This window comes from Pseudophryne corroboree, chromosome 7, assembly GCF_028390025.1.
Source record: "Pseudophryne corroboree isolate aPseCor3 chromosome 7, aPseCor3.hap2, whole genome shotgun sequence".
Classification (NCBI taxonomy): Eukaryota; Metazoa; Chordata; class Amphibia; order Anura; family Myobatrachidae; genus Pseudophryne; species Pseudophryne corroboree.
Window position 1 is genome coordinate 272678770 of NC_086450.1, and position 72089 is coordinate 272750858.

Here is a 72089-nt window from a genome sequence, read left to right on the forward strand (position 1 = left end):
CGGTTGGAACTCAGGGACTTTAGGGTGGAATCCAAAGTTAGTGAAGAATGGTGTTGAAGCAGATGAAGAATGATACTGGTTGTTATGACAGAACTCGGCCCAGGGAAGTAATTGAACCCAGTCATCTTGAGAGGAGGACACATAGATGCGGAGGAAGGCCTCCAAGTCCTGATTCACCCTCTCGGTTTGACCATTGGTCTGAGGATGGTAAGCCGTGGAAAACTTTAGCTTGACTTGGAGGACTTGACATAAACTTCGCCAGAATTTGGCTGTGAATTGAACTCCTCGATCTGAGATAATTTCTTCAGGAAGACCGTGGAGTCGGAAGATCTCTTGTATGAATACTTGAGCCAACTTGGAAGCTGACGGAAGACCGGTGAGAGGAATGAAGTGTGCCATCTTGGTGAACCGGTCAACTACCACCCAGATGGTATTGAACTTGTTGCACATGGGTAAGTCTGTAATGAAATCCATCGACAAGTGGGTCCATGGTCGACGGGGAACGGATAGTGGAACCAGTTGCCCCGCAGGCGACTGGCGGGATACTTTATGTTGGGCACACTTTGGGCAAGATGCAATAAACTCCAAGACGTCCTTTTTCAGAGTTGGCCACCAATAGGACCTAGAGATAAACTCCAGGGTTTTTTGGATACCTGTATGTCCGGCAAAACGGGAAGCATGGGCCCAATGCATGAGCTTCTTCCTTAGCATCGGCTTCACAAAACTTTTCCCTGATGGGGGCGTAGAGTCCATCCCTACCGTGGAGAATGCCAACGGATTTATAATAGGATGCTTGTCTGAAGACTCTGACTCATTTTCTTGCTCCCATGAGCGGGAAAGGGCATCGGCCTTGCGATTCTGAGAGCCCGGACAGAACTGGAGTTTAAAGTCGAACCTGGAAAAGAAAAGTGCCCATCTGGCCTGACGAGGGTTGAGACATTGTGCGCCCTTCAGGTATAAAAGGTTCTTGTGGTCTGTAAGTATGGTGATTGAATGAGAAGCTCCCTCCAACAGATACCTCCACTCTTCTAGAGCGAGCTTGATGGCTAGCAACTCCTGGTCGCCAATGGCATAGTTGCGCTCAGCTGGGGAGAACTTCCGGGAGAAGAAACTGCAAGGGTGTAAATGGCCATCTTTAGCCCTCTGAGATAACACCGCTCCTACTCCAACGGAGGAGGCATCCACCTCTAAGATGAAAGGAGAGTCGATGTCAGGCTGTTTCAGAACAGGCGCAGAGATGAACCTTTGTTTTAAAAGATGAAATGCTTGCATGGCTTCTTCAGACCACTTGGACGGGTTAGCACCCTTCTTAGTGAAAGCAGTAATAGGCGCCACAATGGTGGAAAAGTCTCGTATAAACTTTCGGTAATAGTTGGCGAACCCTAAGAACCTCTGGACCCCTTTGAGGGTTGAGGGTACCGGCCAATTTTGGATTGCTTGTAGTTTCTCAGGATCCATCTCTAGTCCGGAACCGGACACAATGTACCCTAGAAACGGAATGGACTTGACTTCAAAGACGCATTTTTCTAATTTGCAATAGAGATGATTGACACGGAGACGGGACAGAACCTCTTTAACCCAAAAACGATGTTCCTCTAAATCGTTGGCAAAAATGAGGATATCGTCCAGATAGACCACGACATGACGGTATAGAATGTCTCTAAAGATCTCATTGACAAAATGCTGGAAGACAGCTGGAGCATTGCTCAATCCGAAGGGCATGACGAGGTACTCATAATGTCCGTCACGGGTGTTAAAGGCGGTCTTCCACTCATCACCCTTACGGATCCGGATGAGATTGTATGCACCTCGCAAGTCCAGCTTTGTAAAGATGGTAGCTCCGCTAACTCTGTCAAAGAGCTCAGTAATCAGGGGTAAAGGATAACGGTTCTTGATGGTAATGTCGTTCAAACCTCTGTAGTCGATGCACGGCCGCAGACCACCATCTTTCTTTTTTACAAAAAAGAAGCCTGCGCCGGCTGGAGAAGAAGAAGGTCGAATGAACCCCTTTGCTAGGTTCTCTTTAATATATTCCTCCATAGAATGCGTCTCAGGCAGAGACAACGGATAAGTTCGGCCTCGAGGTGGAACCTTCCCTGGAACGAGATCAATCGGACAGTCCCATTCTCTATGAGGAGGAAGGATATCAGCAGAAGCTTTACTGAACACATCCGTGAAATCTTGATATGGAGGAGGTGGAACATCAGACGACCTGGGGGAGGAAGAACAGACAGGCAATACTTTAAACAAACATGTCTCAGCACAGGAGGAACCCCATGCCAGGATTTGCGTAGTCGTCCAATCAATTGTAGGATTGTGAAGACGGAGCCATGGAAGGCCCAGGACCACAGGATGTGTGGCTCTTGGAATCACTAAAAAAGAAATAAGTTCGGAATGAAGAACTCCCACTCTCAGACGAACTGGTAGAGTCCTTAAAGAAATAACTGCATCAAAAATTTTGCTGCCATCCACGGCAGTTAAAGAAATGGACGAAGGAAGTCTCTCGGTGGGTAGGGACCACCGTTTAACATAGGCTTCGGTAATAAAGTTCCCAGCTGCTCCGGAATCAAGGAGGGCAATGACGTTCCGATAACGTTGAGCAACTTGAAGCGAGACTGGGAGATTACAATCTTGAGGAGATGGAGAGGAGATCATTACTCCTAGCCGGCCCTCTCCTTGGCGAGCTAGGATTTGGAGTTTCCCGGACGTTTGGGACAGGCATTAATGGTGTGAGACGGAGCTGCACAATAGAGACAGAGAAACTCGGAGAGACGTCTTCGGCGCTCAGCAGGAGTTAAACGGGAACGGCCAAGTTGCATGGGCTCATCTTTAGATGGTGACAGTTGACGAGGAGGAGGAGCAGAAGATTTTGGAGCAGATGATCTTCCACGCTCAGTTGCTCTCTCTCTGAAACGTAAATCAACTTTCGTGCAGAGTGAGATTAGCTCATCTAACTTAGAAGGTAAGTCTCTGGTAGCTAACTCATCTTTAATACGCTCAGATAAGCCATGCCAGAATGCTGCATACAGGGCCTCGTCGTTCCATGCCAGTTCGGATGCCAGGATCTGGAACTGTATCAGATATTGTCCTACAGTACGTGACCCCTGGCGTAAACGGAGAATCTCGGATGAAGCTGAGGTTACCCGGCCTGGCTCGTCGAAGATGCGCCTGAATGTTGACACGAAGGCAGTGTAGGAAGATAGCAGGGTGTCGGACCTCTCCCATAACGGTGATGCCCAATCAAGGGCTGAGCCACTGAGAAGAGAAATAATGTAGGCAATTTTTGTACGGTCACTGGGAAAATTGCCAGGTTGTAGCTCAAACTGAATCTCACACTGGTTGAGAAATCCCCTGCAGAATCTTGGAGATCCGTCAAATTTTGCTGGTGTTGGAAAATGAAGACGTGGAGCAGAAATGGGTAAGGTGGGTGGGGTTATAGCTGGAGTCACTGTGGTTGACGCACCAGACGCGCCTGATCCACGGAGAGTTGTCTGAATCCCATCCAGCCGAGTAGAGAGATCCTGGAGACAGCGGATGATGTGGCCCTGTGCAGCCTCCTGATGTTCTAGTCGGGCTGCCAGTTCTTGCATCGGCCTGGCCGCTTGATCCTGGTCTCCGGCTGGATTCATTAGGTCAGTGCTTACTGTCACAACTGAGGGCCTGAGCTGACGGGAGGCAGCCTCAGTTGTAGGGGCTGAGATGTACCGGAACCTGGGAGGTTGTATCAGACCCCTGGACATGTAAGTAACATGAATAATAACTGCCCGAAGGCGTGACCACGACAACTTGGATAAAAGTCAATGATGTTTATTATGACAACTCCGCAACACAGCAGCAGTAAAAGAAAACGTAAAAATCAGCAAAGAATAAATACAGTTCCCGGGTACTACAGGATGGCAGGAGCCACAGGGCACTGGTAGTGTGAGATAGTTCTTATGATCTTCTAGATGGAAAGTCCTTACCAGGCCCGACTGTAGCAATGGAGATAACCCAGGATTGTGCCAGCTGGTGTTCCAGGAAAAGCTGGGTTGCTGAAGATAAAACAGCTGCTGTGGATACTGGCTGGAACCAGACTGTTGTCAGCACGGAGTGGATACTGGCTGGAACCAGTTAAATAATAAATGAACTTGGGAGCGATGAAATATGAACTGAAATGTAGAACTTGAGAGCGGAGAAATAATAATACCGGTGGAGAGTGGTAAAGTGTAGAAAGGACACCGGCCCTTTAAGGGAAGCTGTACTCTGCTGGAAGCTGAGCTGGAAGCAGGTAATGTTGTAGCTGGAAACAGATGAATCCACAATGGATTGGAGAGTCAGGCTACACCGCAGGTGGAATGCTGGTGCGGGTCTCTATGGTGGAAGTCTTGAGACAGGAGCTGGAACCTGGAAGACAATCACAGGAGAGAGACAAACAGGAACTAGGTTTGACAACCAAAGCACTGACGCCTTCCTTGCTCAGGCACAGTGTATTTATACCTGCAGCAAGGAAGGGATTGGCTAGGCAATTATGCAGATTATCAATACTGAGAACAGATTGGTGGAAATGATCAGCTGACAGAATCCAAGATGGCTGCGCCCATGCAGACACTTGGAGGGAAGTTTGGTTTGTAATCCATGTGGTAATGAAAACAGTAATGGCGGCGCCGGCCACCGGAGACAGGAGGCGCCAGGCTGACAGATGCACATCCAACCACGCGGACACAGCGGAGGCCGCGGCTGACGTAATCGCCACTCAGACACTCTGCATGTAGAAGTTCAGGGACGGCGGCGGAGGCCGCGGGAGACGCCATGCCAGGTGTAATATGGCGTTTACTGTGACAGCGTCCCAGAGTGACAGGAGAGGATACAGGAATGTACACATCAGGATAACAGATGGGATCCGGTCCTGGAGCGCTGAGCCAGCCTTAGGAGGCATCTGATGGGTAAGAAATGGCGTCCAGATACCCGGATCGTGACAAGGGGCTCATAACTGAATACAATATAGAATGAGTCTTCAGTAAAGCAAGAAGGCTTAGTCCAGTGTTGGACAGTCCAACAAGAAAATATTTGTTTCACATTGTATGGAAAGAAAGGGCAAACAATGTACAAAATTTGTAGATGGTCAAATGTCACTGGATTTTGAAGGACTGCCAGATATTCTTGCTCTTTTCTTGGGTCTATAAAATGATCACATTTGGGTCTTGGGTTTGTCAAAAGGAGGTAGCCTGGAAAAAGGGTCTCATATCTTGTTGATATGAGGAGTCTCTTGGATGGTGTGATCTGTTTTGTGGGTGGATTTCTTGTCTTTGAATGTGGTAGAAGAGGTCGAACAACGTCAGGTGGTATGATCCCTGGTTATTTAGAAGTACAAGGAAAAGTGTTATGTTTAAAAAACAATCCTTGAGCACAGACTCCTATTGCTGAGAACCTATCACAGAACCATAAGCAGCATCCACACAGGGTAGGATGCATTAGCTTAAAGCAGCTTCCCTGCCCTCAACCCCAGCTGTCAGAAAGCAGCATCATGGCAGTATAAATTAGAAATTTATGTGACACACACAGGATAAGAGACAGAGAGACAGAATGGAGATCAGGGTCCTAATTGCTCATCGTAGACAAGAGGAAATTAAAGATGTTGCAAATTTGGGCAAATGAGGACTAGAGATAAGCGGGTATGGTACTCAGAGAACTGGATCCACCCAAATATAGCATTCTGAGCCATGTTCCTAGTTAAGGTTAGGGTTTATCGCCTGACTTGGATCCCATAATGAGGCAAAACATAATGTCACCAATGTCGAATTCTCACGGGTTTTGGATTCTATATAAGGTACCCGTTGATCGGCACCATTTTATTTTGTAGTCCATGTCATGTTTGTCAAGGGGTGCTGTGTTGTCCAACCAGGGGAGCTGTAGTGTGTCTATCAAGGGGCTGGGGATGCTTTGCCCAGGGGTGCTCTGTTCTTGCTGTGTTCATCCTGGGGTGATCTGTTGTCCATCAGGTGTGCTGTAATGTGTCTATCAAGGGACTAGGGCTGCTTTGTCCACCAGGGGTGCTCTGTCCATGCTGTATCCATCAGGGGTGCTGTGTTGTCCATCGAGGGATGCTCTGTCAATCTAAGGGGGCAACCCCAGTGTAAAAAAATTAAAACAATAAATAGTATTGAAAAAAATAGATAAATAAATATATGTATATATATATATATATATATATATATATGTATTTTTTTTTTTTTTTTTTTTTGCAGTATACCTATTGTACAGTTGGTGGGAGATGGGGTGGGAAGGATAACACTTAACTGTAGAAAGGGGCATTGGGCTGAATGAAGGGGCCCTGGTACATTACGTTCAGGGTGGTAGGGGTTGTTTAATACACAGGGGAGGGGTGGATAGTGGAGTTGGCTTGCTATTTATTATTTTCTGGTGGGAGGGTAGCTTGCTTGATTGCAGGTATCTCCAGTTCCTGGAAAATAGAATTCTTAGCTTTTACTTGGATAAAAAAAGTAAAGAGTCCCTCCTTTCAGGAGGTACTAGGGATTTGGGGCACAGAGTTCAAAACCCGGAGCAATCTACCAACGAAAATGTAAAATTGCATACCAGGCTGGAAGGCTGATATTTCTGGTTCTGGGCATACTAGAGAAAGCTGCCAGTATTCACTGAGAGAGGAGCATTCCAGCTTTTGGAAAATACCCTCAGAAAAACTCTAAGTCAGAAAGAGTCTGAGATATCTGGCTGGGATATGGGACTCAGTGTCGACATCAATTAGGTCGGCACCCATTAGGTTGGCACCCATTGGTCGACAGTGGCTAGGTGGACAGTGGAAATAGGTTGACATGGTCATTAGGTTGACATGAACAAGGTCAAAATGAAAAAAAGGCGACATGAGTTTTCTATGTTTTTTGTGTCATTTTCTCTGTCAAGTGACCGGGATCCCCAATCAGTGCACTGCGTCCCCTTGCATGGCTCACTTCACTCACTATGCTGTGGGCAAGGTGCCTCACTCTGCTACCACTGTGCTCGGTGCAGGTTACCCTTCCCAATCATAGCCCACGTGGATCGTAAAGTATGAAAAAGTCCCAAGTTTTAAAAAAAAATTAATGTCAACCCTTTTTCATGTCGACTTAATGGCCGTGTTGACCTATTTCTAGTGTTGACCTAGCCACTGTCGACCAATGGGTGTCAACCTAATGGGTGTCGACCTAATTGGTGTCAACCTGGAGTCTGGATACCATCTGGCTGGGAAGCGCAATTAACATGCTCGGTTGGGGACCACTGCTGTGAAGTTGGATATCTCTGGTTTCCCAGGGACAATTTTAAAAATCTGGTACTCCTGGAAAAAGGGGACCCTCAGCTCTCAGCCTAAAGCCCCTATACTCTTGGGGTCCTTGGGCAACTGCTCATTAAGCCCATATGAAAATATGGCCCTGGTGCTGCTGCAGCTGCTGTAGCTGCTGCCATCAGTCATGATGATACAAGTCAGTCAACCTCATCTACTAAAGCCGATGCCCAAGTGCATAAAGGCCTTAAGTCAGGGCATGTAAAATAAAAGAAGCAATATAATTTTACATTGCTAAAGAAAAAAAACATCAAAAGTAGAGTTAGATGCAGAGAAACATAAAATTGGCAATATGTCATTCACCACACAAAGTGGCAAGGAAAGACTCAAGCCTTAACCTTAATTTATAAGTGGTGGTCCTGCAAATGTCAGTGAGGTAACTTTTTATGCCAATGACAATACAAGAACATTTCACTCAGAGTTTAGAAGAGGTGTCAAAAAATGAAAATTACTATGGCAGTAGAACTAACTGCATTCAGAACCATCACACCATTCCAGAGAAACTTTTAGCTATGTGTGAGTCTGACATTTCTCACACTGTCCTCATACAAAAGCCTCTTTCACCTCCTTCCACCATTTCTGCACCATCTGCACATATGGGGATCAGTACAAGGAAAGATGGTGATAAGGGCAAAATCGAAATTGAGGATTCATGTGTGGAAGTGGAACAGTATAAGGGCGATATGTGTATGCCACTACTGTCTGAAACTGAGGATGTTGATGATGTTGTGTGTTTAAGTCAGCCACCAGTGGCTGCCGTTTTTGCCTGTGATAAAAAGAAAGCCATTGTGATGCCTGGGCATAAAACCAAAAAGCTTCCTCTAGGATGTGGGATTATTTTTATCCCAATCCTGACAATGTTTGTGAAGGCATCTGCTCCATTTGTGAGGGCAAAGTTAATAGAGGTAGGGATGTTATCCATCTAGGCACCGTCTCCATGTTACCTCCTTTGCAACAAGTTCATGACATTTATGTTACAAGATTATAATGTAATTAACACACTCATCATCAACCTCCTCATTAGTGATCGGAAGTAATCCTTCCAAAAATTGTCTTGTGAGTGCCCAAACAAAACAGGCACTTCAGCCACAAAAGTGTCAGTCCCTGTCACTGAAGTGCTTGGTTTGTTAAAGTGTGCATATCCTTTTGAATATGGGAGGGAGGGCCCAAGGACAGTTCCATCTTGCACCACTTTTCATTTCTGCACTGCTGTGTGGCAATGTTTCATAGATGTGCTTTAAATTGCCATGTATTTGTGATGCTATTCTATCGGTTAGTAACCAGCCAGCTCGCTGCAGCCTTTGGCCTAAAATGTATGTATGAAAACAATATTGTGAGCTATGAAGTGGTCAAAATTGACTGGAAATAAATGGAAATTAATGTTATTGAGGTTAATAATACTGTAGGACTAAAACATGCCAAAATGATGTGATTTTAGCTGTTTTTATGATTTTTGTAAAAAAATACAGATCCAAAACCAAAACCCACAAGGGCGGTTATTGCAAAACCAAATATAGATTCAAAACATGAAAGAGATACAGATTAAAAACCAAAACCCATGGCGGAGGCAAGCACACATTTCTAATGAGGACCTCTGGTCTTCAGTCAAGGCAACTGCACTTAACCCTCCACGGTGGGACCTAAACCTAACCCCCCCACTTCCTGCAGCCTAAATCTAACACCCCCTCCACACACACATAGCCTAACCCTAACCCTTCTTGGGGGGTAGCTAACCATAATAGTGCCAGGACTCCAGCATTGGTACCTTGATAGCCGGTTCCAAACCGCCGGGATCCTAACTGGATCCACTCTAATACTGACAAAGACATACATGTCCCTTTTTTGTCTGCAGAAGACTGCTGAAAGTTTTTGGTCCCTGGCTCTCTGAGATGAACACAGTGAACCTACAGATTATTTCTGTACCATTTCTGCCTGGCTGATGATTGAAAGCATATAATGCACAGTACACACCAAAACTGGTAGATTAAGTGGTTGACCATCTTACTGCTGCTATTAATAGTGTTGTAAAAATACTGATGTGGTATTAAACTAATTTTTACAAATGCTAATTTGATGTGGTAATAAACTCATTTTTACAAATTCTAGCACTTGTATAATATGTGAATGCACACCTGTAAAGAAAAAATTGTATTAAAAGAGTTTGTTTACAGCCCTTTTAAGTGATTTGTTTACAGAGTCCACACAATTGCATAAAGGTTTCCAATTTTTATGTGCGGTTGGTGGATGAGTGGGAGAGCAGGTACTAACTGTTACTACCTTTCCCTACCTCCTGTACTTGTGTAATGGTCAGATGGTGCTGACCGCTCTGTGTGTTACACTGTTCCTGCGCTGACAGCTTCTCCTGGACGTCAGCTGGCGGCTGGTGCTAATAGTCTCCGGCTGGTGGCTTCTCCTCTGCAGCCATTCGCACCTGAACACCTGGTATTAGACGCCTTGTGCTGGGCTATCTCCGGCTGGTTCCCTTATTCCTTCAGTGCAATCAGACTGTCTCCTCTGGATCCAGAATTTGTGGCTGTTATCTCTAAAAAATGCTATCCAATGAGTTTCGGGCAGCATGCCCTTTATCTAGGATAGCTTTAGAATAATTCAATTCCTTTTTATTAGAAAAACTTTTTTAAAAACGGAAGTAGTCATTTTAAAAAAGGCAGGTGCCTTATGTTCCTGTACTCTGGGACAGTGTCTATATTTGATAGGTGATGCGTATTCTATTCTTAAATGTAAAATAAGTATGTTTGATTATATATATATATATATATATATATATATATATATATATATATATATGTACATGTATTAAAAATGAAAGAATGTGTGAATGCATTAAAAATGTTTATAAGAAGGCATTTAATTCGACATCAACATGTAATCCCATTGTGTTTAAGGTATTCATATAATCCATCTTGTTTCATTCTTTCTTAATTCAATGGATATATCTCCTCCTCTCCAGTTTTTCTGAGCTTTTTGTATTCCAAGGAATTTCAAACTGGTCAGGTCTTTATTATTATGCTCCGCATAATGGGGGTGATTCCGAGTTGATCATAGCCCTGCAAAATTTTGCAGGGCTACGATCATGACCATAGACATGCGGAGGGACGCCCAGCACAGGGCTATCCCGCCCCGCATGTCAGTGCCGATCCCCTGCAGAAGTGTAAAAGCATTGCACAGCGGCAATGCTTTTGCACTTTAGGAGTAGCTCCCAGCCAGCGCAGCTTTAGCGTGCTGGCCAGGAGCTACTGGTCACTCCCCGGCCTACATTGGCTAGATGATGCCCACGATACGGCTGCCAAATGCTGCCATTCCGCCCCCCCCCCCCCCCCGTCCAGCAACCGCTTCTGCCTGTCAATCAGGCAGAGGCGATTATTATAGCACAGCGACGGAATTCGGCCATCTGGCATGCGCCGGCGCACTGCGCCGTTGGCGCATGCACAGTTATGATCCGATCGCACCGCTGCGATAAACTGCAGCGTGCAATCGGGTCAGAATGATCCCCGATGTTTGGATACACTATGTGTGTGTGTCAAGTCCCTGTTGAGAATATGTTATGAAATTATTGTTTTTAATTGTCTCTTTCTGTGGCCAATATACTGATGGCCAAAGGGGCATTCGAGCAGGTAAATTACCCCTTCAGTATAACAAGTGATTTGTTCCTTAATATTATATTTATTTTTAGTTACATTTGATTGAAATTCTCTCATTGGATGTGTAGAGTTTTCTTTTGTTGTCCTGCATGCTATGCATTTAAGACAATAGTAACTGCCATTGACGTCTTTGTTTTGTCCATTTTACTGTCTGATGAAACTTGTCACCAGATCTTGTCTCAGACTCTTTGTGCTTTTATAAATGATTTGGGGATTTTTGCCAATATATGGTGCCAAATGTAAAAGAGTGAGAGTTTCAAAAAGTGAGAGATTTGGTAAGGTTTTGCAGTATTTTTTAAACTGACAATCATTTACACAGCAAGATCAACCTGGTTTTGCAGTGTAAACTACTGCCACTTTAAAAAAACCTAAAAAACCTTACCAAAGCTCTCACTTTCTGAAACTCTCACTCTATTACATTTGGCCCAAGGTTGGAAAGTTTTATCTAAATGTAAAATGTTCCAGTGTGTTTTAAGTATTGTTTCAAATGCATGATGACTATTAAATTGTGATTTGCTCTCATCCATTACCAGATTTTCATTCAAACCAGCTAGATATGGCAGAGTATCTCGCAGATAATTTTATAGAGTGTACCTAGTTTTATTTTTACTTAGCAATTTAGATTTGCGTTTGTTCATGCCTCTCTCAAATCTAAATTGCTTTTTTGATATTAAACCTGCCCCACCTGCAGTGTAGCGTGATTTTACCAAGTTGCAGAGCTACTTGCACTTTTTTGCTTCACTCCCACCTCAGAATCAGCCCCTTATGCCAATGCTCACTACACTCTGTACTTTGGCATCAGATCAAAATAATTTGTAATTAAAGCTTCAATAGAAACGTAATCATAATCTCCACTGGCTGGAAACGTTGCTTATGGAAACATCGCTTCCATGCAGGGCCGGCGCTAGGGTGTTCGGCGCCCCCCTCCAAACTATAAATTTGCGCTCTCCCATACTTTACAAAGGGACAGCGCACATAATACCCCCTGTAGTAGTGACGCTTACACACGTAACTGGTATGGGTCGGTGGGTCGACACAACTTAATTCGACAGTCATTAGGACGACTTAGTCGACCTAGTCCATGTCGACCTAATGACCCTGTTGACCTAGTGACCCTGTCGACCTAATTCATGTCGACCAATAGTGATCGACCTATGGACTGTCGACCTAAGTGGTGTCGACCTAATGACCGTATCCCCACGTAACACCCCCTGTAGTAGTGACACTTACATACGTAACACCCCCTGTACCAGTGCCGCTTAGATAGGTAACGCCCCCTGTACCAATGCTGCTTACACACGTAATGCCCCTGTAGTAATGCCGCTTACACACGTAATGTCCCCTGTACCAGTGCTGCTTACACATGTAACCCCCTTTAGCACTGCCGCTTACACAGGTAACGCCCCCTGTAGCAGTGCCACTTACACACGTAACGCCTCCTGTACCTGTGCCGCTTACACACATAACGCCCCCTGTACCAGTGCCGCTTACACATGTAACGCCCCCTGTACCAGTGCCACTTAGATAGGTAATGCCCCATGTACCAGTGCTGCTTACACACGTAACGCTGCCTGTAGCAGTGCCACTTACACATGTAACGCCCTCTGTACCAGTGCCGCTTACACACGTAATGTCCCCTGTACCTGTGCTGCTTACACACATAACGCCCCCTGTACCAGTGCCGCTTACACATGTAACGCCCCCTGTACCAGTGCCGCTTAGACACGTAACGCGCCCCCCCCGTACCAGTGCAGCTTACACATGTAACGCCCCCTGTACCAGTGCCACTTATACACTTAATGCCCCCTGTACCAGTGTCGCTTAAACACGTAATGCCCCCTGTACCAGTGCCACTTAGATAGGTAACGCCCCCTGTAGCAGTGCCGCTTACACACGTAACACCCCCTGTACCAGTGCCGCTTACACACGTAACGCCCCCTGTACCAGTGATGCTTACACAAGTAACGCCTCCTGTACCAGTGCCGCTTACACATGTAAGCCCCTGTACCAGTACGGCTTACACACGTAATGCCCCCTGTACCAATGGACACATAAGGCCCCCTGTACCAGTGCGGCTTACACACGTAACGCCCCCTGTACCAGTGGACACGTAACACCCCCTGTACCAGTGACACTTACAACATTACGCTGCAGTCACACATACAAACACACCACATATACATATACAATATAATACATACACACATACTGTACATACATTACACACATACACAGTCACACATATATATAGTATACACAGATACTGTATACACATACACACACACACACTCACTCTCTTTCCAGAAACTTACCTAAGGAAGCCTGGCAGCTGGCTGGCCAGAGCTGTAGTAGCTCGTCCTCCTGCTGCAGCCTGGTCCCATCTAGCTCCGACCCTTTTGGATCCCATACGGCCACTTCATTGTCACACAGGGTAGGGGAGGGGGAGAGGAGGCTTCTTGTGCTGCCAGCGCCGAGAGGGAGAGGAGGGGGCTTTGTGCTGCCGGTGCCGCTGCATGTCATAGAGTGTGACAGCAGCAGCCAGCAGCAGTAGCAGGGTCATCAGCAGCAGCTCAGCACAGGGATGCCGAGCAGGAAGAGACACCTCTCCCACCTGGCGCCTACTTGCACTGCATCCCTTTGCTGAGCGGCTAACGCCGGGCCTGCTTCCATGGATAACATTGCTGCACAGATTGTGTTTATTAGTTTTTCTGGTAGGCTGACCCTACCTGGGACACTCATGAATTACACAGGTTCTGTGGCTGGCTGAAAGAAAGGAGACTAAAAGCCTGCATTTCACCTGGTTTTAAGCAGCCACAGAACCTGTGTAATTCATGAGTGTCCCAGGTTAAAGGAATAATATGGTCAGCCTATTTCTGGTGATCAGGGCCGGTTCTAGACCTTGTTTCCTTTGGCGCACCCCGTTCCTGACAGGCAAAACAGGGTTAGTGTGCGCCGTAGGCGGGTGGCAAAAAATAGGGGCATGGCTTCTTAGGGAAGGGGCGTGGTCACAGGTATGCCCCCTGTAGCTGTGCCCCCTGTAATTTTGCACCCTGTAGCTGTGCCCCCATTAGTTTTGACCCCTGTATCTGTGCCCTCAGTAGCTGTGCCCCCAGTATTTTTGGCCCCAGTAGTTGTACCCGCAGTAGTGTGCCCTCAGTAATTTTGCCCCAGTACTGTGCCCCCTGTAGCTGAGCCCCTAGTAGTGCTGCTTACACACAAAAAATACTCACCATCCCCACTCCTGCTTCCCGACCGCTGCTGCCCTCCATCTTCGGCTGCCGGCGCCGCTCCTTGGATCTATGGGAGAGACGTCATGACATCTCTCCCATAGCACCGCACAGACACTAGAGGTAAATTATGACCTATAGCTTCTACGGCCGCTCCCACAATGCCTTGCAGTGCGTGATGACATCAGGCATACCGCACGGCACCATTAGAGGCTCTTGCCGCGGCGTCGCCCTCGGGCCAGCGGCGCCCCGGGCAAAAAGCCTGCTTGCCTGTGGCAAGAGCTGCTACTGCTGGTGATAAGTAGAGTGATTGCTCAGGACTGCAGTTGATGACCCTTTTCAGGGCTGCATTAAACTCATAAGAAAGCTGTTCCCAAACATTAATATATACATGTTGCTGTGCCACTTTTCAAACATAAAAATATAAAAATCTTTTGCTATAGAGCCAAAAGACAAAATATTCTGTATATTCACTTAAACTATCTTGGGTACTATATAAAGGAAAGAAAAATATGTAAATTTAAACGTTTGAAGTGACACATTTAAAAAGTGTATCCAATTTGTTCTACAGCAGTGTTTTATTTGCCTGACAATACTGAGTGTGTGCAAGTAAAAGCAAGGGAATTTCAGGTGCATTAGGAAAACAAATGAACTTGGCAGTTTAATGCATGCATCATTAACTGCTCACCTGGGGTATACAATGCTAAAGCTCGTCCTAAATAGATTTCCCACCCTCTCCTTTGTGCTTCTTAGAGAAATGTGCAGTTTTCTTCCTTGGAGTCAGTATTAATATAATGTATGGTTCACAAGGTTCATACAATGAAGTTAAAATTATTGTTATTGACTAAGAATTCAAATGAACTGCAGAAATGTGATTTGACGTTAAAGACAAAGTTACCAAATGCAATTATTTAAATTAGAGTGAGAGGAAGTGAATGATAACAAAAGGAAAAAGAACTATAGAGCCATTACCTCTCATCAGAGGCATTGCTGCAACTTTTAGCCTGGGGGAAAGTCCAGAGGTTTTTGGTAAAATAACTATCTATTAATAAAAAATAAATAAAAAATAATAAAAAAATTAGGCCCGATGCTGATTATCCTAAAAATACTTTATTATTATACATTTTACACTGCAAAATAATAAAAATAAATAATGCAAAAAATAATATGTACTGTATAAAGATTTTTTTTGCAAAAATTCACATCAAGCTAAAGATTATGTACAGTTATAAACAATCCAAAATTTGCTGAATTTTTCAATAAGAAAGTTGTGCGTGATACAAAACAGTGGCACAACTGGTATAGGATGTTTGTTCCCAGCGTCAGGCAATTGCTGAAGGCTATTTACACCTATAAGAACACTATGGAAAAATTCACAGTTCTGGTAGTATAAACAAAAAATTAAATCTCTGCCTTCCATGCAAAATATCGCAAGTAGGTATCAATAAAACATAAATATTTATTAAGAACTAAGTGATTTGAATTAATAAAAATAAACTAGTCATATTAACAATGACCATCACTATAGAATAAAGTCTATCACAATGGTGTAAACATTTACAATATGATATTTTGCAAATAATCTTATCAGCAAAACAGGAATGTGCGTGTACAGTTGAATTATATAGGTAGCAATACAATAACAGCACAATGGACTTCCCGTTCCAGCATGGGAGAGTGAGCAGCTTCTCCCCGCGGCTCTGTTCCCCACACTGACCCACGAGTCTATCCACTCTGTCAGCCTCACGCACACATCATTCCCGCTCCCCCCGCCGCCCTGACGCGGCGATGGACAAATTTGTAGCGGTATAGACTCCGCTTAAATAGCCCTCTGCACCGCAGCAGCAGTGCCAGGAGAAGCGACGGGGAGATTACAATATGGCGCCGGGCACGGACAACGCCCAGGGGCGCCAGCCGCAAAGAAGCCGATTTCAGACTCTGATCGTTCTCCTACCAGGGATAACACAAAAGCAGGTATCTCTTCACTATCCTATGAAGATTTAGTATCAGCAATACAAACTACCATATCTCCGTTACTTCAGAAAGCAGTCACGGATATCACTGTGCAGATCAGTCACCTCTCTAACAGGGTGCAAGTAGCAGAGGCACATATAGGTGACAATATGGATAATATACAAGCTTTACAGGAGTCTGTGCATACATTGGAGCTTAATAACAAACGTTTATCTGAGAAAATAGACACGATTGAAAATAGAACAAGAAGAAATAATTTAAAGGCTTTCTGGGCTGCCAGAGACTATAAAGGGACAACAGCTAGATCATTTTGTATATAACACGCTACCTAAGCTGCTGCACATTGAATCAGCTTGCGCAGACATAGTGATAGAAAGAGTTCATAGAATTGGTAACCTGACATCACAATCACCACAGAAACCAAGAGTAGTGTTATTTAAAACTTTGAACTTTTTACAAAAACAAGCCATTTGGTCTGCCTCCAGAAAAATTACCTTTCAGTGGGAAGGCTGCCCCTTACGCATATTTCAAGATTTCTTGGTTGAACTTTCCAGGGCTAGACGTTCTTTTTCTACAGTGTGCACCATTTTGATACAAGCAAACCGTAAATTCTATATGATGTTTCCTGCATGACTCTGGATTTTCACAGACTCTGGATTTCGTGACTTTTACTACTGCTGCTCATGCTGAGGCCTACGTGAAAGAAGAGGCTGCTGGATGTGGTTCTGAGGACATCACTGACTCTTCCCCTGGATGATCGTTATCCTCCCCCTCTCTCAATGATGTGATATATCAAGGAGTGGTTTGCTATGTCTTGCTGCTGCAGATCTTTTTCCTATTTCTCTATTTTTCTATGATGTCTATTTCTATTTGGTAAAAGATGGCTGTCTTGCTAAATTGCTGTGTTAGAGAGCACTATTGCTAATGTATTCACAGTTGTATTTTTTGATCTACAATGGAGAATGTTTTGGGTGCTATATTTTTTGTTTTTTATGTTTATCAGACTATAAATAGTCGTGGGTTCTGACAAACATGTCACTATTCCTATTGTGGTGGATCGGGGTGGGGTATTGGAGCCTTGCCGGTTTGTTATGGTTGCTTGGGTTTCTGTATTCTGTCTGCTGTTTGCACTCTGGATAGTGCAGATATCAGACTATAACTGGAAGTTTTTGCTTAACTATGGGGGTCATTCCGAGTTGTTCGCTCGCAAGGCGATTTTAGCAGAGTTACACACGCTAAGCCTCCGCCTACTGGGAGTGAATCTTAGCTTCTTAAAATTGCGAACGATGTATTCGCAATATTGCGATTACAAACTACTTAGCAGTTTCAGAGTAGCTTCAGACTTACTCGGCATCTGCGGTCAGTTCAGTGCTTGTCGTTCCTGGTTTGACGTCACAAACACACCCAGCGTTCGCCCAGACACTCCCCCGTTTCTCCAGCCACTCCCGCGTTTTTTCCGGAAACGGTAGCGTTTTTATCCACACGCCCATAAAACGCCGTGTTTCCGCCCAGTAACACCCATTTCCTGTCAATCACATTACGATCGCCGGAGCGAAGAAAAAGCCGAGAGTAAAAAAACTATCTTCATAGCAAAATTACTTGGCGCAGTCGCAGTGCGAACATTGCGCATGCGTACTAAGCAGAAAAACGCTGCGATGCGAAGAAAATTACCGAGCGAATGACTCGGAATGACCCCCTATGTCTTATCTGCTCATTCTATGTCTGTATGTATGTCTTTGTCTTTTCCCTCCCTCATGTTTCATCCCCTTCCCATTTCCTGCTTTAAGTGCCTTGTATCCCGCAATTATGTATCATCTCTTATGATATTCCAATCTCGCTTAGAATAGGTTCCCTCAATGTTAGGGGTATCCACAGACCAGCAAAACGTAGGAAGTTAATAACATATCTTAACAAGCAACATGTGGACATCATTTGTTTACAAGAAACGCACTTGATGCCAAATGAAGTACAAAAGTTACAAATTATGAATTGGTGCCTCCTGGGTTCTGCTTCTATAAATACAAAATCTTGTCGAGTGGCAATATTGTCAAAAAATTATTTGAATGTTTAGGTGTCTTCACTGGATACTGATTCCCAAGGTAGATATGTGATTGTAGGCATGACTGTTGGCAGCCGTGCATTTACCATATGCAATGTATATGCACCTACTCAGTATAAGAAGTCTTTTTTTATTGCGTTAATGACAAAACTGCATATGTATTATCCCGCCTCATTAATCATTTGTGGTGACCTTAACTTAATAACGTCTCAGTTCATGGACAGATCTCCTGCACCGAAACATGTTATACCTTTACCTAAAATAGGTGTGTCCTATCTTGCTAAATCTTTTAATTTGGTAGATACATGGCGGGCTCTCAATCCTACTGTAAAAGAGTATATCTGCTTATCGTTAACACATAATACGTGGTCTAGAATAGATTACATTCTCATTCCAGAGCCTTTTTTTCCTTCTACTGTTTCAGCTACCATTGACCTACCGGTGTTATCTGATCATGGACTGATATGTGTTATTCTGGATTTTAGGAGATCTAGTAATATCAAGCCCCAGTGGAAATTTCCCTCACATTTATCCCAGTCACCAACTTTACGTGATAAACTTTTGTCAGTGTGGAATGATTATAGCTCCTCGAATACAGCTGTTGCTGTTTCTAACTATCCCATTTATTGGCAGGCTGCAAAAGCGGTCCTTAGGGGTGAATTGATGTCGTATGTCTCACATGCCAAAAAACAACAAAAACATACTTACCTGGAATTGCAGAGTCAGTTATCAGATACATTTCAACTGTATAAATGATCCCCTTCAACTGAAACTAAACTTAATTATCAAAAGGCCAAATTGCTTTACAATGAATTTCTTCAGTTAAATGGAGATAAATATCTGTTTAACGTCCATTCCAAGTTTTACAAATTTGGAAACAAGGTGGGCAAGTTGCTCACTGGTCTCCTGCTGGGCCCTAGGCAGCAAACTACTGTACACCCTCTTTTAGCACCAAATGGACACCTGATGAATACTGATGCTCAAATTGTGGATATTATGAGAGATTTTTATGAAAACCTATACTCTCCTCCAATGGGTAACCCGACTGATTCATCTCATTCTGACACTCCTGCTTTATCTCCTCCCCAACCCCTGTCTTACTGGGATTCATTATCTTTGCCTCAAGTGCCTAAATTACTGGCTCGTCACTTGATTGAACCCATTGCACCTAAGGAGGTAACCTGGGCTATAGGGAAATTAGCATTGTCTAAAGCGCCAGGTCCAGATGGATTTTCTAACTAATTTTATAAATTGATGGCCCCCCAAATTGTTCAACCACTGACTGCCGGTTTTAATTCTATTATAAATCAGGGCTCCCTCCCTTTGTATTTTTCAGATGCTATAATAAAGGTTTTGCCAAAGCCTGGACGAAACCTTGCCCAGCCAGGCTCCTATAGGCCGATCTCTCTTCTCAATATTGATTACAAAATATTTACGAAGATATTGGCAGAGAGATTGAAGCCTATTTTACCTTTGATTATTAATAAAGATCAAACAGGTTTCATCTCCGGGAGACATTCTGTAGTCAATGTTCGTCGGGTATTAGCAGCTATACAGCATGTTAACTCGGCCTCTTCTCTTTCTAATTCCTCCTCTAATGTGGTGCTCACATTAGATGCAGAAAAGGCTTTTGATTTAGTCTTATGGCCTCATCTATAGCAAACTTTAAAATTTTGGTTTCCCTCATTCTTTCATAAATATACTCCGTACATTGGGGGTAATTCCAAGTTGATCACAGCAGGAATTTTGTTAGCAGTTGGGCAAAACCATTTGTACTGCAGGGGAGGCAGATTTAACATGTGCAGAGAGAGTTAGATTTGGGTGTGGTGTGTTCAATCTGCAATCTAAATTGCAGTGTAAAAATAAAGCAGCCAGTATTTACCCTGCACAGAAAAATATAACCCACCTAAATCTAACTCTTTCTGCACATGTTAAATCTGCCTCCCCTGCAGTGCACATGGTTTTGCCCAACTGCTAACAAAATTCCTGCTGCGATCAACTTGGAATTACCCCCATTGTACTCTTCCCCCAAATCACAGATAGCTTGTAATGGTATTCTCTCTTCCCCTTTCTTTCTGGGTAGAGGAACACACCAAGGTTGCCCGCTCTCACCCCTCCTTTTTGCAATCGCCATTGAGCCTCTTGCTGTTGCAGTATGTACCTCTCCTATCATTCAAGGGATTACTATTAATTCTGAGGAATTAAAAATTGCCCTATTTGCAGACGATACTCTTATATTTCTCTCTAACCCTACTCATTCATTACCTGCTCTACTGAGACTTATTGAATCATTCGGGTTGCTCTCGGGGTACAAGGTTAATCTAACAAAATCAGAGATACTACTTCTTGGAAATACTGCTTCTGATTTTCTGGAGAATCTCCATATACCACTTACTGTAGCATCTTCCTCCTTTAAATATTTAGGTGTCCAGATATGCTCTAATTTGTCACGCCTTTATGCATCGAATTTCTCAACGGTGATAACAAAAATAGCCACTAAATTAGAAGCATGGTCAGAACTTCCTGTATCTTTACTGGGAAGGATTGCAATTATCCAGTCAATTATATTCCCGAAAATCTTGTATTTTAAGCAGATGCTGCCTATTGCCCTGCAGAGGACAGATATAGCTAGATTGGATACTTTGTTTTCAAAATTTATTTGGCATAATAAACGGCCAAGGATTGCCAGGGCTAAAATGAAAACCCCTAAAAAGATGGGTGGATTGGGTTGTCCAAATTTGATGACTTACTCGTCATCCATTTTTTTTAGGTACATTAGTGACTGGATGTTAAGTAAGGCTATACACACTGACTCTGACCTTGAGCAAGCTATTTTTCATCCATTCGCCCCTGGGGCATTGCTTCAAACTACCCAGTCTAACATTCCAACTCGGATAAAAACGCACATCTTGTTTAGAGATACATATTCCTCATGGCTCTATATTAATAAACAATGTAACAGGAATCCTCACTTATCTCATTATATACCACTCTGGGGCAATCCCTCTTTTACTCCATCACTAACAATTTCTCTCTTTTGTCTTTGGAAAAGTAAGGGATTGGATTCTTCACACAAGGTTTTTGATCCGGGAGGGATTATATTTGACTTTCATGTTCTTGCCCGTCAATATCAACTACCCCATACACATAGATTTATGTACTTTCAAATGAGACACTACCTGACCACTATTAAAGCACCTAGCATACCTAACATTTCATCGTCTATCACTTTATCACATGTCACCTCTATTGATAACCTGCTGCTTTATTTGCAGAATAAGAAATACAAACTTAAGATGTTATACTCGCTACTGAAGTAACTGCTGATTTTCTACATTGCATGTGGGATTGTTTCAAATGAAGGCGGTTTTGGTGTAAAGTAACTTCTTTTCTTAACTCTGTTTTTCACACCCAATTACAGCCTGACCCTTTAGCTTGTATGGGTTTAAATTTTCATTCCTGGTCGCTACTGTCTGTCAAGAATCATGTATTTTCCCTCTTCATTACGATCTTAATGGTTGCTAGGAAATGTATTTTGATACACTGGACTAAAAAGTCAGCTCCGCAATTGATGGAAGTAAAGCAAAAACTAGATAAGCTGAAGGCTGCATAAACCTGAGGCCATATAAGAGCCCAATTTTTTGTGATTGGTTGTTTGTGACTAAGCAGTTGCTAGGCAGATCAGTGTTTTCGTGGGTATTTTTCCTATAGGATTATAGGGCTGTCCATCAAGGGTTTAGGGGTTGGTCTTGGAATAATACATAAACCATGGTCATGTGCCTCAGACTTCCTCTTGCCATTTTGGAATGGTCCAGGAAGGCTGAGTACTGCTTAATTCACCTAGAGCCTGTGTAATTGTGTTATTCCATTCGTTTAGTGCTTGTTTTTCATTTATCTGCCCTCCTCTCCTCTCCTCTCCTCTTGTTTCCACTTGCCAGATAGCTTTCTAGGCTATTACTACCCTTTGCACTCCCAGTTTCATTTGCTTTAACCCCCCCTTCCACATGCCACGTCCCTGCAAGTCCGCTCCCCACTCCCATCGCCTTTTAGAGGCCGCAGTCGCCCTGTGCTCCCGTTCGCGGAGCGCTACTTCACCCGCCCTGCTTCCCACATCTGAACGGCCGCGGCGGGGTCAGGCCTCTGCGGCCCATGCTGCTGCGGGTGCTGTTCGCCCGGCCGGCGGGCGCACTGCCCTGGCCGTGGCGGGTTGTGGCTCAGCCGGGTCGCGGGAGGCGTCCCCGGCTGCTGGAGCTCCCCCGGCGGCTCTCTCACCCGACGCGGCGGCTTCCGGCGCGTCCCCCGTCTCCCTCCTGCTGGCAGCTCCGGCCAGCGGCGCTGGCGCCCACGTGGTGCCTGGCGCCCGGGGCCGGGGAGGGGGGGCGGCAGTTGCCTTAGGTCTCTGCTGCAGTGGGACAGCAGAGGCTTCCTGTGCCCCCATTTATACCTTGTTCTCGGGGTTCACCCCCGGCGGCCGTGGGGCTGCGGGCGGCTCGGGTCTTCGGCCCGGCGCTCTCCGTCCGCTTCCCCTGCATACTCCCCATTTCATGCCCGGCTATATGCACGCTGGCTGCCTGACGGCCCGGGATGGGCTGCGGGGGGAGGGGGGGCAGGTGCCGGGCTTGATGATGCGGCTGCAGCGGTTCCAATGTGCCCCAAGCTGCTGCGGCGCGGTGTGCTGGCAGCCTGTTCCCACATGTTGGGGGAGGGTTTTTTGGGGTGGGTGCCCGCCGATGGCCGCAGGTGCGAGGGCGGCTCCCTTTATGGGGGTCCCCGACCGCGGTGCTCGGCGCGTGACCCTGCTGGGGGCAACCCCCCACTTTGCATACGGGCCTTTCGGTCTTCCACCCTCCCCATTTCCCGGCTTGCGGGTGCCCCGTGTGGGCGGGTGGGCACGGTGCAGGGGTGGCGGCCTGGTCCTATATTTTCCCGGGCGACGGGCAGTCGCCCTCCCCCGGGCGTCCGGCCTGCGACATTGGGATACCCCGTGGGGCATGGCTCCCTTCTGACGCTATTTCCTCCCTACCATGCGGGGTCCCCGTCGCTTCGGCCCGCTTCCCTGCTTCCCCCTCCCGCCGTGCCTCCTGTTTCGTGGTCGAAGCGCGGGCGCTTCTTGCACTTGTTGTCCCCTCTGTTTTGTCTTTGCAGGTGTCGATGGGTCCGGGGGAGTCAGGGTTTCGGCGTGGAGGAACCGGACGCCGAGGAGGGATGCGGCTACAGTGGCAGAGGAGGACGCACCGCCGTGGTCGGTGTCGGGGGAGGCAGCTGATGGTGTTCCAGGTTCTTCAGGAGACGGTGAGCATGCTGTTGTTTTTTCCTTATTGTTACAGTATTCCTTTTAACCGCTGTAGTGTTACGCTGGTTCTCGTTGGCGCCCGCGCTAGTTGGCTAGGCTCATTGCGCGGCGCGTGGCGTTAGGCATCTCGCACTGGAAGGGCGCCGGCGGCTACTTTTCCCTCCGCCCCCCCTGCGGTTTGCGGGGAAGGCGGACAGGAGGGGGCCTTGGGGGGGGGGGGGCTTTCCGTACTTTCATCTGTGGTTCCGGTTTTTGGATTTTCGGATTGATGCACCGGGTCGCGACCTGCCGAATATCCCCGCATGGTGCAGGGGGTGGTAACGGCATTTTCTTGGGGCCGGACCACACAGTGGGGTCCCAGACCGCAGGCCCCTCGCGGTTGGCATTTTTGTTTTGCGCTCCTTGGTAGGTGGGGGGGTTTCGCTTATGGCAGGGGCTAGTACACCGTAGGTCCACTCACGTTTCGTCCCTCCTGCGTATTTGCGAGGCCTGTCTCCCGTCCAGTTACGGTGCCCCAGCCACGAGCGGGTAACCTTGCCCGTGGTGGCGCGCCGGTGTTGTAAGTTCTTTCACGCTTTCCCGCATCAGGTCCGGCGGAGGGTGGTCGCTGAACCGGCTTGGGGCTCGTGTGGGCCCTATGCCATTTTTTCCTCTCTTCCCGATTTGTGCAGCTTCCCTGTAGGGTGGGTGCCCAAGGAACCCGGGCTAGTGCTGCCTTATCCTACAATTGTCGTATCTTCATGGGGTTTTTCTTTTCATGCTCCATTTCCTAGACCGCACGCGGGGTGAGTATTAGTCTTTTATGGACTCTGCGTTTTGTTTCGTGAATATGGGCCGGGTACCTTCTTTTTGGCTAACTTGTACATTGGGTTGGGCTTTCGCCGCTTCCCCTGCGTCCCTATCACCCGCAATTTTTCGGGCCTCGACTAGGGGCCTGTTTTCTGCTGACAGGTGGGCTCCTCTGAGTTTTTTTTTCGGTCTCATGTGCCTTTTTGGGAAATTCTGCTCTTTCTGGCATTGGCGCGTATTGTCCGCATCCGGCCCCTTCGGTGTTTCTCGCTACAGGGACTATTTTCTCTTCAGGGGTCTGGGAGGCATTTTGTTTTTTGCAACTATCCTTCTGTAGGTTGCCAGGTCTTTGTTCGGGGCCCGGGGTGTTCCCGTTGCCACGGTATGCGGCAAGGGCCCTACCGGTTGCCTGAGGTTGCAGGGGTGGGCGCTGGGTACAATTGCGGGTTGTTGTCACATCCCCACTGACAAGGTACCGACACTTTTTGGGTTTTTGTTCATGACTGCTGGGGATAACACGAAGTTCGGCTTAAGCGGGTGCAGTTGTTGTTAACTCCTCCCCTTTTGCAAGCAGGGTTATCCCTATGGGTGGCATAGTTTGCAAGAATCCTAAGGGCCCCTGCGGGGTCGACTAGGTAGCGTACCGCAATTTCCCTTCCCGCGGGATCAGTGATGTTTGGTGGTTTTGGTCTTCATTCCTATAGTTTTTATGGGGAGGTTGTTGTGGCCTCCTCCTACTTGTTCCCTACGATCCCCCCAGGCTTTGCGGCTGTTGCGACATCTGCGTGGCTGCTGGCGGTGCAGTTTTACCATCCCGCTCCGGAGTCGGAATGGGTTGGCGGATGCTTTGTTTCTTTGCAGTTTGATGAGTGCCGCGAGTGGGTTCCGGGGGTGGCGTCATACGGTTTTCTCATGCCCGTCTGCTGTCGGGTGGATTGTCCAGGCGGGTTGGCTACTCGGACTAGGCATGCGTTGGCTCCTTCCTCGTTTGGGGCGTCTGCTGCGTCCTGGTTTTTTTTTTCAGTAGGTTGGATACAGCGGATGTGTCCCTGGTAGACGGTTTGATGGTTTTCCGGTTTGTTATTTGGGATGGCGGTCCTAGGCGGCCATGTATCCTGCCTTTGTGGGCATTGCCTTCCGTTCTAGGCTGCGCGGGCTGGAGGACCCCGCTTGGTCTTTCGTTAGCACTTTAGGGTTGGGGCTAGGCGCCCCGCGCCTGCGGATACACGTAGGCCTGCTACGTGGCAAATTTTGGCGAGGTTGCTGGGTGTGCTGCCTCCTGTCGCCGAGTTGGTGTGGGAGGTGGCCCCTGTTTAGATTAGCCTTTGCTTTGGCTTTCTTCTGGGTTTTGCGGGTAAGCGAGGGGTGACGAGCAGCAGGCATTTCGGGATGCCGGGACCTTTCTCTGTAACGCGGGTTGCAGGGTGGTCGGTTGCTCTGCAGGATGGTGTGATCCAACTCAGATCAAGCAGCTGGGGGTCGCTGGGTGTCCTTGGAAGCCCAGGAGGTGGTGGGTGTCTGCCCGCTGCGCCTGGCGCATGAGTATAGATGGGCCTCCGGGGGGGGGCGACCAGTTGCTGATACAGGCGCTCACTGGTCCTCTCACTAAGGTACAGTGTTGCTGCTGTGTTTGGGTTCGGTACCCATTCCTTGCGGAATGGGGCGGCTGACCATGCGGCAGCCACAGGGTCCGCCACGGCAGCTGTTCAGGAGCTGGCCCGTTGGCGGTATACTTCTTGGGTCCTATTCCTTACGGATGGGGGAGGCTGCCATGCGGCAGCCACAAGGGCCTCCACAGCAACTATTCAGGAGCTGGGCCATTGGGGGTATACTTCTTAGGTCCTATTCCTTGCGGGTTGGGGTGGCTACCATGCGGCAGCCACAGGGTCCTCCTCGGCTGCTGTTCAGGAGCTTGCCCGTTGGCGGTATACTTCTTAGGTCCTATTCCTTGCGGATGGGGGAGGCTGCCATGCGGCAGCCACAGGGGCCTCCACAGCAGCTATTCAGGGGCTGGGCCGTTGGAGATGTACGTCTTAGGGCCTATTCCTTGTGGATTGGGGTGGCTACCTTGCGGCAGCCACGGGGTCCTCCTCTGCAGCTGTTAAGGAGCAGGGCTGTTGGGGGTATGCTTATTATAGGTCCTATCCCTGGCGGACTGGGGAGGCTGACCATGCGGCAGCCACAGGGTCCTCCACGGCAGCGGTTCAGGAGCAGGGTCGCTGGGGGTATGCTCTTTGCAGGTCATGTTCCTGGCAGATTTGGGAGGCTACCATGCGGCAGCCACAGGGTCCCCCTCGGCAGCGGTTCCGGTGCTGGGCCGTTGGAGGTATACTTTTTAGGTCCTGTTCCTTGCGGATTGGGGAGTCTGCCATGCGGCAACCACAGGGTCCTCCACAGCGGTTGTTCAGGAGCTGGGGCGTTGGAGGTTTACTCCTTATAGGTCCTATTCCTTGCGGATTGGGGTGGCTGCTGTGCGGCAGTCACAGGGTCCCCCACGGCAGCGGTCCAGGAGCTGGGGCGTTGGGGGTATACTTCTTAGGTCCTATTCCTTGCGGATGGGGGTGGCTACCATGCAGCAGCCACAGGGTCCTCCGCGGCAGCTATTCAGGAGGTGGTCCGCTGGAGGTATATATGTTTTTTAGGTCCATTCCTTGCGGATGGGGGTGGCTGCCGTGCGGCAGCCATAGGGTCCCCCTCGGCAGCTATTCAAAGGGTGGTCCGTTGGAGGTATACTTCTTAGGTCCTATTCCATATGGATGGGGGTGGCTACCATGCGGAAGCCACAGGTTCCTCCACGGCGGCTATTCAGGAGGTGGGCCGTTGGAGGTATACTTTTTAGGTCCTAGTCCTTGCGGATGGGGGTGGCTACCGTGCGGCAGCCACAGGGTCCTCCACGGCAGCTATTCAGGAGGTGCTCCGTGGAGGGATGCTAACTATAAGCCTTCTTCATATGGATGATGTTTAGTTGCGCCTGTTGCGCTAACCCAAAAACTTGTTTACCCGTCGGTTTTTGAACGGGTAGCGTTCAGGAATCGAGGGTGTGAAGTGAATTTTTAAATTTTCCTCCGAGGGGGCCTAATTACAATTGGCTCATCAAAGGTCCACGGGAGGTTTTTTGAGTTTTCTCCTTCACTTGGGTTAATTCTGTTATCTGTCACTTGGTTTTCCTATGTGATGTATGTCAGTGTGATGATTTTAGGGTGTTTTTCTTTTGCAGCCGTCGATGGTTTGAACAGGAATGGCTGGTTTGGCCACTATTACATTTTTGGGCGGCAGGGCATTACTTGGCGCATAGGACAGCTGATGTTTTGGGTTATGGCTTTAGGTGGTCAGGCATCCTCTGCTTGTACTGCGTCAGCCGCAGTTTCGACAAGGGGGAAGGCGTTCGTCTTCTCCGGCTGGAGTTTTGCAGGTTTTGTCTTACCTGGGGTTTTGGTCCTGTCAGTTAGGTTTCTTCTTTTCCTGGTTTTTATTGGTTTGGATGGCGGGGCGGTTTGTTAAACCTTTGTGGCGGGAAGTCGCTACCAACCAGCGGTCAGATGGGCATAAGTGGTCATTGTGGGGCACCCTCTTTAGAAGGACGGCAGGTGTGTCCTTACCTTGCGGTTGGACATTTAGACGTTCCCCTGCGGGAACCGAACGTTTGCCAGAGAAAAGAGTGGTGAGTCCTGCTCAATGCGGGTTATGCAGGGAGGAGGCGGGGTTTGGGTACTCCCCTCCTTGGTGGTTGGATTTCATCCAAGGGACTGGAGCTGGTGTCTGGTAGCGACTTGTCCTTTGCCATCCTCCAATATAAAATCAATTCAATTACAATTATAGTTTAAAGAACAGGTCAGCGATCAATAAATATCGTCTAACCTTTAACTACAGCTAACCGTGTCCGTGTCGTTATTTTAGTGTGTCGTTATTTTAGTGATAAGCTAGTTTAAAGAAGTGTTTATGTCAATCGCAATAAAATTATGGGCGCCTTAGATAAGCTGAAGGCTGCATAAGCCTGAGGCCATATAAGAGCCCAATTTTTTGTGATTGGTTGTTTGTGACTAAGCAGTTGCTAGGCAGATCAGTGTTTTCGTGGGTATTTTTCCTATAGGATTATAGGGCTGTCCATCAAGGGTTTAGGGGTTGGTCTTGGAATAATATATAAGCCATGGTCATGTGCCAAAAAGGAGAGAAAAAAAGAAAGACTCTGTGTTGGGGCACGCTTAAGAAATATAACTTAACTTTTAATTAGAATGTATATAATTTAGATACACAAACAAACACACATATAATGCTTGATAAGAAGGTTTGTAAATAATTTTAAACCTTCATCTACTTGTATTTTTGAATCTGAGAAGAGATTCTCTTTTTAACAATAAGAAAAAATAAATAGGAGTATCAAGTCTCCAATTTCAACAAATATTTTTGCGGTGACAGTGACACCCACGATGAAAATATCAGAAATTCAATTTCGACATAACAGGAAAAAGGTTTCCGACATACGACATATAGGCATTCGATATGGCAATCTAGATTAAGAATTATCATCCAATAACCATTGCCTATTATGATATTATAACCTGGTATCTGACAATCTGCTAGTGCTAAGTTGCTAATCAACATGTACAGTGAAAGAAAACATATCTAAATTGATCTAGAATCAAATGAACGAATGAAAAAAGAGAGATTGTAGGTGTGAAGTTGGTAAGGGTCAAAGGTTGCTCCAACACTTCTGCTTTTCACATGGAGACAGAGGTATTTACTACTGCACCTAATATTCCCTAGCAGTCTCCCATCTAGGTACTGATCAGGCTCCTCACTGCTTAGCTTCCAAGATCTGGCGAGATTGGGCGTAGCCAGTGAGATATGGCAGTAATATCACATAGATTGTGAATGAGAGGGTGTCTGGTTATTGGCACATACCAGAAAGGTACTTCTACTATCCATCCAAGTGTACAGTCTCTCTGTTACTACTGCATTGCAGGGAAATTATATGACCGGCATCAGGATGAGAGAGTACTGAAAAAAGCAAGATACAGGAAACGTATAGGTTCAGGGCCCGTCTTCTAATGTCCACCTCCTATGACGATATGGCGGACAGTGGATGAGAGAGGTGGGTTACCAGGACCTATTGAAAATTAGTGTGAAATTACACAGGTATCTTAAAGTTACCTATAAGGGTGAAGTGACCTAATTTTAAAATTTGATTTAGATTACGCCCCTCAAGGGTACAAATTTAGAAAACAGAAAAAAGAACCTCTATTAGAAGTACTGCGTAGTTATATGTGATCAGAAATTTTTGTGCATCAGAATATTATGGTTTGTAGATAAGTTAACCATCTATACAGCAAAGTAAAAAATAAGAACATAAACATAAGAATAAAGAGTAATCACTGAGCATGTTAAATATTAACACATTGTAGTTTAGTGATAAAGTTGCAGATTTTTACAAATATCAGATATTTTGATAATCAAGAAAATAATTTCCTCCAATATACGATACCAGGGGATGAGTGGGCTGAACCGTGCACTGTTCAGCACCACAGAACACAGACGGCCGTTTCACCTGAAGGTGGCTAGTTCACGGTCATGGTCATGGTCATGTGCCTCAGACTTCCTCTTGCCATTTTGGAATGCCCTCCCGCCTGCCCTGAATATATTTTTTCCTGCATCTTGTCTTTCTCGGTGGGCTCTTGACAGCAAGATTGGCGGGAAGTCGCTACCAACCAGCGCTCAGATGGGCATAAGTGGTCATTGTGGGGCACCCTCTTTAGAAGGACGGCAGGTGTGTCCTTACCTTGCGGTTGGACATTTAGACGTTCCCCTGCGGGAACCGAACGTTTGCCAGAGAAAAGAGTGGTGAGTCCTGCACAATGCGGGTTATGCAGGGAGGAGGCGGGGTTTGGGTACTCCCCTCCTTGGTGGTTGGATTTCATCCAAGGGACTGGAGCTGGTGTCTGGTAGCGACTTGTCCTTTGCCATCCTCCAATATAAAATCAATTCAATTACAATTATAGTTTAAAGAACAGGTCAGCGATAAATATCGTCTGACCTTTAACTACAGCTAACCGTGTCCGTTTCGTTATTTTAGTGTGTCGTTATTTTAGTGATAAACTAGCTTAAAGAAGTGTTTATGTCAATTGTAATAAAATTATGGGCGCCTTATTGCAGATTTTGTACTTTGATAGAAAATATGCATGGTTAGATATGCATTCAGGCAGACAAATTCTTACAAAAATGGTCATTGTTTATTGATGTACTTGATACTAACACACAATCGCACATATTAGCGTTATAAATTGTCAATAACTGTTCCTACTCCTGGTCGTTTACTGATGTTGCCGGATTCCTTCTTTAACATACGTGGTAAAATATAGCTCATTGAATTTATCATGTACAAGCAGATTAGTCATTCATCAATTTCTAATACTGCACTTATTCCCTACCCTTTTTCCCTCCCATTGTCTTGTCTTGTCTTTGTTTGTCTTGTTATGCCTTGTTACGAATTGTTTAGAGGTTTTTTCTTCTTCCTTAGTTGTATGTATTCATGTTCATACCAAAGTGTCCCATATGATATACAAATGTTCCTATCAACTCCACTGAAATATTACCGGAATTTTTTTTTTCCCGCAATGTCTTCTTATTCCTTAACAGTGTTGAGTTTATTCTTATTACTCTCGGACGCTTTCTTCCCTTCGGATCCATTACATACGGTTCATGTTTCGTTATTGTATGGTTACATTTGTTGCATTTAATGTATGTGTTCTTTATCTGAAAATTTGAATAAATATATTAAAACAAAAAACAAAAACAACAACACAATGGATCTGACTCCACGAAGTGCGCTATGCAGCTGCAAGTGCTATTTTCTCTGTAATGCAACTGCAGATATCAGCAAGTTAAGCTACTGCCCAGAAATGAAAAGAGACACCCACCAGAGCTACCGCAACTCATACGCAGCCTTTACACAGGAAAGAGGAACATAGGGGTTGGACCCAGCAGAAGTCACACAGGTGACATATTTTTGTATGTTAAGGGGGTTACTGACGGGGGAGATGTGTGTTGAGCGATCTTCACACAGACCACTCAGCACACATCTCTCCCCCAGCTCAGCACAGCGCGATGTGCTGAGCGAGGGGAGACGATGACGGGGGGACCGCTCACTTCACACAGCAATGAAGTGAGCGACCCTCTAGATTGAGCCTGCATGCAGGCTCAATCTAGCACCGCCAATAGCGATGCACGGGGTCGCACATCGCTATCGCTGGGGGGCATACACACGGCAGATCCGTGCTTAAAATCTAAGCAATCTAGTCAGATTGCTTAGATTTTAAACACGGATCTCTTTGTGTGTACCCCCCTTCAGAACTCACAGCTGACATCAGATCCAGGGCTGGTGCTAGGGTGTTCGGCGCCCTCCTGCAAACTATAAATTTGCACCCTCCCACACTTTATAAAGGGACAGCGTGCGCTGGGAAAAGGGGTGTGGTCTCACAAGAAATGGGCGTGTCCACACAAAGTACCCTCATTTCAATTAACGCCACACAGTAGCACAATCGTATTCACATTACACAGCAAGTAGTAGTGCCGCTTATACACATAATGCCCATAGATAGTAGTAGCGCCCTGTATACATAATGGCCATAGTAGCAGCTCCCCTTATACATAATGCCCATAGTAGTAGCGCCACTTATACGTAACACAGATAGTATTAGCGCCCCTTTTATGTAATGCCCATTGTAGTAGTGCCTCTTATGCGTAATGTCCATAGTAGTAGCACCGTTTAAACATAATGCCCACAGTAGTAGCACCGCTTATACATAATGCACATAGTAGCAGCACCGCTTTTACGTAATGCCCATAGTAGTACCGCTTTTACATAATGCCCATAGTAGCAGTGCTGCTTTTACATAATGTCCATAGTAGTAGTGCCGCTTTTACGTAATGCGCATAGTAGCAGTGACGCTTTTATGTAATGCCCATAGCAGTAGTGCCGCTTATACATAATGCCCATAGTAGCAGTGACACTTTTATGTAATGCCCATAGCAGTAGTGCCGCTGATACATAATGCCCATAGTGGTAGTGACGCTTATATGTAATGCCCATAGTGGTAGTGACGCTTATATGTAATACCCACAGAAATGGCACTTATACAAACAACCCCCCCACACACACACCCATATACACACACACACACACACACACACACACACACTCTCTCCCTCTCCCTTCACTTACCTAACAGTCTGGCTGGCCATAGTAGCAGCAGCAGCCTGGTCCCATGTAGCTTCGCCCCCCATTCCCGTGTAGCCACGCCCCCTTTGGCCCGGACCAACCCGACCAACCCCGCTGTCACAGGTTAGGGGGAGAGGAGGCTCCAAGCTGCCGGTGCTGCTGCCATATAGTGTGACAGGCAAAGCAGCCAGCAGCAGCAGCAGCAGGGCAGGACAGGCTGGCGCAGCAGCGGGGATGCAGAGCAGAGACAGCGCCTCTCCTGGCCTGGCGCCTACCTGCTATGCATCCCTTGCTGAGCAGGTAGCGCCGGGCCTGATCAGATCCACACCCTAAAAACAGCAATGACATGCCTGCAATTTTACAACCACTCCCTGGCAACTTCCTGTTAATATCTTTGCGAAGTAATCCTCATTGCATGCGGGTTCGCAGCACATGCACAGTCTTCTGATAATCTCTCAATTTCATGGAACATCGGCTTTGCATAATTCTCTGAATCAGGCCCTACTGTATATTAGTATATTACAGATTTTAGGGCCTAATTCAGACCTGATCGTAGCAGCAAATTTGTTAGCTAATGGGCAAAACCATGGGGGGGTCATTCCGAGTTGATCGCTTGCTACCAATTTTCCCAGCGCAGTGATCAGTTAAAAGAACGGCAATGCGCATGCGCGTCATACGGGTACAATGAGGATCGATGATGGGTGATGGATTTAGCGAAGAATCCATTCGCACAACCGACCTCAAGGAGATTGATAAGAAGAGGGCGTTTATGGGTGTCAGCTAACCATTTTCAGGGAGTGGTAGGGAAAACACAGGCATAACCAGGCGTTTGCAGGGCGGGTATCTGACGTCAATTCCGGAACCTCCGTCACTAGGATCATCGCACAGGATAAGTAACTTCAGGGCTGGTCTTGTTTTGCACAAAATGTTTTTGTACCGCTCTGCAAAAATACACTCCCCTGTGGGTGGCGACTATGCGTTTGCACGGCTGCAAAAAGTAGCTTGCGAGTGATCAACTCGGAATGAGAGCCCATGTGCACTGCAGGGGAGGCAGATATAACATGTGCAGAGACAGTTAGATTTGGGTGGGGTGTGTTCAAACTGAAATCTAAATAGCAGTGTAAAAATATAGCAGCCAGTATGTACCCTGCACAGAAACAATATAACCCACCCAAATCTAACTCTTTCTGCATATGTTATATCTGCCCCACCTGCAGTGCACATGGGGGGTGATTCCGAGTTGATCGTAGCCCTGCAAAATTTGACCATAGACCATAGACATGCGGGGGAACGCCAAGCACAGGGCTATCCTGCCCCGCATGTCAGTGCCTGCCTTCCCCCCCCCCCCTTCCCTGCAGAAGTGCAAAAACATCGCACAGCAGCGATGCTTTTGCACTTTAGGAGTGGCTCACGGCCAGCGCAGCTTTAGCGTGTTGGCCAGGAGCTACTTGTCGCTCCCCAGCCCGCAGCGGCTGCGTTACATCACACAGCTGCTGCGGCCATCCCCCTGCACGGTCCACGCCCACGAATGGCGGAAAAGTGCTGCCATTCCGCCCTCCTCGCCTAGCGACCGCCTCTGCCTGTTAATCAGGCAGAGGCGATCATAGTGCAGCGATGGCCTTCAGCCATCTGGCATGCGCCGGCACACTGCGGCACCGGCGCATGCACAGTTCTGACCCGTTTGCACCGCTGCGATAAACTGCGGAGTGTGATCAGGTCAGAATAACCCCCATGGTTTTGCCCATTAGCTAACAAATTTGCTGCTGCGATCAGGTCTGAATTAAACCCTTAGCATACCTATAGAGGGGGATTCAATCAGCTATTTGGAGTTCACATGTCTGCACTGCCATCGACGGGAAAGTAGAACACTACCTGCAGCGGGTGAGAACTAAATCTTTGATTAGGGGTGAACATAACGTCCCCACTCCACTCAATTTACAGCTGTGGACTTTATGCTTTAGGAAAAAAAATCCTTCCCACTGATTCTGGATTTACCAGCTTTATACTAGTGATGTGCACTGGAAATTTTTCGGGTTTTGTGTTTTGGTTTTGGATTCAGTTCCACGGCCGTGTTTTGGATTCAGACACGTTTTGGCAAAACATCCCAGAAAATTTTTTGTCGGATTCGGGTGTGTTTTGGATTCGGGTGTTTTTTTTTCAAAAAACCCTTAAAAACAGCTTAAATCATAGAATTTGGGGGTCATTTTGATCCCATAGTATTATTAACCTCAATAACCATAATTTCCACTCATTTCCAGTCTATTCTGAACACCTCACACCTCACAATATTATTTTTAGTCCTAAAATTTGCACCGAGGTCGCTGGATGACTAAGCTAAGCGACCCAAGTGGCCGGCACAAACACCTGGCCCATCTAGGAGTGGCACTGCAGTGTCAGACTGGATGGCACTAAAAAAAAATTGTCCCCAAACAGCACATGATGCAAAGAAAAAAATAGGTGCACCAAGGTCGCTGGATGGATAAGCTAAGCGACCCAAGTGGCCGACACAAACACCTGGCCCATCTAGGAGTGGCACTGCAGTGTCAGACAGGATGGCACTTATAAAAATAGTCCCCAAGCAGCACATGATGCAAAGATAAATTTAAGAAAAAAGAGGTGCAAGATGGAATTGTCCTTGGGCCCTCCCACCCACCCTTATGTTGTATAAACAGGGCATGCACACTTTAACAAACCCATCATTTCAGCGACAGGGTCTGCCACACGACTGTGACTGAAATGACTGGTTGGTTTGGGCCCCCACCAAAAAAGAAGCAATCAATCTCTCCTTGCACAAACTGGCTCTACAGAGGCAAGATGTCCACCTCCTCCTCTTCGTCCGATTGCTCACCCCTTTCACTGTGTACATCCCCCTCCTCACAGATTATTAATTCGTCCCCACTGGAATCCACCATCTCCGGTCCCTGTGTACTTTCTGGAGGCAATTGCTGGTGAATGTCTCCACGGAGGAATTGATTAATTTTGATGAACATCATCTTCTCCACATTTTCTGGAAGTAACCTCGTACGCCAATTGCTGACAAGGTGAGCGGCTGCACTAAACACTCTTTCGGAATACACACTGGAGGGGGGGCAACTTAGGTAAAATAAAGCCAGTTTGTGCAAGGGCCTCCAAATTGCCTCTTTTTCCTGCCAGTATACGTACGGACTGTCTGACATGCCTACTTGGATGCGGTCACTCATATAATCCTCCACCATTCTTTCAATGGTGACAGAATCATATGCAGTGACAGTAGACGACATGTCAGTAATCGTTGGCAGGTCCTTCAGTCCGGACCAGATGTCAGCACTCGCTTCAGACTGCCCTGCATCACCGCCAGCGGGTGGGCTCGGAATTCTTAGCCTTTTCCTCGCAGCCCCAGTTGCGGGAGAATGTGAAGGAGGAGCTGTTGACGGGTCAGGTTCCGCTTGACTTGACAAGTGTCTCACCAGCAGGTCTTTGCACCTCTGCAGACTTGTGTCTGCCGGAAAGAGAGATACAACGTAGGCTTTAAACCTAGGATTGAGCACGGTGGCCAAAATGTAGTGCTCTGATTTCAACAGATTGACCACCCGTGAATCCTTGTTAAGCGAATTAAGGGCTCCATCCACAAGTCCCACATGCCTAGTGGAATCGCTCTGTTTTAGCTCCTCCTTCAATCTCTCCAGCTGCTTCTGCAAAAGCCAGATGAGGGGAATGACCTGATTCAGGCTGGCAGTGTCTGAATTGACTTCATGTGTCGCAAGTTCAAAGGGTTGCAGAACCTTGCACAACGTTGAAATCATTCTCCACTGCGCTTGAGTCAGGTGCATTCCCCCTCCTTTGCCTATATCGTAGGCAGATGTATAGGCTTGAATGGCCTTTTGCTGCTCCTCCATCCTCTGAAGCATATAGAGGGTTGAATTCCACCTCGTTACCACCTCTTGCTTCAGATGATGGCGGGGCAGGTTCAGGAGTGTTTGTTGGTGCTCCAGCCTTCGGCAAGCGGTGGCTGAATGCCGAAAGTGGCCCGCAATTCTTCGGGCCACCGACAGCATCTCTTGCGTTTTTATAAAAATTCTGCACCACCAAATTCAATGTATGTGCAAAACATGGGAAGTGCTGGATTTTCCAAGATGTAATGCACACACAATATTGGTGGCGTTGTCCGATGTCACAAATCCCCAGGAGAGTCCAATTGGGGTAAGCCATTCTGCCATGATGTTCCTCAGTTTCCGTAAGAGGTTGTCAGCTGTGTGCCTCTTATGGAAAGCGGTGATACAAAGCGTAGCCTGCCTAGGAACGAGTTGGCATTTGCGAGATGCTGCTACTGGTGCCGCCGCTGCTGTTCTTGCAGCGGGAGGCAATACATCTACCCAGTGGGCTGTCACAGTCATATAGTCCTGAGTCTGCCCTGCTCCCCTTGTCCACATGTCCATGGTTAAGTGGACTTTGGGTACAACTGCATTTTTTAGGACACTGGTGACTCTTTTTCTGAGGTCTGTGTACATTCTCGGTATCGCCTGCCTAGAGAAATGGAACTTTTGGTACCGGGGACACAGTACCTCAATCAATTCTCTAATTCCCTGTGAATTAACGGTGGATACCGGACACACGTTTAACACCACCGCAGCTGCCAAGACCTGAGTTATCCGCTTTGCAGCAGGATAACTGCTGTGATATTTCATCTTCCTCGCAAAGGACTGTTGGACAGTCAATTGCTTACTGGAAGTAGTACAAGTGGTCTTCCGACTTCTCCTGTGGGATGACGATCGACACCCAGCAGCAACAACAGCAGCGCCAGCAGCAGTAGGTGTTACACTCAAGGATCCATCGGAGGAATCCCAGGCAGGAGAGGACTCGTCAGACTTGCCAGTGACATGGCCTGCAGGACTATTGGCGTTCCTGACTAAGGAGGAAATTGACACTGAGGGAGTTGGTGGTTTGGTTTGCAGGAGCTTGGTTACAAGAGGAAGGGATTTAGTTGTCAGTGGACTGCTTCCGCTGTCACCCAAGTTTTTGAACTTGTCTGATGAATGTGCTCCAGGTGACGTATAAGGGAGGATGTTCCTAGGTGGTTAATGTCCTTACCTCTACTTATTACAACTTGACAAAGGCAACACACGGCTTGACACCTGTTGTCCGCATTTCTGTTAAAATAATTCCACACCGAAGAGGTGGTTTTTTTTGTAATTTGACCAGGCATGTCAATGGCCATATTCGTCCCGCGGACAACAGGTGTCTTCCCGGGTGCCTGACTTAAACAAACCAACTCACCATCAGAATCATCCTTGTCAATTTCCTCCTCAGCGCCATCAACACCCATATCCTCATCCTGGTGTACTTCAACAGTGACATCTTCAATTTGACTATCAGGAACTGGACTGTGGGTGCTCCTTCCAGCACTTGCAGGGGGCGTGCAAATGGTAGAAGGCACCACCTCTTCCCGTCCAGTGTTGGGAAGGTCAGGCATCGCAACCGACATAATTGGACTCTCCTTGGGGATTTGTGATTTAGAAGAACATACAGTTCTTTGCTGTGCTTTTGCCAGCTTAAGTCTTTTCATTTTTCTAGCGGGAGGATGAGTGCTTCTATCCTCATGTGAAGCTGAACCACTAGCCATGAACATAGGCCAGGGCCTCAGCCGTTCCTTGCCACTCCGTGTCGTAAATGGCATATTGGCAAGTTTACGCTTCTCATCAGACGATTTTAATTTAGATTTTTGGGTCATTTTACTGAACTTTTGTTTTTTGGATTTTACATGATCTCTACTATGACATTAGGCATCGGCCTTGGCAGACGACGTTGATGGCATTTCATCGTTTCGGCCATGACTAGTGGCAGCAGCTTCAGCATGAGGTAGAAGTGTATCTTGAACTTTCCCTATTTTACCCTCCACATTTTTGTTCTCCATTTTTTAATGTGTGGAATTATATGCCAGTAATATATCAATAGCAATGTCCTAGTGTACCGTACTGCTATATATATATACTGGTGGTCAGCAAAATTCTGCACTGTCCTCCTACTATATACTGCGCACAACTACAATGCAGCACAGGTATGGATGGATAGTATACTTGACGACACAGAGGTAGAGCAATGGACTACTGTACCGTACTGCTATATATATACTGGTAGTAAGCAAAATTCTGCACTGTCCTCCTACTATATACTGCGCACAACAACAATGCAGCACAGGTATGGATGGATAGTATACTTGACGACACAGAGGTAGATCAATGGACTACTGTACCGTACTGCTATATATATACTGGTGGTCAGCAAAATTCTGCACTGTCCTCCTACTATATACTGCGCACAACTACAATGCAGCACAGGTATGGATGGATAGTATACTTGACGACACAGAGGTAGAGCAATGGACTACTGTACCATACTGCTATATATATACTGGTGGTCAGCAAAATTCTGCACTGTCCTCCTACTATATACTGCGCACAACTACAATGCAGCACAGGTATGGATGAATAGTATACTTGATGACACAGAGGTAGATCAATGGACTACTGTACCGTACTGCTATATATATACTGGTGGTCAGCAAAATTCTGCACTGTCCTCCTACTATATACTGCGCACAACTACAATGCAGCACAGGTATGGATGGATAGTATACTTGATGACACAGAGGTAGAGCAATGGACTACTGTACCATACTGCTATATATATACTGGACGAGTGATGACACAGAGGTAGGTACACAGCAGTGGCCTACCGTACTGCTATATATAGTATACTGGTGGACACTGTCAGCAAGCTGCAAAACTGTCTAAAATGCACCACAGGTAAAGAATGTAGATGGATAGTATACTTAATGGATGACGAGTGACGACACAGAGGTAGGTACACAGCAGTGGCCTACCGTACTGCTATATATAGTATACTGGTGGACACTGTCAGCAAACTGCAAAACTAAAATGCACCACAGGTATAGAATGTAGATGGATAGTATACTTAATGGATGACGAGTGACGACACAGAGGTAGGTACAGCAGTGGCCTACCGTACTGCTATATATAGTATACTGGTGGACACTGTCAGCAAACTGCTAAACTAGTCTAAAAAAATGCACCACAGGTATACAATGTAGATGGATAGTATACTTAATGGATGACGAGTGACGACACAGAGGTAGGTACAGCAGTGGCCTACCATACTGCTATATATAGTATACTGGTGGACACTGTCAGCAAACTGCAAAACTGTCTAAAATGCACCACAGGTATAGAATGTAGATGGATAGTATACTTAATGGATGACGAGTGACGACACAGAGCTGGGTACACAGCAGTGGCCTACCGTACTGCTATATATAGTATACTAGTGGACACTGTCAGCAAACTGCTAAACTAGTCTAAAAAAATGCACCACAGGTATACAATGTAGATGGATAGTATATTTAATGGATGACGAGTGACGACACAGAGGTAGGTACAGCAGTGGCCTACCGTACTGCTATATATAGTATACTGGTGGACACTGTCAGCAAACTGCTAAACTAGTCTAAAATGCACCACAGGTATACAATGTAGATGGATAGTATACTTAATGGATGACGAGTGACGACATAGAGGTAGGTACAGCAGTGCACTCTGCACTGTACTACTCCTATATAATATTAATTATACTGGTGGTCCCCAGTCCCCACAATAAAGCAGCACACTGTGAGCACAGATATGGAGTGTTTTTCAGGCAGACAACGTATACTGGTGGTCACTGTCAGCAAAACTCTGCACTGTACTCCTGCTATAGCTGCTCCCCAGTCCCCACAATTAAGCAGTGTGAGCACTCAGCACAGATATATCATGCAGCACACTGAGCACAGATATGGTATGGAGCGTTTTTTTCAGGCAGAGAACGGATAAAAAACTGGTGGTCACTTATCAGCAAAACTCTGCACTGTACTCCTAACAACTGCTCCCCAATCCTCCCCACAATTAAGCAATAAAAAACAAACAAGAATCAACTGTCTTCTACAATAAACGGAGAGGACGCCAGCCACGTCCTCTCCCTATCATCTCCAATGCACGAGTGTAAATGGCGGCGACGCGCGACTGCTTATATAGAATCCGAATCTCTCGAGAATCCAACAGCGGGATGATGACGTTCGGGCGCGCTCGGGTTAGCCAAGCCATACGGGAGAATCCGAGAATGGCTCGGACCCGTGTAAAAAGGGTAAAGTTCGGGGGGGGTTCGGTTTCTCGGAAACCGAACCCGCTCATCACTAGTAAAAAGGGGGACGCTGTCTGCTGTAATGTGTAATAAGGGGGATGCTGTCTGCCGTAATGTGTAATAAGGGGATGCTGTCTGCCGTAATGTGTAAAAAGGGGGACACTGTCTGCCGTAATGTGTAAAAAAGGGGACGCTGCCTGCTGTAATGTGTAAAAAGGGGGACGCTGTCTGCTGTAATGTGTAAAAAGGCGGACTGTCTGCCATAATGTGTAAAAAGGGGATGCTGCCTGCTGTAATGTGTAAAAAGGGGGACTGTCTGCCATAATGTGTAAAAAGGGGGATGCTGGAAATGGATTTTTCGGAGTCGACTGGGAGATTCACTGAACAAGGTGGCAGCCTCGTAACTTCACTAATGGACTTATCCCTGTGAAGTCCAATGATTACCTGGGAGAGTGTGGGATTTGTGAAGAAGATGGCGCTACCGTGAAGACAGCTGCCTGCTGTAATGTGTAAAAAGGGGGACTGTCTAGCGTAATGTGTAAAAAGGGGATGCTCCCTGCTGTAATGTGTAAAAAGGGGATGCTGCCTGCTGTAATGTGTAAAAAAGGGGACGCTGTCTGCCGTAATGTGTAAAAAGGGGGACGCTGTCTGCCGTAATGTGTAAAAAGGGGGACGCTGTCAGACGTAATGGGGTATATTTACTAACATTCGTAATTTTCGGAAAAAGGTCAAAGTTCAATCACGAATGACATCGACAGTGTAAAATTGCAACTTTTTGAATTGATTACGACTAATTTACTAAGCTGCCGTATTTTGCCTTTTCGGGTTTTCCGATGTCGATGTCATTCGTTTTTTTTTTCTGTTTTTTACGGCAGTGATTAGCAAAACACTGCCGACTTTTTCAAAATGAATCTCGGCCGGATCTGTGTGATCCGTGCTGGGGTTCATTTTTTTTTTTTTTTAAATAAACACTGTAAAACTTAAAAAAAAATTGCGTGGGGTCCCCCCTCCTAAGCATAACCAGCCTCGGGCTCTTTGAGCCGATCCTGGTTGCAGAAATATGGGGAAAAAATTGACAGGGGTTCCCCCATATTTAAGCAACCAGCATCGGGCTCTGCGCCTGGTCCTGGTTCCAAAAATACAGGGGACAAAAAGAGTAGGGGTCCCCCGTATTTTTAAAACCAGCACCGGGCTCCACTAGCTGGACAGATAATGCCACAGCCGGGGGTCACTTTTATATAGTGCCCTGCGGCCGTGGCATCAAAAATCCAACTAGTCACCCCTGGCCGGGGTACCCTGGGGGAGTGGGGACCCCTTCAATCAAGGGGTCCCTCCCCCCAGCCACCCAAGGGCCAGGGGTGAAGCCCGAGGCTGTCCCCCCCATCCAATTGGCTGCGGATGGAGGGGCTGATAGCCTTTTGTGAAAATGAAAAGATATTGTTTTTAGTAGCAGTACTACAAGGCCCAGCAAGCCTCCCCCGCATTCTGGTACTTGGAGAACCACAAGTACCAGCATGCGGCGGAAAAACGGGCCCGCTGGTACCTGTAGTAGTACTACTAAAAAAATACCCAAAAAAAGACAAGACACACACACCTTGAAAGTAAAGATTTATTACATACATCCACACAAACATACAAACATACTTACCTTATGTTCACACGCAGGTCGGTCCTCTTCTCCAGTAGTATCCAAGGGGTACCTGTTGAATAAATTATACTCACCAGCTCCAGGGTCCCAGGCTCCTCGTAGCATCCATTTGTAATCCACGTACTTGAATAAAATAAAAAAACGGACACCCGAGCCACGCACTGAAAGGGGACCCATGTTTGCACATGGGTCCCCTTTCCCCGACTGCCAGAAACCCACTCTGACTTCTGTCTAAGTGGGTTTCTTCAGCCAATCAGGGAGCGCCACGTTGTAGCACCCTCCTGATCGGCTGTGTGCTCCTGTACTGACTGATAGGCAGCACACGGCAGTGTTACAATGTAGCGCCTATGCGCTCCATTGTAACCAATGGTGGGAACTTTCTGCCCTGCGGTTGACCGAAAGTGACCTCACCGCTGAGCAGAAAGTTCCCACCATTGGTTACAATGGAGCGCATAGGCACTACATTGTAACACTGCCGCGTGCTGCCTGTCAGTCAGTACAGGAGCACACAGCCGATCAGGAGGGTGCTACAACGTGGCGCTCCCTGATTGGCTGAAGAAACCCACTTAGACAGAAGTCAGAGTGGGTTTCTGGCAGTCGGGGAAAGGGGACCCATGTGCAAACATGGGTCCCCTTTCAGTGCGTGGCTCGGGTGTCCGTTTTTTTATTTTATTCAAGTACGTGGATTACAAATGGATGCTACGAGGAGCCAGGGACCCTGGAGCTGGTGAGTATAATTTATTCAACAGGTACCCCTTGGATACTACTGGAGAAGAGGACCGACCTGCGTGTGAACATAAGGTAAGTATGTTTGTATGTTTGTGTGGATGTATGTAATAAATCTTTACTTTCAAGGTGTGTGTGTCTTGTCTTTTTTTGGGTATTTTTTTAGTAGTAGTACTACAGGTACCAGCGGGCCCATTTTTCCGCCGCATGCTGGTACTTGTGGTTCTCCAAGTACCAGCATGCGGGGGAGGCTTGCTGGGCCTTGTAGTACTGCTACTAAAAACAATATCTTTTCATTTTCACAAAAGGCTATCAGCCCTCCATCCGCAGCCAATTGGATGGGGGGGACAGCCTCGGGCTTCACCCCTGGCCCTTGGGTGGCTGGGGGGGGACCCCTTGATTGAAGGGGTCCCCACTCCCCCAGGGTACCCCGGCCAGGGGTGACTAGTTGGATTTTTGATGCCACGGCCGCAGGGCACTATATAAAAGTGACCCCCGGCTGTGGCATTATCTGTCCAGCTAGTGGAGCCCGGTGCTGGTTTTAAAAATACGGGTGACCCCTACTCTTTTTGTCCCCCGTATTTTTGGAACCAGGACCAGGCGCAGAGCCCGATGCTGGTTGCTTAAATATGGGGGAACCCCTGTCAATTTTTTCCCCATATTTCTACAACCAGGATCGGCTCAAAGAGCCCGAGGCTGGTTATGCTTAGGAGGGGGGACCCCACGCAATTTTTTTAAAGAAAATAACCACTTTCCCACCCCTTCCCACTGATATACATGCACGGATCTCATGGATCCCTGCATGCCTATACAATCACAGATTAAAAAAGCAGGTCTGTTTTTTTTAGCACTTTTTTACGAGTTGTAATTTTTCACGGCAGTGTTTTATTTTTTTTTGCTTTGCACTTCTTAGTAAATGACCGAGATTCATACTTAAACAGCCGCGTTTTGACCGATGGTGTATTCATTCGTAATTATTTTCATGGACTACCCAAAAATTACGAATGCCCTCATCACTGCCGTGATTTGAGTTTAGTAAATTACCGAGATGACACTTTGATGAAAAAACGGCATCTCGGTCAAAATCGGGACCTCAGTAAATATACCCCACTGTGTAAAAAGGGGTACGCTGTCTGCCGTAATGTGTAATAACGGGACGCTGTCTGCTGTAATGTGTAAAAAGGGGGACTGTCTGCGTAATGTGTAAAAAGGGGATGCTGTCTGCCGTAATGTGTGATGTTAAATACTACTTTAACCGTATTGCTGTTGTTAGAGTTAATGTTAAGTAAATGACTGTATGGAAGTCAGATTTAGAAAAGCAAATGAATATTTATTTTTAAGGACCACACCCATATACAGGTTGAGAGACCACATTCTCTCTCCCTGGGTCAAAATTAATCAACCCATAAACATGTCAATACAATTATTTTTATAACATACAGTTACGCCCCATTCTTATAACCCTCCCATATGATTTCATGCATCTTGAGTAGTGTTATGCAATATTAGGACAATTGGCAAAAACAACCAAGAGATATTTAGCCAATACATCCTTGTGATGAGGCTGACTCGTGCTTTTAACCACGTGTCCTTGATTATAATAAAGAATACTATTTTCCTAATTTTCCATTGTTTAAAGTTGTGTGTGGGGGTATTCCTTATTAGGAATTAAACTGGACTTCGGATGTGCGTACGTGGACTTAATACTAGCCAACAAAGTTGTTTTGTTCCTCTTAGTGTGTATAAAGTTCATATGAGTATGCTTTCTCATTTAGCTAGAAACAAAATGGATTCTCTTATGCTTTTGGACTATAATGGTGAATATGAGGTCACCTTTGATATTGTGATTATGTGTATGCATAATATATGTACTATCCCGTAGTACATATATATAGCTGTTAGGCCTTTAGAATGTTGCCTTTGTTACAGTATTTGACAGTAAAAAGGGGGACGCTGTCTGCCGTAATGTGTAAAAAAGGGGACGCTGTCTGCCGTAATGTGTAAAAAGGGGGACGCTGTCTGCTGTAATGTGTAATAAGGGGGATGCTGTCTGCCGTAATGTGTAATAAGGGGATGCTGTCTGCTGTAATGTGTAAAAAGGGGACGCTGCCTGCTGTAATGTGTAAAAAGGGGGACTGTCTGCCGTAATGTGTAAAAAGGGGGACGCTGGAAATGGATTTTTCGGAGTCGACTGGCAGCTTCACTGAACAAGGTGGCAGCCTCGTAACTTCACTAATGTACTTATCCCTGTGAAGTCCAATGGTTACCTGGGAGAGTGTGGGATTTGTGTAGAAGATGGCGCTACCGTGAAGACATCACAAGTCCCAGAGGAGAGTCTATGTGTGTCTGCAGGTGCCATGTGTGAACCTGAACTTTTCAATACTGTACTCAAAGAGGAGGTTCCTTCCACCATTTGTGCTACCTCTGAAAATGTGTGGACGAGCAAAAAGTGTCAACATGCTGACATAGAAATTGAGGATGCTTCTGTGGAAGTGCACCAGGATGAGGAGTACAGTATATTTGTGTGGCTGGCGCTAATAAGGATGTTGATGATGAGATGAGTATGTTGATGCCAAAAATGTTGTTTGTGTAAATCAGGCACCAGTGGAAGCAGTTGTTGCCCATGTTATGAAAAAGCTCATTGCAATGTTTGGGCAAAACACACAAAAAAACAATTCTTCAATGTTGAATTATTTATAAACAAATTCAGGTAATAAGTATCTAGCCATCTGTAGCCTTTGTAAAGCCATAAGTAGAGGTAAAGACCTTAACCATCTAGAAACCTCCTCCCTGTTACATCACTTGCAGCACATTCATCAAAACCTCTTTAAAAATTCAGAAACTTTGGCTAAAAATATAAAAAAATACCAGTCCAGCGTCGCCTATCTCCCTTGTCTGTGTTAGATCCAAGCACCTGCAATCTCCACCACCAACACCTTCATCATCAATATCCCCAATCATGATTGGAAGTAGTCCTGCATCCAATTTCATAACCATGACTGACTCCTCTCCTATCCATGCTACATCTGTTGTTGCAGCTGCTGCTGCTGTGAGTGAATATTCATCCCAAAAGGGGACCAGGAAGACTATTTGCAGTAGTTTAACTAAACAATTGACCATTAATCATTTGAAAGGGGGAGTATGACAGCAGTCATACAGTTGCACAGTGAATTACTGACACCATAACAGCTATACTGGTATTAGATGTGCATCCAATATCCGCCATTAATGCAGTTGGTTTTAGACAGTTACAGTAATTGAGGTCCTGTGTAAAGTCCAACACATACCCTGTTTTGCTCACACAATTAATTTGGTGCTGCATTTTTTTAAAGGAAATTGGCAATGGCATGCAGGAGATGCTATCTGTGGCCCAAAAAATTTAGGACATTTTTGACATTCAGCAAGTGCATGTCGAAGATTGCAGCACCTGCAAGTACTGTTGAATTTGCCCTGCCATCAGCTAAAGCAAGAGGTAGTAACTAGATGGAATTCTACCCTTTATATTCTTCAGCAGATGGAGGAGCAGCAAAAGGCCATCCAAGGCTACACAACCACCTATGACATAGGGAAAGGAAAGAGAATGTACCTTACTCAAGTACAGAGAAAAACACTTTCTGTGTTGTGCAAGGTTCTCAAACCCTTTGAAGTTGCCACAGGTGAATTTACTGTAGTTCAGACTCTACCAGCTTGAGCCAGGTAATTTCCCCTTATTAGACTCTTGGAAAAGCAATTAAGGAAAACGAAAGTGGAGCTGAAATTAAGCAATTACGCAAAGCATGTCGGACTTGTAGATCAAGCCTTTCGTTCACTTTACCAGGATCAAAGGTTTGTCAATTTCGTAAAATCAGATCACTATATTCTGGCAATCATACTTGATCTTTGCTTTAAGTCATACATTGTATCTTTCTTTCTGATGGACACAAATCTGAAGAGATACATAGAACTGTTGGTTAAATAATTGTCAGCTCAAATGGCACGTGACACAACAACATCTCCTCCTTCAGTTTCTCTGGCAACTGCTGCTCCCAGGAAAAAAATACCTTTTCTTAATAAACATACTGGTGGTAATGCAGATGAGTCAGTAAAACCTTATGACATCTGGTCAGGCTTAAAATAACTGCCTACAATAAGTGACATGTCTACCTTTACTCCATCAGATACGGTCACCATTTAAAGAATGGCTGATGACTATTTTAGTGATAGCATCAAAATAGGCATGTCAGACAGTCCATTTCACTACTGGCAGGAAAGAAAGGCAATTTGGAGGCCCTATCACAAACTGGCTTTGCTTTACTTAAGTTGCCCACTTCAGTTGGGTACTTCCTTAAAATGTGGAAAAGATGTTATTCATCAAAATGAATGACCAATTCCACGAGGAAGAATTTTGCTGGCAGTTATGTCCAAAAAATACAGAGGCACATGTAATACTGGATTCCAGTGGGGATGAATTAATATTGTGTGAAGAAGATGAAGTACAAACTGATGGATGAGGAAAGATGATGGTGATGATGACGTCTTCTTGTCTATATAGAGTCAGTTTGTGTAAGCAGAGATCATTGCCAGTAATGTTCACTGCCCAATGGCAGCTTATTTTATAGGGGCACAAACAAACCAATCATTTCAGCCACAAGTGGCAATCCCTGTCGCTGAAATGAGTGATTTGTTAAACTGTGTATGTCCTGTTTAATATATACAACAAAAGGGTGGGTGGGAGGGCAAAAGGACAATTCCATTGTGCACCTCTTTGTTTTGTATTATGTGCTGTTTGGAGCATTGCTGTCTTCTTGAATAGAATACATATTCATAGTTTATTAGACGGCCACTCTGTCAGCCACTGCAGTACTATTCTGTTTCCTAGATGTGTCATGTTGAAGTTTAAGGGCCACATGTTTGTGCTGTCCACTGCTGTCGCTTAACTTAATCATCCAGCTACCTTGGTGCAACCTTCAGGTCTAAACTGGATGAAAACTATATTGTGCACTGTGAGGTGGTCAAAATTTACTGGACATGACTGAAAATGAATGTTGAGGTTAATAATACTGAAGGAACAAAAACAGTCCCAAATTCTGTGATTTTAGCTTTTTTTATTATTTTTTTTACAAAAATATAGATCAAAAACACAAGGACAGTTTTGCAAAACTAAATACAGATCCAAAACATGAGGGAGATACCCAGGGCTGGATTAATAATGGGGTGGATGGAGCTGCAGCTCCCGGCCCCCCATCAAAATAAGCCCAAAGCATCGACTGTGCTGATGCTGTAGACAGGAACTTTTTTTCCTGCTACAGCAAAAAGGGTGTCCAAGGACCCACCTTCCAGGCCGCGACCCCCTTCACCTCTTCCCGCAGCACTGGACTGGACTGGCGACATAACTGTGTGCTCTTAGCATCGCAATGAAGGGCTCACTTCTCTAGCCCTGGCGTCCCTGCAGTGCACTGCTAACACATTGATGTTATTACATCACAGAAGCACTGCCCTGGCTCCAACACACACTAGAAGGAAGCCTTGAACTTTGAAATAGCAGCAATGAACACAGTGTCGGCACCTACAGTAAGCAGGCTGTCAGTGAAGGCAGTCTGATCTTCATGAGGTGAGGTGCTGGCTGCTACCCTGCTGGTAGTATAACATAGACACTGACTTTACTATATGTTTTATATATATATATATATATATATATATATCTCTCTAAAAAGCATCAAAAATAAGGAGAGCGCACTTGTGAATAATCTTAAAAAGTACCACTTTTACTTATGCAAATATCCACGTACATGTAAGTTAAAAATGTTGCACTTAGCCACGTGTCCCCGCTAATCACAGCTGAATGCACTTCAATCGTGTAGCGGTATTCCTTTCCTCGGAGATAACCGCCAGCTCTGCTGCTCGACGGGTGACTGAACTTCGTCCGCAAATGGTAGGCCACACCCAACGTGTTTCGTCATAGATAGACTTCGTCAGGAGCTGTGCTGTTGGTCCAGAAACTTTACTTCTTAAACCCCATGGTACGGAGTGATTGGTTGATTTCGTGGTTACTAATTAACCTCTAAAGTGCTTATCTCATAGCTACTTAAAATTATAAAATACTATTATACATACACATTGCATTCTTACCGAATACAAACCTTATACACTTCCAAAAATATAGTTTTCTAAAAATATATACAGGTTGAGTATCCCTTATCCAAAATGCTTGGGACCAGAGGTATTTTGGATATTGGATTTTTCCATATTTTGGAATAATTGCATACCATAATGAGATATCATGGTGATGGGACGCAAGTCTAAGCACAGAATGCATTTATGTTACATATACACCTTATACACACAGCCGGAAGGTCATTTTAGCCAATACTTTTTGTAACTTTGTGCATTGAACAAAGTGTGTCTACATCCACACAATTCATTTATGTTTCATATATACCTTATACACACAGCCTGAAGGTCATTTAATACAATATTTTAATAACTTTGTGTATTAAACAACGTTTGTGTACATTGAGCCATCAAAAAACAAAGGTTTCTCTATCTCACTCTCACTCAAAAAAGTCTGTATTTCGGAATATTCCGTATTTCGGAATATTTGGATATGGGATACTCAACCTGTAATTTATCCGAAGAAGGACAATGGATCTGTTCTATAATGTTTTCCTATAACCCTTAATTCCCCTATCTAAAAACAATATCTCTGTTTTAATTATATACCTTTAAAACCAATCTATTTTGGGCCAGGATTTAACTCTATTTAGACCATGGTTCTTGCCTCAGATATTACAATCATTACATACTTTATAGCCCTCAACAATTTTTTAAGATACAGCTTTCAAGAGTAAATCTTAATCTTAAAACTTTCAATACATAATATCCACATTCATATCTTCCTATGAAGAACAATTATAAAAGGAGGTACAAACAGCCAGTGTGTTACTTCTAGTATGATTCAACCATTTTAACCTATATTACCCTGATTTATCTGAAACTAGGAACATGACATCTACTTTGCTTTAACTGGGTATGATTCCAAAGTGCTTTGCCACTCCCCACCAAGTGATAACACCAACTATAGTGGGGACCTGCAACCCCGGACCATTCCCCAGCTAATTATGCAAAAACGGTATGATGTCGCATCCCTCATTCAGCCCATCTGGGGTTAATGTTCCTAACATGTATATCCAGAAGGTCTATCGTTGTGAGAGCAGCTTCAGAATATCTCCCCCCCTATCTCTTATATGCACCTGTTCTATGGCTTTAAACGACAAATTATCTACCCGGGAGTTACAGCATTGTAAAAAATGACGGGGAACACTATGGTTTAATACCTTATTGCTAATGTTCCGTGTGTGCTCCAAAATTCTTATTTTTAGTTGCCATTTGGTTTTGCCTATATATCTTTTCCCACACTTGCATTCTAACATATATATGACATGTGTGCTTAAACAGTTTAATTTACCTTTTATTTAGAGATGTGCACTTCAAATTTTTCGGGTTTTGTGTTTGGTTTTGGGTTCGGTTCCGCGGCCGTGTTTTGGGTTCGAACGCGTTTTGGCAAAACCTCACCGAATTTTTTTTGTCGGATTCGGCACTGCAGTGTCACGCAGGATGTCCCTTCCAAAAAACCCTCCCCAAACAGCACATGACGCAAAGAAAAAAAGAGGCGCAATGAGGTAGCTGTGTGAGTAAGATAAGCGACCCTAGTGGCCGACACAAACACCTGGCCCATCTAGGAGTGGCACTGCAGTGTCACGCAGGATGTCCCGTCCAAAAAACCCTCCCCAAACAGCACATGACGCAAAGAAAAAAAGAGGCGCAATGAGGTAGCTGTGTCAGTAAGATAAGCGACCCTAGTGGCCGACACAAACACCGGGCCCATCTAGGAGTGGCACTGCAGTGTCACGCAGGATGGCCCTTCCAAAAAATACTCCCCAAACAGCACATGACGCAAAGAAAAATTAAAGAAAAAAGAGGTGCAAGATGGAATTGTCCTTGGGCCCTCCCACCCACCCTTATGTTGTATAAACAGGACATGCACACTTTAACCAACCCATCATTTCAGTGACAGGGTCTGCCACACGACTGTGACTGAAATGACGGGTTGGTTTGGACCCCCACCTAAAAAGAAGCAATTAATCTCTCCTTGCACAAACTGGCTCTACAGAGGCAAGATGTCCACCTCATCATCATCCTCCGATATATCACCGTGTACATCCCCCTCCTCACAGATTATCAATTCGTCCCCACTGGAATCCACCATCTCAGCTCCCTGTGTACTTTGTGGAGGCAATTGCTGCTGGTCAATGTCTCCACGGAGGAATTGATTATAATTCATTTTAATGAACATCATCTTCTCCACATTTTCTGGATGTAACCTCGTACGCCGATTGCTGACAAGGTGAGCGGCGGCACTAAACACTCTTTCGGAGTACACACTTGTGGGAGGGCAACTTAGGTAGAATAAAGCCAGTTTGTGCAAGGGCCTCCAAATTGCCTCTTTTTCCTGCCAGTATAAGTACGGACTGTGTGACGTGCCTACTTGGATGCGGTCACTCATATAATCCTCCACCATTCTTTCAATGGTGAGAGAATCATATGCAGTGACAGTAGACGACATGTCCGTAATCGTTGTCAGGTCCTTCAGTCCGGACCAGATGTCAGCATCAGCAGTCGCTCCAGACTGCCCTGCATCACCGCCAGCGGGTGGGCTCGGAATTCTGAGCCTTTTCCTCGCACCCCCAGTTGCGGGAGAATGTGAAGGAGGAGATGTTGACAGGTCGCGTTCCGCTTGACTTGACAATTTTCTCACCAGCAGGTCTTTGAACCCCAGCAGACTTGTGTCTGCCGGAAAGAGAGATCTAAGGTAGGCTTTAAATCTAGGATCGAGCATGGTGGCCAAAATGTAGTGCTCTGATTTCAACAGATTGACCACCCGTGAATCCTTGTTAAGCGAATTAAGGGCTCCATCCACAAGTCCCACATGCCTAGCGGAATCGCTCTGTGTTAGCTCCTCCTTCAATGTCTCCAGCTTCTTCTGCAAAAGCCTGATGAGGGGAATGACCTGACTCAGGCTGGCAATGTCTGAACTGACTTCACGTGTGGCAAGTTCAAAGGGCATCAGAACCTTGCACAATGTTGAAATCATTCTCCACTGCGCTTGAGACAGGTGCATTCCACCTCCTATATCGTGCTGAATTGTATAGGCTTGAATGGCCTTTTGCTGCTCCTCCAACCTCTGAAGCATATAGAGGGTTGAATTCCACCTCGTTACCACTTCTTGCTTCAGATGATGGCAGGGCAGGTTCAGTTGTTTTTGGTGGTGCTCCAGTCTTCTGTACGTGGTGCCTGTACGCCGAAAGTGTCCCGCAATTCTTCTGGCCACCGACAGCATCTCTTGCACACCCCTGTAGTTTTTTAAAAAATTCTGCACCACCAAATTCAAGGTATGTGCAAAACATGGGACGTGCTGGAATTTGCCCATATTTAATGCACACACAATATTGCTGGTGTTGTCCGATGCCACAAATCCACAGGAGAGTCCAATTGGGGTAAGCCATTCCGCGATGATCTTCCTCAGTTGCCGTAAGAGGTTTTCAGCTGTGTGCGTATTCTGGAAACCGGTGATACAAAGCGTAGCCTGCCTAGGAAAGAGTTGGCGTTTGCGAGATGCTGCTACTGGTGCCGCCGCTGCTGTTCTTGCGGCGGGAGTCCATACATCTACCCAGTGGGCTGTCACAGTCATATAGTCCTGACCCTGCCCTGCTCCACTTGTCCACATGTCCGTGGTTAAGTGGACATTGGGTACAACTGCATTTTTTAGGACACTGGTGAGTCTTTTTCTGACGTCCGTGTACATTCTCGGTATCGCCTGCCTAGAGAAGTGGAACCTAGATGGTATTTGGTAACGGGGGCACACTGCCTCAATAAATTGTCTAGTTCCCTGTGAACTAACGGCGGATACCGGACGCACATCTAACACCAACATAGTTGTCAAGGCCTCAGTTATCCGCTTTGCAGCAGGATGACTGCTGTGATATTTCATCTTCCTCGCAAAGGACTGTTGGACAGTCAATTGCTTACTGGAAGTAGTACAAGTGGGCTTACGACTTCCCCTCTGGGATGACGATCGACTCCCAGCAGCTACAACAGCAGCGCCAGCAGCAGTAGGCATTACACTCAAGGATGCATCGGAGGAATCCCAGGCAGGAGAGGACTCGTCAGAATTGCCAGTGACATGGCCTGCAGGACTATTGGCATTCCTGGGTAAGGAGGAAATTGACACTGAGGGAGTTGGTGGGGTGGTTTGCGTGAGCTTGGTTACAAGAGGAAGGGATTTACTGGTCAGTGGACTGCTTCCGCTGTCACCCAAAGTTTTTGAACTTGTCACTGACTTATTATGAATGCGCTGCAGGTGACGTATAAGGGAGGATGTTCCGAGGTGGTTAACGTCCTTACCCCTACTTATTACAGCTTGACAAAGGCAACACACGGCTTGACACCTGTTGTCCGCATTTCTGTTGAAATACTTCCACACCGAAGAGCTGATTTTTTTGGTATTTTCACCAGGCATGTCAATGGCCATATTCCTCCCACGGACAACAGGTGTCTCCCCGGGTGCCTGACTTAAACAAACCACCTCACCATCAGAATCCTCCTGGTCAATTTCCTCCCCAGCGCCAGCAACACCCATATCCTCCTCATCCTGGTGTACTTCAACACTGACATCTTCAATCTGACTATCAGGAACTGGACTGCGGGTGCTCCTTCCAGCACTTGCAGGGGGCGTGCAAATGGTGGAAGGCGCATGCTCTTCACGTCCAGTGTTGGGAAGGTCAGGCATCGCAACCGACACAATTGGACTCTCCTTGTGGATTTGGGATTTCGAAGAACGCACAGTTCTTTGCGGTGCTTTTGCCAGCTTGAGTCTTTTCATTTTTCTAGCGAGAGGCTGAGTGCTTCCATCCTCATGTGAAGCTGAACCACTAGCCATGAACATAGGCCAGGGCCTCAGCCGTTCCTTGCCACTCCGTGTGGTAAATGGCATATTGGCAAGTTTACGCTTCTCCTCCGACAATTTTATTTTAGGTTTTGGAGTCCTTTTTTTACTGATATTTGGTGTTTTGGATTTTACATGCTCTGTACTATGACATTGGGCATCGGCCTTGGCAGATGACGTTGCTGGCATTTCATCGTCTCGGCCATGACTAGTGGCAGCAGCTTCAGCACGAGGTGGAAGTGGATCTTGATCTTTCCCTAATTTTGGAACCTCAACATTTTTGTTCTCCATATTTTAATAGGCACAACTAAAAGGCACCTCAGGTAAACAATGGAGATGGATGGATACTAGTATACTTATGGATGGACTGCCGAGTGCCGACACAGAGGTAGCTACAGCCGTGGACTACCGTACTGTGTCTGCTGCTAATATAGACTGGATGATAATGAGATGAAATCAATATATATGTATATATAATATCACTAGTACTGCAGCCGGACAGGTATATATTATATATTTATTATGTAATGACTGATGACGGACCTGCTGGACACTGTCAGCTCAGCAGCACCGCAGACTGCTACAGTAAGCTACTATAGTAGTATGTATAAAGAAGAAAGAAAAAAAAAAACAACCACGGGTAGGTGGTATACAATTATGGATGGACTGCCGAGTGCCGACACAGAGGTAGCTACAGCCGTGGATTACCGTACTGTGTCTACTGCTAATATAGACTGGATGATAATGAAATGAAATCAATATATATGTATATATAATATCACTAGTACTGCAGCCGGACAGGTATATATTATATATTTATTATGTAATGACTGATGACGGACCTGCTGGACACTGTCAGCTCAGCAGCACCGCAGACTGCTACAGTAAGCTACTATAGTAGTATGTATAAAGAAGAAAGAAAAAAACAACAACCACGGGTAGGTGGTATACAATTATGGATGGACTGCCGAGTGCTGACACAGAGGTAGCTACAGCCGTGGACTACCGTACTGTGTCTGCTGCTAATATAGACTGGATGATAATGAGATGAAATCAATATATATGTATATATAATATCACTAGTACTGCAGCCGGACAGGTATATATTATATATTTATTATGTAATGACTGATGACGGACCTGCTGGACACTGTCAGCTCAGCAGCACCGCAGACTGCTACAGTAAGCTACTATAGTAGTATGTATAAAGAAGAAAGAAAAAAACAACAACCACGGGTAGGTTGTATACAATTATGGATGGACTGCCGAGTGCCGACACAGAGGTAGCTACAGCCGTGGACTACCGTACTGTGTCTGCTGCTAATATAGACTGGATGATAATGAGATGAAATCAATATATATGTATATATAATATCACTAGTACTGCAGCCGGACAGGTATATATTATATATTTATTATGTAATGACTGATGACGGACCTGCTGGACACTGTCAGCTCAGCAGCACCGCAGACTGCTACAGTAAGCTACTATAGTAGTATGTATAAAGAAGAAAGAAAAAAAAAACAATCACGGGTAGGTGGTATACAATTATGGATGGACTGCCGAGTGCCGACACAGAGGTAGCTACAGCCGTGGACTACCGTACTGTGTCTGCTGCTAATATAGACTGGATGATAATGAGATGAAATCAATATATATGTATATATAATATCACTAGTACTGCAGCCGGACAGGTATATATTATATATTTATTATGTAATGACTGATGACGGACCTGCTGGACACTGTCAGCTCAGCAGCACCGCAGACTGCTACAGTAAGCTACTATAGTAGTATGTATAAAGAAGAGAGAAAAAAAAAACAACCACGGGTAGGTGGTATACAATTATGGATGGACTGCCGAGTGCTGACACAGAGGTAGCTACAGCCGTGGACTACCGTACTCTTTCTGCTGCTAATATAGACTGGATGATAATGAGATGAAATCAATATATATGTATATATAATATCACTAGTACTGCAGCCGGACAGGTATATATTATATATTTATTATGTAATGACTGATGACGGACCTGCTGGACACTGTCAGCTCAGCAGCACCGCAGACTGCTACAGTAAGCTACTATAGTAGTATGTATAAAGAAGAAAGAAAAAAAAAACAACCACGGGTAGGTGGTATACAATTATGGATGGACTGCCGAGTGCCGACACAGAGGTAGCTACAGCCGTGGACTAACGTACTGTGTCTGCTGCTAATATAGACTGGATGATAATGAGATGAAATCAATATATATGTATATATAATATCACTAGTACTGCAGCCGGACAGGTATATATTATATATTTATTATGTAATGACTGATGATGGACCTGCTGGACACTGTCAGCTCAGCAGCACCGCAGACTGCTACAGTAAGCTACTATAGTAGCATGCATAAAGAAGAAAGGAAAAAAAAAAAACACGGGTAGGTGCTAGGTGGTATACAATATTATATATATATTATATACAATTATATATATATATATATAATATATATTAAACTCATAAACTGGTGGTGATTATTAAACTGGTGGTCAGGTCACTGGTCACACTATCAGCAACTTGCAAGTAGTACTCCTGAGTCCTAAGCAGACAATCACAATATATATTATACTGGTGGTCAGTGTGGTCACAAACAATGGCAGTGTGGCTGGCACTCTGGCAGCAAAAGTGTGCACTGTACGTTATATGTACTCCTGAGTCCTGAGTCCTGCTCTCAGACTCTAACTGCTCCCCACTGTCAGTGTCTCCCCCACAAGTCAGATAATACAGTCACACTATCTCTTTCTATCACTTCAGCAAGTACTAGTAGTAGTAGTACTCCTCCTAATGCTCCCCAAATTACTACTGTGTCTCTCTCTGTCTCACTCTCTTCTCGAATCTCTATAAACGGAGAGGACGCCAGCCACGTCCTCTCCCTATGAATCTCAATGCACGTGTGAAAAATGGCGGCGACGCGCGGCTCCTTATATAGAATCCGAGTCTCGCGATAGAATCCGAGCCTCGCGAGAATCCGACAGCGTGATGATGACGTTCGGGCGCGCTCGGGTTAACCGAGCAAGGCGGGAAGATCCGAGTCGCTCGGACCCGTGTAAAAAAAACTGAAGTTCGGGCGGGTTCGGATTCCGAGGAACCGAACCCGCTCATCTCTACTTTTATTACCCACGATTTTGTTCTATCATTATTCCATATCTTTTTATTCTCTTTATTGGCAAATTTGCATACCTTACATTTATTGCAAGGAAAAAATCCTTGAAGATTGCTCAACCATCCTTCATTCTTTTTTACTGGTAGATTACTGGATGCTAATATAGATTTCAAATGTCTTGCTTAACGGCATATCACCTGCGGTTTATCTAGCAACACATTTCTTAATATTGGGTCGAGTTGTAAAATACCCCAATGTTTTTCCAAGATATTCGTGACTTCACTTAATCTACTATTAAACATAGTGACAAATGGAACATTACAGGACTTTTTTCCTGGCTCTTTTGTCCTATACCCCATCAATTCTTTTCTATCTCTATTTCTTGCTCTATTAATGGCATCTTCTATTAACCTATCTGGATAACCTTTTACTTTAAATCGTTGTCCATATATATTGCTTGCTCATTATATTTCTCCAAGGTGGAACAATTACGTCGCAATCTGACAAATTGTGAATATGGGATATTTGATAACCATTTTTTATGATTGCAGCTGTCAAAATGGACATAACTGTTACAATCCACACTTTTTATGTGTGTATATGTCATGACCTGGTTACCCTCTGAACAGCAAGTACTATCTAAAACTAAATCCAAAAATTCTATCTTATATTTATTTATATTTGATGTAAATTTAAGATTATATGTATTGGAATGTAGATATACCATAAATTTCTCAAACATCACCACATCTTCCCTCCAGACAATTACTATCTATAAAACATCTATAAAACATTGGGGTATTTTACAACTCGACCCAATATTAAGAAATGTGTTGCCAGATAAACCGCAGGTGATATGCCGTAAAGCAAGATATTTGAAATCTATATTAGCACCCAGTAATCTACCAGTAAAAAAGAATGAAGGATGGTTGAGCTATTTTCAAGGATTTTTTCCTTGCAATAAATGTAAGGTATGCAAATTAGCCAATAAAGAGAATAAAAAGATATGGAATAATGATAGAACAAAATCGTGTTTAATAAAAGGTAAATTAAACTGTTTAAGCACACATGTCATATATATGTTAGAATGCAAGTGTGGGAAGAGATATATAGGCAAAACCAAACGGCAACTAAAAATAAGAATTTTGGAGCACACACGGAACATTAGCAATAAGGTATTAAACCATAGTGTTCCCCGTCATTTTTTACAATGCTGTAACTCCCGGGTAGATAATTTGTCGTTTAAAGCTATATAACAGGTGCATATAGGAGATAGGGGGGGAGATATTCTGAAGCTGCTCTCACAACGAGAGACCTTCTGGATATACATGTTAGGAACATTAACCCCAGATGGGCTGAATGAGGGATGCGACATCATACCGTTTTTGCATAATTAGCAGGGGAATGGTCCGGGGTTGCAGGTCCCCACTATAGTTGGTGTTATCACTAGTGATGAGCGAGGTTCGGTTTTACTCGGTTTTACTCGGTTTTACTCGGTTCTCAAAACGGCATCTTATTGGCTATCCAAAACACGTGACATCCGAGAGCCAATAAGATGCTGTTTTGAGAACCGAGTAAAACCGAGTAAAACCGAGTAAAACCGAATCCGCTCATCACTAGTTATCACTTGGTGGGGAGTGGCAAAGCACTTTGGAATCATACCCAGTTAAAGCAAAGTAGATGTCATGTTCCTAGTTTCAGATAAATCAGGGTAATATAGGTTAAAATGGTTGAATCATACTAGAAGTAACACACTGGCTGTTTGTACCTCCTTTTATAATTGTTCTTCATAGGAAGATATGAATGTGGATATTATGTATTGAAAGTTTTAAGATTAAGATTTACTCTTGAAAGCTGTATCTTAAAAAATTGTTGAAGGCTATAAAATATGTAATGATTGTAATATCCGAGGCAAGAACCATGGTCTAAATAGAGTTAAATTCTGGCCCAAAATAGATTGGTTTTAAAGGTATATAATTAAAACAGAGATATTGTTTTTAGATAGGGGGATTAAGGGTTATAGGAAAACATTATAGAACAGATCCATTGTCTTTCTTCGGATAAATTATATATTTTTAGAAAACTATATTTTTGGAAGTGTATAAGGTTTGTATTCTGTAAGAATGTAATGTGTATGTATAATAGTATTTTATAATGGTAAGTAGCTATGAGTTAAGCACTTTAGAGGTTAATTAGTAACTACGAAATCAACCAATCCCTCCGTACCATGGGGTTTAAGAAGTAAAGTCTCTGGACCAACAGCACAGCTCCTGACGGTCTATCTATGACGAAACGCGTTGGGCGTTGCCTACCATTTGCGGACGAAGTTCAGCCACCCGTCGAGCAGCAGAGCTGACAGTTATCTCCGAGGAAAGGAATACCGCTACGCGATTGAAGTGCATTTTCAGCGGTGATTAGTGGGGACACGTGGCTAAGTGCAACATTTTTAACTTACATGTACGTGGATATTTGCATAAGTAAAAGTGGTACTTTTTAAGATTATTCACAAGTGCGCTCTCCTTATTTTTGATTCTTTTTAGAAATTTGTGACTACGGGCGTGAGTGGATGAGCTGGCATACATGTAATGCTTACAAGTCTGATAAGAAAGGTGTGCGGAACAGAACATTTCTATCATATATATATATATATATATATATATATATATATATAAATAGTCTCTAGATAATCCGCACTCAGTGTAATTGAACAACCGCCTGTGTGCCCTTGTCCAAAATCACAAACATGGCAAACTCGGAACAAGGAAAAGTTCCAAACGGACACGACACTCCAGGACTTGATTTCAACAGCAATTTTTAATGTCCGTCAATGTAAAATCTGCATACATACATATCCAGGGTGACAATCTCCATAGATACAAGACATGCAGAAAGCAGAAATAAGCTCACGCATATAAACAATGCGGCATTTCAGGCCACAGCGGGTCCCTTCGTCAGGTTCAGCGTGTGCTTCAGAAAAACGTGATATATTCTCATTACACATAAACCTTACCTATAGAGTGTCCCCATGCAGGCGTGGTCAGTCCCGAAGCAGCGATGGACAGAGGGGTTTAGAGGCGATGGACAGATTTATTAGTGATTTAGATGAAGAATTTGGTCTAGATTAAACATTATTTTTGAATCTGTTAAAGCTGGTGCTTACCAAAAATTATTTTCTGTTTAATGGCGTTTTATTTACAGCAGGCTGGTGTTGCCATGGGCAGTAGCGTGGCTCTAGCATACGCAAATGTATATATGTTCGATCAAGAACAAAAATTGTTTCTTGACAACCCTAGGTATAGCGGAAACATCAGATGGTTTATTCGTTACATAGACGATTTGTTTATGTTATGGAGTGGCAGTTTGGAAGCATTTCAGGCGATGATGCATAACATCAATAAATTGCCAGGCTCCATTAAGTTTACATTTGTTTGTAGTTCTGATTATATCGATTACTTGGACGTTAAGATCCATTTGAAAGAGGGGAAACTAGCATCTACAGTATTTTACAAAAGTACAGAACGCAATTCACTCCTTGATGCTAGCAGTCACCACCAAGTACCATTGAAGAGGGGTCTCCCCTATTCTCAAATGCTACGGGTGGCTCGCATAACTAGTGACCCCTCACAGCTAGAGGCTGCATTACAGACGGTTGTTAATAAATTTAAAAACAGATGATATAATTGGAGGGATCTGGAAGTAGCCAAGAATAAAGTGATGATACAAGATCGTCTAGCTATGTTGCAGAGATCTTCGAAACAGACAAGTGAACAAAACACATTTATTTGGTCTACTAGATATTCTACGGCAAGCCCCATTATACCCCATGCTACTAAAGCACTTTGGCCTATTATTAAGACAGATAAATCATTGCCGTGCTTTCAGCAGACCAATGTAATGACTAGCTATAAACGTGGTCGCAACTTGCGTGACTATTTAGTTAAAACTGACATTACAGATTACACACCGAAACCTGGTATTTTTGGCTCGACTAAAAAGACTGGGTGCTATTGTTGTCCCTCTTGTATTACCTGTTCATCTTTGATAACTGGGCCGTCCTTTGAGCATCCACAAACAAAAAAGAAATGTAATATTCGCCATGTCCTGAACTGCACCACCAAATTTATTATCTATTATATCATCTGCCCTTGTCGGCTGTTATACGTAGGTTTAACTACTCTGACTATCCGTGAACGGATGGCTCTCCATCGTTCTAACATCAGCCAGGCATTAGCAGGCAATGCTAATGAACAGCCCGTGTCAAGACACTGCTGTGTAAAAGCACATACATTATCAGACCTCCGCTATCAAATCATAGAACATGTTCCTCCTTTACGGAGAGGTGGTGATAGGGTTCTAGCTTTGCATAGATTGGAAGCTAGATGGATTGTAATACTTAATACCATTCAACCGTCTGGTTTGAATGAAAAAATAAACTGGAACTATTTACAATATAAATAATGTAGATAGAGTTAGTAACTTAGCAGTGACTTGTCCTTGGGGGTGTAGTATAATGTTGCCATTGATACAGTATATTGAGTAACACTTGTATCCAATTTATGACTAGGAGTTAGTGCTACTTTTCCCTCTATTAGAGTTTGCTACTCAGGATGCTGTGGCCCTGTAGATCTTTCTGCTTGCCCAGTTTCCATGATGATTTTTAATCTTTATGTATATTTAGTGTACAGTTTTTTGAGTATAGCATATGTTTCTATAGGAGTGTATATGAAGAATTAGACTGTACATTAGTTTAGTTTTTTGTCCTTTATTATTGTTGTTATTGTTTTTGTGTATTCACTGTCCGATTGCATCAATAACACAGTATGTTTGTATTGTATTATGTAGAGTCCCCTGTCAGGCTGATCATCCAGGGATAGCGCTGGGGTTTCCGCACATCGGGTTGCCACGGTAACCGCCGCCCCCGGATGATGTCATCTTCAGGCACTCTGCCTTGACCGGAAGCTCTCCGCTGCTCCGGGACTGACCACGCCGGCATGGGGACACTATATAGGTAAGGTTTATGTGTAATGAGAATATATCACGTTTTTCTGAAGCACACGCTGAACCTGACGAAGGGACCCGCTGTGGCCCGAAATGCTGCATTGTTTATATGTGTGAGCTTATTTCTGCTTTCTGCATGTCTTGTATCTATGGAGATTGTCACCCTGGATGCAGATTTTACATTGATAGACATTAAAAATTGCTGTTGAAATCAAGTCCTGGAGTGCCGTGTCCATTTGGAACTTTTCCTTGTGACGAGTTTGCCATATATATATATATATATATATATATATATACTGCTCAAAAAAAATAAAGAGAACACTAAAATAACACATCCTAGATCTGAATGAATGAAATATTCTTATTAAATACTTTGTTCTTTACATAGTTGAATGTGCTGACAACAAAATCACACAAAAAATATCAATGGAAATCAAATTTATTAACCCATGGAGGTCTGGATTTGGAGTCACACTCAAAATGAAAGTGGAAAAACACACTACAGGCTGATCCAACTTTGATGTAATGTCCTTAAAACAAGTCAAAATGAGGCTCAGTAGTGTGTGTAGCCTCCACGTGCCTGTATGACCTCCCTACAACGCCTGGGCATGCTCCTGATGAGGTGGCGGATGGTCTCCTGGGGATCTCCTTCCAGACCTGGACTAAAGCCTCCGCCAACTCCTGGACAGTCTGTGGTGCAACGTGCTGTTGGTGGATGGAGCGAGACATGATGTCCCAGATGTGCTCAATTGGATTCAGGTCTTGGGAACGGGCGGGCCAGTCCATAGCATAAATGCCTTCGTCTTGCAGGAACTGCTGACACACTCCAGCCACATGAGGTCTAGCATTGTCTTGCATTAGGAGGAACCCAGGGCCAACCGCACCTGCATATGGTCTCACAAGGGGTCTGAGTATCTCATCTTGGTACCTAATGGCAGTCAGGCAACCTCTGGCGAGCACATGGAGGGCTGTGCGGCCCCCCAAAGAAATGCCACCCCACACCATTACTGACCCACTGCCAAACCGGTCATGCTGGAGGATGTTGCAGGCAGCAGAACGTTCTCCTTGGCATCTCCAGACTCTGTCACGTCTGTCACATGTGCTCAGTGAGAACCTACTTTCATCTGTGGAGAGCACAGGGCGCCAGTGGCGAATTTGCCAATCTTGGTGTTCTCTGGCAAATGCCAAACGTCCTGCACGGTGTTGGGCAGTAAGCACAACCCCCACCTGTGGACGTCGGGCCCTCATACCACCCTCATGGAGTCTGTTTCTGATCGTTTGAGTAGACACATGCACATTTGTGGCTTGCTGGAGGTCATTTTGCAGGGCTCTGGCAGTGCTCCTCCTGTTCCTCCTTGCACAAAGGCGGAGGTAGCAGTCCTGCTGCTGGGTTGTTGCCCTCCTACAGCCTCCTCCATGTCTCCTAATGTACTGGTCTGTCTCCTGGTAGCGCCTCCATGCTCTGGACACTACGCTGACAGACACAGCAAACCTTCTTGCCACAGCTCGCATTGATGTGCCATCCTGGATGAGCTGCACTACCTGAGCCACTTGTGTGGGTTGTAGACTCCGTCTCATGCTACCACTAGAGTGAAAGCACCGCCAGCTTTCAAAAGTGACCAAAACATCAGCCAGAAAGCATAGGAGCTGAGAAGTGGTCTGTGGTCACCACCTGCAAAACAATTCCTTTATTGGGGGTGTCTTGCTAATTGCCTATAATTTCCACCTGTTGTCTATTCCATTTGCACAACAGCATGTGAAATTGATTGTCAATCAGTGTTGCTTCCTAAGTGGACAGTTTGATTTCACAGAAGTGTGATTGACTTGGAGTTACATTGTGTTGTTTAAGGTTTCCCTTTATTTTTTTTGAGCAGTGTATATATATATATATATATATATATATATATATACACACACACACACACACACACACACACACACACACACACACATACTGTAAATAAATATCCAAGTGTATATAAAATTATGTGTGTGTGTGTGTGTGTGTGTGTGTGTACATATTGCATATGTATATATATCTGCTACACTGCTGTAGTATAAGTATATTGTAGATACTGACTGATATGGCGCTATATATGTATATATGAAGAAAGAATGTATAGACCAGTGCGCTTCTCTAGGAATCGACAATGATAAAGTACTTATCTGCGCAATTTAAATTTATACCTATGCAGAACTTGACCTGGCTGCTAAGCTAAGCTATACTGACTTTTTTATGAATTATTTTTATATCTATTTCTGAATATTTTATAGCCCTATAGTTCGAATAAAAATTTTTTTAATTGTTCATTTGACTGAGATCACAAATACCCCATTCTACTGGATCTGGTGAGAGATATCTGGATACAAAACCATTGGGTGTTTATGCCGTTTATTCTCCTGAATCTGGTACGCTTACCTGGGTAACTGTGGGGCTATCATTAGATAACCAGAGATATTACGCTATGCAGCGATGTTTTGTCTCTCTAATTTATAGATGATGATGATGGTGAGAAACATCACGATTGGCATCTTATTAGACGTGTTATAAAGATTTCATCTGGTACGCATTCATTTATTATTAACGTCAAAATACACCTTTAAGAACTTACTGCACCATAGGCGCTTGTTCTTCTCCATCTTTTTTGCTATATATGTATATATATATATATATATTACACACACATATAGTTATATATATACTGTATTTATACTACACACACATATAGTTTTATATATATATATATATATATACACACAATGTATATAAACTTGTATATGTTTTTACTGTATATATCTATATGGGTTGGGTAAGGGAGACCGGTGCTGGTGATCCCGGTAATCAGCATACCGACCTTGGGATCTCAGCAACAGAATGCTGCTGCGGGGGATGATGAGCGCAACAAAGGTGGGAATAGTCCCTATTAGTCGGCATGCCGACTGTCGTGCTTGTGAACGCTCGGGAACCTGACGTCGGCATGGTGACCACTGGGATCACAGACGCCGGTCACATGACCGGATCCCATCTATATGTTTGTGTAGTGTGTGTGTGTATATATATATATATATATATATGGGCTGGCAATCTCCTTCACTTTGATGCATCTGCCATGGTGCTCACAAGTAGAAGCAATGTATAAAGAATGGGAGTCTGCACTCTATGGTCTTGATAGAATCAAATAATCACATCAGCCAGAGCCAGAGCAAGCCAGAGCAAACAATGTTTCGGGCATTTATTGCCTGTCGTCAAGCAACACAAACAGAGGCGCTTTTGTAGTTGTGATGCATGGCATCAGAAATGTCTTGGAAAAGTGCTGAGCATTTCCGAGTAGTGATTGGGAGGTGTTACAACTGAAGGCTGGTGTTGGTAACAGGAAGCCTCAGTTGTAGGGGCTGACAGGTACTGAAACTTAGGAGGTATGATGGGACTCCTAGACACGTGCAGGAGCTGCAGCACCAATGCCCGAAGGCGTGACCACGACAACTGGAGGTGACTAAGGTTTTTATTAAATAATAAAAACCATGAAAAGTGCAACAGAACAATAAACGTGAAGAGAGTCTCTGGACTTCAACTGGTTTGAGACCAGAACTTGAAAGAGTAGTTGAAGGTTTTTAGTGATGCTTAGGAACGTTGAAGAAATATAAGAATGATGCTAGAGATCGCAGGAATAGCACTTAACTATAATGTGGAATACTGAGAACCATGTGAACAGAGTTCCACTGGAGAATGCCACAAAGCCAAAGCATATACTCTGCCGACACAGGTGCAATAGCAGGAGAGTCAGACTGCACCGCAGAGAGTTATCACAGGAGAGGCAGGCTGCACTGCAGAGAGTTATCACAGGAGAGGCAGGCTACACCGCAGAGAGTTATTACAGGAAAAGCAGACTGCACCGCAGAGAGTTATCACAGGAGAAGCAGACTGCACCGCAGAGAGTTATCACAGGAGACGCAGACTGCACCGCAGATAGTTATCACAGGAGAAGCAGACTGCACCGCAGAGTATAGACACATGGGAGTCAGGCTGTACTGCAGAGTATAACACAGGAGAGTCTCTAGTGAAGCTGTAGACTGGAATCACTGAAAAGACAATTGAAGCACTGACAATTTCCAGGGTGCTGGGACAGGATATTTATACCCACTGGTGAACAGGCATTGGCTGACACCTTTACACAGGCACCAGCAGCGCTGTGGATTGGTGAGAAGGTTGACATGTGACTTTACCAAACATGGCTGCGCCCATTGACAGAGTCCGAAGGGGAAAAGAACCATGCGCCAAACAACAATGGCGGCGGAGGCCGCGGCAGCAGAAGACACCACACCACACGCACAGCGGCCACAGGGATGACAGCAGCGGCCGCGGTTCGCAGAGGACGCCACACTCAGTCTCCATGCGGAAGGCCCACAAGTGCGGCGGCGACGGTGAGAGCGCCACACCAAGCCAGGTTAAAACACTAAGAAGGCCACTGAGCCGGCGCTGCAGGAATAACAAAAATGAAATGTAGCCAAAACATAGTTATGACCCGGGCCTGGCACGCTGAGCCAATCTCAGGAGACACCTAACTGGTAGAAAATGGTGACCAGACACCCGGATCGTGACAGGAGGTTGCTATTAATGCGCACAAAAATGGTCTTACATGCTTGTCATGGGAGTGTCACGGGCATGATGCTAAAGTGTTTTCCTGCACAGATGCTTCATCATTCACATAGGAGGCAATACTCAGATGGACAATCTGCAACTGCCATAGGGCTTGTGAAAGTTTTCAAGATGTGCCAGATGGTGGCTACTACAGCTGGGCATACACGTTATGATTATTTGACCGATCAGCCCTACATTGGCGCATTACCCAGATAATTGTAGCATGTATGCAACTGACCGATCCGTTAATATCGATTGGTCATGCATACCAGATTGTGCAGCATGTCTGCCCACCGTGATATTTTCCAAGTGTCAAGTTGGCCACATTGGACAATGTATGCCCTACCGTGGCCAACCCATGGACATTTCCCTTGTTACTTCACATGGGAAGGAATGGGGGAATGTTTCCTCCCCGGGGACAGAGCACCAATATCGTTGCCAATACACTGTGAGAGATCTCACAGTGCATGTCCCTGATATCTGCAAAGTCCACAGCTGCCAGATGAAATTGATAGGCATTTTATCTGTATGTATTCCCAGCATAAGGACTGTGTGTTTAGATGGTGAAAGTTGGCATGTCAGTCGTTGCACATTTAGATGCACACTTGGACACAAAAGAAGGGCTTTGTAGTGGCATATGCATAAAGCTACAGATGTGCGACTGCCAAAAGACGCAGACATGACTACTGAATCCGCGCCTATGTGTGCTCTCCTGTTCTGTTTGTTGTACCATGGAGATATATTTTTGTGTAAGTTTTTGCTTGTTTCAATAATTGATTTGTTGGAGATAATTGGCATTTAAGTGCTGAGCATTTTCTATTTTTCAAACACATGCATACATACAAACAAACAAACACACACACACACACACACACACACACACACACACACACACACACACACACACACAATATATATATACAGCACTGATCACCAGGGCAGCCAAGAGAAATTCTGGGTCCCGGTAAAACAACTTCCTGGGCCCCCCTGCCCCCACTGGAGGAGGTGTGACCACAGCATGCTGAAGGCATGGCAACTCCTCTTTGGGGGCATGTCTAGCACATCAGAAGCACCAACTCAGAAGCATGGCATGCCTCCCAGCCAGGATAGCAGAGAGCCTGGATAGGCCCAGGTACTTTTCAGGGGGCATGGCCTAATCAAAGAAGGCGTGGACCTGGGCCCCTCCATCAGACCTGGGCCCAGGTAATATGTACCCCCCCCCCCTCTCTCAACATCACTGCTGATCACACCCCTATATCGGTAGCCACACACCCATCAGTGACCAGAAACCCATTGGTCACACCCCCTGCAGTGGCACGTAATAGGCCCTCCAGAAATTTCAGCTCCAGGCCCATGAGGAAATTAATCTGGCACTGGAGATACCTTATTTTAAGAGTCAGTGATGGCAGCCATGGATAAAAAATACCATTGCTCATCTCTGTGAGAAAAGAGATACCGCATGGCTACTTTATGTGTTAAAAAACATCTTGTTTCATCACATATGCATATAACAATCACATATAAATTTGCATCCAGTTTAATGTTAGTAATATCTATTTTACTATATATGTTGTCTAAACTGAGATTGGTATACCAATATTTATAAAAAAAAAAACGTTCATTAGTATCAGTAAGAAATCATTTGCTCAAGCCTGTTTTTTATGCTGTGCAAAAACAAAAAAAAATCCATAAAACAATCAGCACAAATAGTGTTTAGAAAATGTTAAGAAACTAGCAACAGTCTATATATAAACCAGCAGCAAATTATGTCTTTGCTATTAGATGACCTTGTAAGTGATAGAAATGCAAGTCTGGCAACATTAGTATATACCATATTTTACGTCCTCAAAAAAACATGATCCTTGTCACCAGTCTGTGCTCCTGAATGTAGGTTCGCTGTGAAATCGCAATCAATCGAGGAGATACGCCAGGATCAGATGAAAAAGCATATATGGTTTATTTTGCATCTAGGCCCAGATGGGTGTCAGCAGAGCACGCAGGCTCAGTGAGACAATTTGTGTTACAGTCATCACGGTTTATATAGCATAAAATACACATTACATCAGAAATGGCTTACGTGACAGGGAACATAGTTCGTCTTTATTACTGTCATCCAAATACAATACTTATTCATAATTATGAGCCAGGAACGGCCCCGGGCAGTCACTTAGGGCCCACGAGTTACTAATAAAGCACTATACACCACTCTAAGCCCCTTAATTACGGAAAGGGGCCCTTATCAGTGGGTCATGCACATAAAGCACAATTAACAGAAAGCAGGTGCAGATGAGAACAGAACACTTCTTATACATGGTTCAGATTATATGTTTTCCTGCAGACAAGGAATATATTGATACATCAAGCGTTTTAACCCTATAGACATTCAGTCCCGGCATAAGGGGTCCAAATTTCTCTGACAATTCCTCCCTCTGACAAATTCCCTTTGTCACACACAACTATCCACTTTTTCATAGATGGCCCTTTGGTCACTTATGTCACTTGCTCGGAGGATCTGAAAGGTACTAACAGAAGGTATATCAGGCTCCAACGGCAGAAAATTTTGACTAGGGGGCATCACCCCTCTGGACATCGGAACGTACACAGGGGGCCGAAGAGCAGAGGGAAGTGGACCCATTGCAGATTTTGAACTACTCTGACACCCCTTACTGACGATCATTGGCAAACATTTCAAACACAGGTAGAAATAAGAATTTACTTACCGATAATTCTATTTCTCATAGTCCGTAGTGGATGCTGGGGACTCCGTCAGGACCATGGGGAATAGCGGCTCCGCAGGAGACAGGGCACAAAAGTAAAAGCTTTAGGATCAGGTGGTGTGCACTGGCTCCTCCCGCTATGACCCTCCTCCAAGCCTCAGTTAGGATACTGTGCCCGGACGAGCGTACACAATAAGGAAGGATTTTGAATCCCGGGTAAGACTCATACCAGCCACACCAATCACACTGTACAACCTGTGATCTGAACCCAGTTAACAGCATGATAACAGCGGAGCCTCTGAAAAGATGGCTCACAACAATAATAACCCGATTTTTGTAACAATAACTATGTACAAGTATTGCAGACAATCCGCACTTGGGATGGGCGCCCAGCATCCACTACGGACTACGAGAAATAGAATTATCGGTAAGTAAATTCTTATTTTCTCTGACGTCCTAAGTGGATGCTGGGGACTCCGTCAGGACCATGGGGATTATACCAAAGCTCCCAAACGGGCGGGAGAGTGCGGATGACTCTGCAGCACCGAGTGAGAGAACTCCAGGTCCTCCTCAGCCAGGGTGTGCCCCTGACCAAGTAGCAGCTCGGCAAAGTTGTAAAGCCGAGACCCCTCGGGCAGCCGCCCAAGATGAGCCCACCTTCCTTGTGGAATGGGCATTTACATATTTTGGCTGTGGCAGGCCTGCCACAGAATGTGCAAGCTGAATTGTACTACACATCCAACTAGCAATCGTCTGCTTAGAAGCAAGAGCACCCAGTTTGTTGGGTGCATACAGGATAACAGCAAGTCAGTTTTCCTGACTCCAGCCGTCCTGGAAACCTATATTTTCAGGGCCCTGACAACATCTAGCAACTTGGAGTCCTCCAAGTCCCTAGTATCCGCAGGTACCACAATAAGCTGGTTCAGGTGAAACGCTGACACCACCTTAGGGAGAAACTGGGGACGAGTCCGCAGCTCTGCCCTGTCCGAATGGACAATCAGATATGGGCTTTTGTGAGACAAAGCCGCCAATTCTGACACTCGCCTGGCCGAGGCCAGGGCCAACAGCATGGTCACTTTCCATGTGAGATATTTAAAATCCACAGATTTGAGCGGTTTAAACCAATGTGATTTGAGGAATCCCAGAACTACGTTGAGATCCCACAGTGCCACTGGAGGCACAAAAGGGGGTTGTATATGCAGTACTCCCTTGACAAACTTCTGGACTTCAGGAACTGAAGCCAATTCTTTCTGGAAGAAATTCAACAGGGCCGAAATTTGAACCTTAATGGACCCCAATTTGAGGCACATAGACACTCCTGTTTGCAGGAAATGTAGGAATCGACCGAGTTGAAATTCCTCCGTGGGGGCTTTCCTTGCCTCACACCATGCAACATATTTTCGCCAAATGCGGTGATAATGTTGTGTGGTCACCTCCTTCCTGGCTCTGACCAGGGTAGGGATGACCTCTTCCGGAATGCCTTTTTCCCTTAGGATCCGGCGTTCAACCGCCATGCCGTCAAACGCAGCCGCGGTAAGTCTTGGAACAGACATGATCCTTGCTGAAGCAAGTCCCTTCTTAGTATCTCTTGAAGTTCCGGGTACCAAGTCCTTCTTGGCCAATCCGGAGCCACGAGTATAGTTCTTACTCCTCTCCTTCTTATAATTCTCAGTACCTTGGGTATGAGAGGCAGAGGAGGGAACACATACACCGACTGGTACACCCACGGTGTTACCAGAGCGTCCCAGCTATTGCCTGAGGGTCTCTTGACCTGGCGCAATACCTGTCCAGTTTTTTGTTCAGACGGGACGCCATCATGTCCACCTTTGGTCTTTCCCAACGGTTCACAATCATGTGGAAGACTTCCAGATGAAGTCTCCACTCTCCCGGGTGGAGGTCGTGCCTGCTGAGGAAGTCTGCTTCCCAGTTGTCCACTCCCGGAATGAACACCGCTAACAGTGTTATCACATGATTTTTCGCCCAGCGAAGAATCCTTGCTGCCATTGCCCTCCTGCTTCTTGTGCCGCCCTGTCTGTTTACGTGGGCGACTGCCGTGATGTTGTCCGACTGGATCAGCACCGGTTGACTTTGAAGCAGAGGTCTTCCTAGGCTCAGAGCATTGTAAATTGCCCTTAGCTCCAGTATATTTATGTGGAGAGAAGTCTCCAGACTTGACCACACTCCTTGGAAATTTCTTCCCTGTGTGACTGCTCCCCAGCCTCTCAGGCTGGCATCCGTGGTCACCAGGACCCAGTCCTGAATGCCGAATCTGCTGCCCTCTAGTAGATGAGCACTCTGCAGCCACCACAGAAGAGACACCCTTGTCCTTGGAGACAGGATTATCCGCTGATGCATCTGAAGATGCGATCCGGACCATTTGTCCAGCAGATCCCACTGAAAAATTCTTTCGTGAAATCTGCCGAATGGAATCGCTTCGTAAGAAGCCACCATTTTTCCCAGGACTCTTGTGCATTGATGCACTGACACTTGGCCTGGTTCTAGGAGGTTCCTAACTAGCTCGGATAACTCCCAG

General features: G+C 45.2%; 1 pseudogene; it reads right to left on the reverse strand.

The window, feature by feature from the left end:
- Positions 1-29051: 29051 nt before the first annotated feature.
- On the reverse strand, positions 29052-29170 carry LOC134947092 (5S ribosomal RNA; annotated as a pseudogene).
- Between the last annotated feature and the right edge of the window lie 42919 nt (positions 29171-72089).